We start from the raw sequence: 72089 nt of genomic DNA on the forward strand, positions 1-72089 counted from the left end.
TAATCTCTCTCCTACCTAACTAGGGATTCAACTTAGCCAGCCAGCTCATGCCCCAGCCACCATGACTTTCCCATCATGATGGACGTTATCGTCAAACTGTGGGAAAAGTAAACCCTTTCTTTCCTAAGTTGCTTTAAACATGCATTTTGTCAGAACAATGAGAAAAAATATAATAAAGTTTATTAAAGAAAGTGTTATTTTAAAGCTTTGTGAACAGATTATACTAAAAACTACTGAATTATAATTTTCAAAGGGGTTTATACATCATTAAAATCTATGTGTATTGATCATATCACAATTTTAAAAGCAGAATAACTTTTTCAATGTAAACATTTCTATTGTCTATTCTCTCATATGAAGCTTGAAAATTTAAATATTTCTGACTACATATTTTAGGAAATTGAGTTTTAAATTATTTTTATACATCAATTAATTTTCATCACCATTAGCAACACTTCCTTATAATTTATGTTTGTTCTTCAAAGGTCCACATACTTGAATCTTGACCCTCAGGATGTAGTGGTAAGGTAGTCAAATCTTTAGGGATGGAGTGAGTAAAAGACTGTTGTTAGATCATTAGGGGTGCTGCCTTCAGAAGGAACTGACCCAGTCCTCAGACAACCCCAGTTATTTTTCCTGAATTGAATTGCTACTTCATCAGCAAACCCAGCTCCTAAACGCCTCTTGCTTCTGACTCATGACCTGAACTTCCCTTCTGCCACTGTGCCATCAGAGAGGACAGAAGATGTTCATTCCATGTTCTTGAATTGCTAGAACACCAAGACAGAGAAGCCTATATTCTTTATGAATGACCTAACTCAGGGGTTTTATTGTAGAGGTAAAATAAAGTGTATCAGGACACCTCTACACTTAGGAGAGTAGAAATCTATTGTCCCATGTTAATAATTAATCCAACTGATTTGCCTAGACTTTGCGTGGAAGTAGAATCAATGCTGGATTCTACTCTGAGTTCTACCAAGTATGCTACAGTAAAATAGGATCATGTGAGCTGAACCTAATAATTTGTTATCACCTTCTGGTGTTTAGAGTCAGGCCACTAAATCAGTTCCATAGCTATTGGGATTAAGGTCTTGAGAAGATCATCATCTGTTTACCTACTTGGCTTAGCTGGCTGGTTTTGAAGTTTGAATTCTGCCTTGGAATGCTAATGGAACATGACATTACAGGAGGGAGCATGTTCACATGTAGAACCACACTAGTGCTCAAGAGGGACAATGTAACTGATTGCTCTAGGCTGAAGAGCTGAATCTCTTGTGTAACAGAATGTTACAAGTGGTTTTGTTTCCCCTGTGCCCTGATTTGATATAGTGTATTGGATTATCCAACCATCAATGGGATTTAATCAGTATGCAAATGGCCTTGTAACATCGGTATTGTGTATTTGAAACTGCCCAGTGAAAAAGTGTATTTATAAGTTTTTTTTTCATACAACTTATACTTTGTAGGGGAAATTTTTGAAGAAAAAGTGTAGTATTTGATAGGAAATGTGACCGGTAAAGGATAAAATCAAAGAAACAATCTCTTGTGAGCTGAGATTTGGTTACACATGTGAGAGTCCAGTTATTGTGAATTGTATCCATCTCCATTGCCTGTGAGACTCTCCCAGTGCTTTTACAAAGGATGTCAAACCTAAGACACTGGCTTCTTGGAGAGCTAGCAGCTGCTAGTGCTTCCTGGTCGCCCACAGTCTGCTTCTTACTTTAAAAGACCTGGGGACTAGAGAGGGCTCAGCCAGTAAAAGTGTGCACTTATCTTGCAGAAGACCAGAACTGCATTTCCGGAACACACATTGGGTGGCTCAAAACCTCCTGCAACTACAGCTCCACACACATTCATAATTGAAAATCTTGTTAAAAGAAAAGACTCTTTGATCAGTGTTATTTTCCTGTATTTCCATGTTTACTGAAACCAAGCAACTATTTGATTATCAAAATTAGAATATATAAAAGGAGTGGTTTCTTCCTCTTTTGAACACCTGACTTGACTGCCTACTACATTGCTTGAAGCCCTATATATATAATATATTAATACATTTTATATATATATAATATATAATGTATATTTTATTTATTTATATATATTTATGTAGTGGTATTATAATACCACTATAATAATCTGGGTAAGATCATGTAAAGTTAGTGACTGGAATTTGGGCCAGAATATTCTTTATATGAGGGAATATGTTTGACTTCAAATGGTGTGAATTGGGATTGGTTGAATTATTTATGGATGTATGGGTGTGTGTTAATTTCACTAATACCTGTCCACTATAAATAAGAGGCTCCACCACATTCAAATAACCAAGAAGGAATTAGCTATAGAGGTCTTATTACCAGGTTTTGCCACCACACGTCTGAACAAAACCAAATGATTATTTGATCTTTGATTGGATGTGACCCAAGAAATCACCTTGAAGACAAACAAGGCAAGGGAATACCTACATACACTGGTCAGTGGCCTATATTGCCTCCTCCAACACACACACACACACACACACACACACACACAGACAGAGAGAGAGAGAGAGAGAGACAGACAGACAGACAGACAGACAGACAAACACAGGCACACACACACAAAGACCGTTCTGCATTGGAAGAACAGCTTGCTTATTCTCCCCTACGTTAGAGGGGAGATAATTCTTTTCCTCCCAACTGAGCAAGAGGAAACAGAAGTTAAACTTGTTTTTATTTTGCTCCTTTCTAAAGGCTTATCTGGACAGAGAATAAGAATCTACTAAAGAGTAAACATTTAACAAGATAAACTGGCTTATTAAAGATTTTTTAAACTATAGTCCAAAAATAGAAATTAAATGGATAGTATAAGATAAGTAATAATTTATCTGAGTATTAAGGTTAGCTTTGTATTTTTCTGCAGACAACTACACACACACACACACACACACACACACACACACACACACACACACATATATATTCTTAGCAGTGATCAATATCCTGAAGAAACATTCTGGAATGGCTCCAACAATCCAAGATTTGTGTTGTCCTAGTCATGCAGCTGGGGTTTGTTTGTAGTTTGGATATAAAAACACTTCATCTTCTCGAACACGATAACCTCTGGGGGAAGAAAACCGGTGATGAGAACAGTCATCTGGTTGGCACAAGATGAAGACGACACTGGAACTGTGTACCACAAATAATCAAAACCCAGAGACCGATATTGGAGTTCAACCTGAAAACCAGAAAAGCAGAGCAGACAAGCTACTAGAGAAGTCTTACCTCTACCATGGCTGGGTGACCACGGACTAAGCAGAGTAAGCAGAATAAGCAGACGAAGTAGAATAAGCCTCTCTCATCCCATTTTATATCCCCTCTAGTGCTGGGATTAAAGGCATGTGACTGCCTGGTACTGGGATTAAGGGTGTAGGCTCCCACCACCTGGATTTGTTTCTGCATAGATCTTGTGTAGCCCAGGAAGATTTGAACTCACAGAAATCCATCTGCCTCTTACTTCCAAATCTTTGAATTAAAGATTCAAAGATTAAAGATTAAAGATGTGACACCACTGTCTGACCTCTAGTGGCTTAGCTTTGCCCTTGTTATATTCAGACAAACTTTATTTATTAAAGTATAAATCAAATATCACTATAGAACTGAGACCAAAGACCCATCTAAAAGTTGATGACACCTTGAGGCAAGGCCGGGTCACTCACCTCATTGTCTTTTGGCTGAAGCCAGGGGCCAGGAAGGTACAGTGTTCTCTGAGGCCCAATGTCCTGATATCTTCCAAGATTGCGTCCATTGATGAACACAAGCCCATAATGCCAGTTCTGAAAGGAATGGGGGTTTTGGACACAGGAACAGAAAGTGAAACCTAAGACAATGTGGAGAGCAAGATGGAGGATTTCAGGGTACTATGGAGTATGAAACAACTTAGAATGGGAAACATCTAGAGCTTCTTCCCACTGTCTGAGAAAAAGCAAGAAGACAGTGGAGCCAGCCTTCCCTGGAGATGCTGCTGTCTGCTGATGAACGATGTCTGCATTGCATTTTAAAAGCAGGGATTTTTACTTCCAAATTAAGAACAAGGTAAATGGACGAACAGTACTGCGGAGAGAGATGAAAGATGCATGTTTTTAAATTATATTTTTATGCTTTGTCATTTTATTTGTAAAGATATGAGTATTCTGACTCAATGTATGTATGTGTATTTGAATGCCTTGTTCTAGGTGAGGTCAGAAGAAGGCATCAGACCTTAGGTTTAAAAACCTTTGATTATCGTGTTTATCCCCATTTAAATAAACCAGTCTTTAGCTTTTTCAGCTCTATTATGGAGGTTTTTCAGTGAAGACAAAATTGGAATCATAGAGAATTTTGCTCCTAAGGCTGACTGTGTCACTCACCTGATGCCTTTTTAAGGCTCTGGTAAATGAACAATTTCTATTTCACTGTGGCCTAGAGTGTAGTCCCTTAGAGTCCCGACTCAGAGAGTGCATTCTTTCTTTGATGAGCTTCTTTGATAGCCCTGTTTAGGAGTTAGGCAGTTGTGAGCCACCATATGGGTGCTAAAAACCGAACCCAGAGCCTCTGAAAGAGCAGTCAGTGCTCTTAACTGCTAGCCGTCATTCCAAGCCGAATATAAGCTTTTCTAATCTACTGGCAATACATCACACAGTTTCAGGAAGAATATTTAGGACAAGAAAACAAAGAGACAAGGAGACCTCTTGATGACTTTTTTCCACTGGAGAAATCTTATTCAGGTAGAGCGGCTGAGATCCTAAATAAAGCCTCTCTTAGCTCACAAAGGTGGAAAAAAGACTTTCATAGTTACTTTCTTAGCTATGAAGAGACACTATGACCAAGGCACCTTATAGAAGAAAGCATTTAAGTGGGGGCTTGCATGCATTTTCAGGAGCTCGGTCCTCAAATAGCATGGCTGGGAGCAGACAGCAGGCAGCCATGGCGATGAAGGAGTAGTCCATAGAGAGGGAGCCTGGGCCTGCTGTTAGCTTGTGAAACATCAAAGCCCATCCTCAGTGACACATGGCACACCTCCCCAACAAGGCCACATCCACTCATCTCTCCTCACCACTTCAGCAAACTATGAGTCAAGAGGGGCAATCCTCATTCAAACCACCACACCCAGGTCTGTCTCCAGTTATATACAATCAGCCCACCTCCTCAACTAAGATGTATTGAACAAAGCAGATTTTCCAGGTTAGTGTTTTTGCCAGTGTCTCCATAAGAGCACATATCACCCACCTGATGCCAGCTTTTCTGTCCAAGTATTGTCTTTTCTACATTCCTTCATCACCACAGTCAGATTTCCAGAACAAAGCCACGCAGGTGCCAAAAGAAAAACATTCAGCTAAGAACTGTACTCTCACTTGGAAGAGCAGGAGAAGACACGGGCAGGCTGCCAGGAGAGAACTTCCAAGTGGACTGCAAAACCATAACAAATACCCCGGGAGGTTTTAAATATTTCATGGGTTCCTTGGCTTGGGAAGGGAAAGAGAAGCCTTCCCTGACAGGACAGAAAAAGCAGGGAAAGTTATTCAAGGTTCTTTAAAAGAAATTATATGCAGGTGTGTGTTGCACCAGTCTATCCACAGTAACGATGGGCCCACTTTTATTTCCAAGACAGTGGATGGGCTTTCCAAGATGCTGGGAACACGATGAACAATGCCGTATGGGCACTCTAGTCCTCTGGGAAACCTTAAGGGGCCAGTCTCACTTAAGGTCAGCCCAGACAGCTTCACCAGGAAGTTACTTTTACCCATCGTCCTGACTCACATCAGGGCTACTACGAAAGCAGCTCAAGTTCATCTCTGTGAAATGCTCTAGTACCACCATCCTGGGAAGTACTAGCCCCAACATACCCATGGATGTAGAAATGGAACTGCCAATAAATCACACAACCTATCTAGGGCAAGGAATGCCCACCCTTGTTAAGAATAAAGACTTAAATGTGTATTCTCATTCAAGGGTAAGATTTCACCCCATCAGCCAGAATAATAAAATTTCAAAACCTGGAAATCGGGATCCACTTAAGAGTAGTGTGGTGGGTGGAATAAGAATGGTCCACATAGGCTCATATATTTGAGTGCTTAGTCATCAAGGAGTGGCACTGTTTGAGAAGTATTGTGAGGTGTGGTTTTGCTGGGGGAATAGGCCAATGGGCATGGGTTTGGAGGTTTCAAAGACCCACACCAGACCCAGAGTCATTCCTCGTGATCTCTGTGGATCTAGAAGCAGAAATCTCAACTATTTCTCAAGCAACATGCTTTCCTGAGTGCTCCCAACTGTAATGACAATGAACTAAATCTCTGAAACAGTAAGCCAGCCCCAGTTAAATGCTTTCTATTATAAGAATTGCCACATAAAAAAAATGACAAAGGCTTGCCAGACACTTAGTCCAGTATCATCAAGGTAGGAAGCATGGTGGCAGGCACAGCAGTGCTTGCTGGAGAAGTAGCTGAGAGCTACATCCTGATCAATACAAGAGAGGTGCTGGTGAGAAAGGGAGAGAGAGACTGAACCCAGTATGGGCTTTTGAAACCTCGAAATTGCACCCTAGTGACATGCTTCCTCAAACAAGGCTACATTTCCTAAACCTTCCAAATCATGCTAATCCATTATTAAGCATTCAAATATATAAACGCATGGAGCCCCCTCTTATTCAAGCTTTCACAACCTTATTGAAAACTCATACAAGTATAGCCCCGTGTATTTATTATACCAAAGTAAAGAGAGCACAGAAACAATGTACTAGAGCCAAGATATTTCTTTGCTTGGTGGAGGATTGTTTATACCCATGGCAGTGGTAAACGTTGTTCCTGAGACATAATAAAGCCCTCTGAGTATTTGCCTTGGAACTAGAAAAGTGGATTCTGGCATGCATCTGACAAAACATTTTTGTCCTGGTGGGGGATCATGAACACTTGATTTGAAACTCTAAAGAAAGTACCTAACAATGTGGCCTGGAGGCATATCTGTTCAATAGAGAAGGATAAATTCCTTGTCAAACTAGTGTTCAACAGCCAAATCACTTTAGACCATATTCTGGCTCAGCCACAACAGATACATTCTATCACAACTGTCTCTTCTGTTCCCATTCCCAATTTTTCTAAAGTTATTTTTAAAGATAAGAAGACACACATCCTGGCTTTTAGAAATATCCCCCAAAGTAACACAATAAATAACATTGTCAGAGTTGTTCTGGCAATTTCAGTTAGGAAGCCTGTACATATTTATATAGTAAAGCATTTTGAAAGAAAGCAGCACATTCATGAGGAACCTCAGTTTAAGACGTATGTTAATGAGTGTGCTCAATTTAAAGTCATAACTCAATAAGGAAAGATGGTGGACACGTTCCTAGGCAAGACTTCAAGGTCATGGGAAACATGTTTAAAATTTAAGAACACTTCTGGGCATAATCAGCTTATGTCATTAAGATGGAAGACACACAAGGATGACTCCAGCTAAGATCCTAAGTAATAGTGAAGAGAGTGCCTGAACTGGCCTTCCCTGTAATCAGATTGATGACTACCTTAATTGTCATCACAGAATCTTCATCCAGCACCTGATGGCAGCAGATGCAGAGGTCCACAACCAAGCATGGGGTGAGCTCCCAAAGTACCGTCTAAGAGAGGGAGGAGCAATAATATGAGCAAATGGGTAAATACCAAGATGGGGATACCCACTGAAACAGCTTACCTGAACTAATGGGAGCTCAGTGACTCCAGTTTAAGAGCTGGGGAACCAGCATAGGATGAAAGTAGGCCCTGTGAATATGGGTGACAGATGCATGGATGGGGCAGACTGTGGGGCCACTGGCAGTGAGATCAGGATTCATCTCTACTGCTTGAACTGGCATTTTGAAACCCATTTCCTTTGGAGAGATACCTTACTCAGCCTAAATAAAGTGTGGAGGGACTTGGTCCTGCCTCAAAGTGATGTGCCGGACTTCATTGACTCCCCATGAGAAGTTTTACCCTCTCTGAGGAGTGAATGGGGAGTAGATGGGAGGTGGGGAGAGTAGGAGGACAGGAGGGTGTTACAACTGGGTTTAGTATGTAAAATAAAATTAATTAATAAAATTAATTAATTAATAAAATTAATTAATATAAAAAAGATGAAAAACAAAAGTACTTTAGGCACGTTGAGCTTTTTTTCCTCAAAAAGATTTATGCTCCTTAAGGACACTTGTTTCCATTAGTTACTACCAAATTTGCCACTCTTGACCACCATGCAAAGATGTGCTACTGTTCATTCTAGAAAAGAGCCATGACTGTGGTTAGGTGTGCTCTATAAAACTATATGGATTTGGTTTACTACTACTACTACTCGTATTATTATTATCATTATCATCATTCCAAAGTAAGTCTTAGGACCCCTGGGACCTCCTATAACACTATAATTTGCTTCTCTGTTTTGTTTTCTTACAACATTTAAAGCCATATCTACATATTACATAAGCCACAGAGATAGAGGTTATTTTTAAGAAGAGAAAAGCAGAAAAAAAATTTGTTGACACCAACAAAGTTAAAAATGTAAATAAGGAACACAGTTGAAAGCCTCAACAACAGATCAGATCAAACAGAAGGGCTTCTCAGATTCATCACTGTGTGAATGATGCCAGTAAGGAGAAAAAGGAAGGAGGAGGAAAAAGGGGGTGGGGAAGGAGGAAAAGGAAGGAGGAGGCAGCCTATAACAATTATGAAATGTCAGTAGGCAAACAAATGTTCGCATCATAAACATCACAGTAGGAATGAAGAGGAGAAGTGGCATAGAAACATACTTGGTAAAATAATAGTAAAATTTCCCCAAATATTGAAAAAGACCCAGACACTCAAGAAGTTCAAAGAACCTCAATTATATTCTACCAAAAAAGGTTTTCTCTGAAGCTAACAAAACTTCAAAGGGAATTCAGCATCAGTAAGAGAAAAGCATCAGCTGCACAGAAGGGAATCTTCGATAGAGTAGCTGTGCTTTTCTCAGAAGAAAACTTACAGGCAGCAGCGAATGAGCTGGCATGTCCGAAGTCCAGATAGAGAAAACACACCAACCTAGAAAACGACACCTAGAAAACGCGTCCCTTAGAAATGAAAGACAAGTAAATCCTCCCCAAGACAACAGGAAACTGGGGGATCCCAGCAGTCCCGAGAAAGGTAAGCAAAACCATGACAACTAAAACCAGAAAAGCAATTAAAATGCAGGAGTCCCAGACAGAGTAAATATATAGAAGGAAAAGATGAGAGACTCATCCAAGATTTAAAAAACTGGTCAGGTGTGACAGGTCATGTCTATATTCCCAGCAGCCAGAAGGAAAAGCCAGGCTCATTGCCACAAATTCAAGTCAGTGGGAAAGAAGAAACAAAAAGTAGACAAAAGATAAAATAGAGATTTTTTTAAAAACCATATAATAAAGAATCACTAAAACTATCATTTGCTTTTTTTGAAGAGACAAAATTCACAAACCTTTAGTAGACTAACAACGAAAAAATTTTATTGTTGAATATTGAAGCACACTTAAATATAAATATGTACTTTGGGCAAACACAGATAAGTGGAATATGATAAGTTTGAAGGAGAGTCTGCCATTTGTTCTGTAGACGTTCTTTATAATTGTTTGAATTTTATATTGTATTTTTATATACCTTATAAATAGCAATAAGTTAGGATAATTGAAGAAGATCATACAGTTTTATTGGAAGAACAGAATAAAAATTCTTCCAGGTATATCATGGCCTTGTTTGGTTTTATTTGCTTTACTTTTATACATATATATATATACATATATATACATATATATACATATATATACATATATTTCTCTGAGAATTTTATATATATTTTGACCATATTCAAACTTTCTCTCCCTACCATTCCCCCCCACTGCCTCTATTCCTACTTAACTTTGAGCTGTTTTGCCCCATCTCAAGGTCAGTTTGTGCTTCCCAAATCTTGTCTGTGTCCACCTACCACTGGATCATGGTAGGACCATGAACAACCCCCAGCTTCTAAGAACTGCCAATGGCTCCTGAGCTAGCGGTGGAACTTTATGCCCAGCTCTCCATTCTGGGATTTGCTCTTGCTTAGGTGTGCACAGGTCTTCCACATGCTGTCACAGCCCGGCAAGTTCATGTCTCTGCCCTGCTGCATCCAGAGACAGTACTTCCGTGAAGTCATTCATGCTCCTGCATTTGTTCTGCCACCCCTCCTGCAATGTCCTAGAGTCTTCAAGATGCTGTGTGTGGGACTCGAGAAATGGCCGAGTGGCTAAGAACACAGACTGCTCTTGCAGAAGACCTGAATTCAGTGACCAGCACCTATGTCAAGCAGCTCAAAACTGCTTGTATCTCCAACAGCAGGGGATCTGATGCCCTCTCCTGGCTTCCAAGAAAGACCACACACATTCATGTATATATACATACAAACACACATACAGACATTAAATTTTAAAATAAAATATATCTCAAAAGAAAAGACATATTTAGAACAACAAAAAAGAAGAGAATACTTTCTTACTGCAAGGTCCAAGAAGGTATCCTTGGGAGAAGAGCCAGCCTTCAAGGTGCCCCTATAGAAGGCAGGACCTAGATAATTTTCTGGAGCAAGCCTCCAGGTGGCAGAACAGAGCCTGGAGGAAGGATCAAAAGATTCAGCTAAGGAGAAGTCTTACCAGATCTTCTTCCAATACTGAACCAACGAAGACCAGGATTTCATCTACAAATTGAACTCAAAGTACTAGAGTAGCAATTGAAACACCTATTTGGTTCTAGTGCTGAAGTGGAATATCTGGGAACTGGAGTCTCCCACTCCGGGTGTCTGAATCTTGGGCTTTTCATCAGCAAAGGAAGAATTCATGATCTCTCAGATCCTCAGGATATATTGGGGGTAGGGAGCAACCTACCTCTTGAAGAAATTCATCTTCAAGTCCAGAGAATAGATGGTGAAATTTGTCAGCAAAGTGCCATTGATTTTAACATTCCCACCTATGCCTATGGACAGAAGCAGAGAAAAGACTAGCAGCAGTGCACACCAAGGTTTGGGACAGAGAAATAAGAATTATAGATGCTATCTGTCAAGAAATACAGCCAAGAGTATAAATATTGCACTGACCTATTGTCCCTTAAATTTTCTTGTTGTATGCTTCCATGCTACAAAAAGCATCTCCTACTTAGTATAGGAATTTTTCATAAAAGAACCCCAAGTCCTGATCTAATATGGGACAGCATCCAACATAATTGTTCTTCTTTCCTGCCATGAATAACAAGAGGGCAGAATAAAGGAGGGGGCACAAAGTAACGTTCTCAGGGAATCATTTCTGTCTTCCCAACCCCCAGGACAGACACAGCTGTGAGCTTCAGGTAAATGAAGAGAAGAAACACTTGTTTCTCAGCACGAAAGCCTACCTTTCCACTCATATTGAATATTCCATGAATAATGGACCCGGCCTTGTTTCTCAACCAGGATCCTCAGAAGCTGACATTCCTGCTTAGGCAAACAAGTTAGTGGAAACAAAATACCTGCCTAGAGCTCATATTCTAGAACACATTCCTGTTCTCAGTACATCTCTCTGTCTCTGCCCCCTCCCCCCCGCCCGCACACATGCACCCTACTGGATTCATCTTCTCTTTCTTTATTGCTGTTCCTGTTGGGACAGGCAGAAAGAATCTTTCATTTTGCTTTTGATAAGCGATCCAAACAGGAGCTAGGGGTTGAATGGGACCCAAGAAGAACTTCTACTCTTGCTACATAATTCATCTTATAGGTCCCTAGACTCCCAAAGCTTTGAAGATGCCTTAAGATTACAGCCCTTCACCTTCCTGCTACAGCCTTGGTGAGAAGCCCAGGGGGAAGAGGTGGCAGTCAAGCTCCAGAACCAGGCGGCCTTAAAGGGGCAGTCAAGGTATCCCCTGAACTGCAGGATTGCTGACCTGAATTTGAGGAATAGTCAGGTTGTAAGTATCCTCATCCAGATCTCCTACCCTTGTGTCATTCAAGAACATCTACGAAAGAAGAGCCGGCATCAGACTGGTTGATAGGCCTGCCTGCAGGACGGAGCTTTAGATAGAAGGTGGTCATGAGGAAGAGCAAGACGGGTACTGACTTTAGTGCTCAGGTGACTGGAAGCTGAACAGGACTCCCCAGCAGACTGTGAGTTAGAGCAAAACAAACTGTAAAAGTGTATTTGGTTTGTCTGTAAGTTTCCTATGCTTCCGTCATATTGGTGAAATAAATATTAGCATATAGTGAAGCAAATTTGTGACTAGACTCCTCAGAGGCAGAGAAAGGACACATGCCGCGAGAGATACCTGTTGCTGCCTACCTGTGCTGAATCGCGGACATGAGCATAGAGCTGGCCACCAGAGCAAATAAAGTATCATAGAGGACCAATCCAATGGGCTGACCACTGCTGTTATTTATTGGAAGATTCTCCATGGTAACTGGAGTGTATAACATGACAGGCTAGGATGAAAACAGGGCAGGAGCAGAAGACAAATGAGAAGAAGCTATAATTCTTCTCTTAACACTCTTGTCAGTATTTGTTGGACCACACCATGGTCCTTGAGGATTTTTTGAATAACAACAGTTGTGTAATCGATGCTATAACAATGCTTCTATGAACACATTTACTGCCCATGAAATTTGGAGTAACAGGGCATTGTATCGACTGCATAACCGCTCTAATCATATAAATTAATCAGTAAACAAATGTATTGCAAAATAACTGATGATGAGAAATAAATATTCAAGTCAATAAACATTGATTTACACAGAGCATTCAATGATCACTGCTCTTTTCTAAAATAGCAACAGTGAGGTGAACCCAATATAATTCAAGAGTTTGGTTTCTACAGATAAGACAGGTTTCTCATTTAGCAGGAGGGAAAACACATATAATGAAAGAAAATGCAGGCTAACTAATGAGTAATAAAGAAGACTGTTTTCATGGATTCATAGCTAAGAGATTTCCACCTGTGGATCCTATGATAACATTCACCAAGTGAGTCCTTTAAGTTGGGAGTAGGATCTCCCATGAGATCCATATCCTGCTATGCCTGTTTTCTCCTTAATTCTGCAAGTAAGTTCTTTACCATCTTCTCCACAGGAACCATTGGCTCCTGGCCAATAATTTCAGGTTCAGATACAATGCCATGGAGTAATTTTCAAACTCCACCTTAGAAAAGTTCCTTGATGGAATATCTCCTCTGAGACACACATCCTGCTCCCTTATTTCTCCATGGCCCCATCCTCCACCCCTGCCACTCCAGTGCCCAAGCAGTTCTCACCTTATTTAAGTATGATAGGATTTCAAACAATAACAAGTAGAATAAGAGATCCACATAAAAGTATACAGTCTTGGGAGTAATAAGAGGCCAGCGAGGCAGGGAACCTGCTGTAATGAGAATGGATCACGGGGCTAAATGACTAAAATGAACATGCCTTTCTTTAAAAAAAAATATCTATCTATTTATTTATTTATTTATTGTGTATACAATGTTCTGTCTGTGTGTATGCCTGCAGGCCAGAAGAGGGCACCAGACCTCATTACAGATGGTTGTGAGCCACCATGTGGTTGCTGAGAATTGAACTCAGGACCTTTGGAAGAGCACGCAATGCTCTTAACTGCTGAGCCATCTCTCCAGCCCTGATCATTTTTTTCTTTAAGTATTCCCATGACAAACTCTGTATCCAGAGATAAGGGGAAAAATGAACTTTATACTAGCACAGGCTTCTCCAAGGGAGATAACTGGTGTCATTTTGCATTTTGAGGTCTGGTAGGGACACATATGTAGGAAACATTACTTCCTGGTGGACACATCTACCTAGTAACATGTGTACCTGTTGTAACTAGAGACGTAGAGAAAGAGGACTAGTAGAAGGCTTTGTGTTACAGCTTTTACAATGCTGGTTTTTAGCTCTTTTCTAACTCTCACTGGACACCTAATTGGATGCATTTAATTAAAGTCAATATAATATGTTTTGTTTCTGCACATGCGGCAACTACATAACACATAATACTACAGCTTTGCGAATGGGAAATTCTTCAGCCTTCATCATTACATAGGAATCCAGTTTCGTTCATTATCTTCATAGTCAGGAAAGAAAATGAAAGGTTTAGAAGGCTCACCCAGTCCATATGGCTTTTCAGTGGGAAACCTGGTATGTGATGTAAGATTGCCCTGCCCCTCAAGAGCTCACAAGCTCTACCCCCTAAAAAAGACTCCTCCCTTTGCTCGCTCCTCCACAGCTATGGGCAGCCCATGAGAGTGCCATCCCCCACTAAGGTGCTAAGTACCTGAAGCAGAAGCAAACAGTTTCCGCATCTTTTTTTTTTTTTTTTTTTTTTTTTTTTTTTTTTTTTTTTTTTTTTTTTTTTTTTTTTTTTTTGGTTTTTCGAGACAGGGTTTCCCTGTAGTTTCTAGAGCCTGTCCTGGAACTAGCTCTTGTAGACCAGGCTGGCCTCGAACTCAGAGATCCGCCTGCCTCTGCCTCCCGAGTGCTGGGATTAAAGGCGTGCGCCACCACCGCCCGGCCAGTTTCCGCATCTTGAAATACTTTTCTGTGTAATCTCCAGCCTCGGTCAGCACGGCATCATAGTCTACAAGACAGAGGACACTGTTTGGGTCACACAGTCCTCCACAGCAGTCCCTGCTTCTGCATGGGGACATGTGACAGCACAGATCCATCCAAGTTAAGATAGATGGAACACGCCGGGCGGTGGTGGCGCATGCCTTTAATCCCAGCACTCGGGAGGCAGAGGCAGGCGGATCTCTGTGAGTTCGAGACCAGCCTGGTCTACAAGAGCTAGTTCCAGGAGAGGCTCCAAAGCCACAGAGAAACCCTGTCTCGAAAAACAAAAAAAAAAAAAAAAAAAAAAAAAAGATAGATGGAACACACAGCCTCTGTCTCGATCACATTCTATAACAGGCTGAGATGTAGGTGTGAACTGTCAACCTGGAAACATTCCCCGTATCCTATCTGCAAACATGGAGCTCACCCTGCTCTTTGACTTTCTCACAGATGCTCTTGTCTCTTCTACCTGGTATCCTTTCCCTACTTAGCTAGTTCTGATAACAATGGGGTCAGTGCACAAAAATGAAGCAGAACATTGAGTGCCAGGATTCCTAGCTGCTAGAATGGCAGCTCTCTGGCAGCATAAATGTCAAAGAATAAAGGGGCCCAGACAAAAGCCTCATTGCTCACTGCCTGCTGAAATCTCATGACAGAAGAACCTGACTGTGGAGTCTCCTCCCTAAGATTCTAGGACCAGCCATCCCAGAGAAGAGACCGCCACGATCATCACTTGCCATAGCTAGTCACAACACCTCGGTGCTGGTGGAAATTCTGGGCTCCATTTATAAAACCAAAGTTGGTTCCACCATGGAACATATACATGTTGAAGGAGATTCCAGATCTGAGAAATCTAGACACAGTAAGTTGGATTTCTGTTGGGGGTGAAAACAGAGGGGAGACAGAGACTTTAGGTGAAAAATATCATCTCCAGCTCCACTCACCATAAACAGTCCTTTCATCTTTCTTACCAACAAGTGGGTGGAACCATCCAGAACCACTCTTGAAGAACAAGTCCTGGTGCTTGCAGTACTTTTTTCTTAATTTTTTTCTCTCTGCACCATAATTTTGGTACAAATTGAATCCAAACTCTATGTATTAAGTGTTAAAACTCTTGTCTTATAAATATCTAAATTTTAAAATTAGTTGCACATAACTATTATGCTGTAATTCCTTCTTTCCCAGACTGTCTCTAGAGACATTGAGTGGAAAGCATCATATCACTGTACTATGCCTATGACTATTTTTGCTGCAACAATTCCATTTTGCACGCATGTTTAACAGTGGGTTTCTGTTTAATCTGGTTGCCGGAACAAATGGGAAGATGGCAGTTTAGCATGGGCCTTGACTCTGGCTGTGCTCCTCCCTGTGTGTTTACAAGACCACACATCATGGCATCATGGGTCTCTCTCTCTCTCTCTGTCTCTCTCTCTCTGTCTCTCTCTCTCTCTCTGTCTGTCTGTCTCTCTCTCCTTTCTTTCTCTTTCTCTCTCAATCTCTCTCTCAATCTCTCTCTCTCTCTCTCTCTCTCTCTCTCTCTCTCTCTCTCTCTCTCTCTCTCTCTCTCTCTCTCTCTCTCTCTCTCTCTCTCTCCTTCTCCTGGATTCTTCTTTTCTACCAATCAAAAGAAGGTTTTAATTTCCACACCATTACAGGACGATCATGACACCATGCCCTAGATACAAATGATTACATGTCTGTTTCTTGGTGGCATTATGGCTAGAGATGGGGGCCCCATTTTGGGCAATTTTTCTGTTATTCTTAAACAATCTTTAATGTCACCAAAATGGTGTGGAATTCCCTTCTGTATGATGTGACTATGTTCTGTTACCATTGGTTAATAAAGAAGCTTCTTTGGCCTATGGCAGGGCAGAATAGAGCTAGGTGGGAAAACTAAACTGAATGTAGAGAAAAAGATGGCAGAGACTGGGAGACACCATATAGCTGCCAAAGGAGAAAGATGCCGAAACCTTACTGTTAGGCCACAGACTCATGGTGATAAATAGAATAATAGAAATGGTTTAATTATAGAAGGGAAGAAGAAAGCTTAGTCTGCAGTCCTGACCCAGCCACAGAAGAAGCAACATGTTACTGCCTTGCCGAATAAGGTACCAAGCCATGTGGCTAGCATAGACAAGAATAATGGGCTAATATAAGTTATAAGAGTTAATAAGAAGTCTGAGCTATTAGGCCAATCAGCTTATAACTAAAAAAAGAAAAGAAAAGAAAGGGTTTAAGACTGAAAAGCTAGCTGAAATATGCCTGAGCCATCGACCTAATATTATAGTAATTAATGTAATTTGTGCTATTATGCAGGTCTGGGTGGCTGGGATATGAACGTGCAGTCTTTAATTACACCAATACTTAGGTAATTGTCCCTCTTCAGTACAAGTGAGGTTTTCGTATACCAATAATAAAATAGCTTCGTGGTAACCCACTTTTGCTAAGTAAATGGGAATTGCCAGACATTACTCTAAATGGCAGCATTAAATCTTTCCAAAAAATCCTACATTCTCTTCCTCCCATTCTCTGCTTTTTTTTTTTTTTTTTGGTTTTGGTTTTTCGAGACAGGGTTTCTCTGCAGCTTTAGAGCCTGTCCTGGAACTAGCTCTTGTAGACCAGGCTGGCCTCGAACTCACAGAGATCCGCCTGCCTCTGCCTCCCGAGTGCTGGGATTAAAGGCATGCGCCACCACCACCCGGCCCATTCTCTGCTTTTGACAAAAGGACTTTTACATCTATTTTTATTGAGATGTAGTCTTTGTATGCCTTTATGGGTGACTTGATACATGTCTACAAAGCACATTCATTAAACCACGAGAAGAAATGTGCCTGTATCATTTCTCACTGATGGTTTTATGCCATGTCTTTTATAGTCAACTTCTTTGGTCATTGTAAATTCCTCACAGACTGTTTTAACAAATAGTTGCCTCACTAAGCCAGACCTATTGTCTCCTTTCTGGCTGCATTCTGGAGTCCCAAACTCAGCTTGCTCCTTTCTTCTCTCCACACCATTTCAGTCTCTAGTAACTACTATTCCACTCCAGTCTTCTGTGAGATCAACATTTCTTTTAATGCCCATGATTTACCTGGGCAACCTCACTTAATACAGAGAAAACCAGTTCCATCCCTGCTGCTGCAGAAGGCAGGATTCCCTTCTTTATGACTGAATGATGCTCCATTGTGCGCATCTACCAAATTCTTTTAATCCATTCATTCACTGATGGACACCTAGGTTAAATAATCCCACAGTGGGGGCGGCACACATTTCGACCTAGAAGTGAAAGAACTCAGCCTCGGGTCGCAAAGCTACTGCTGAAGCGCTGGGGTTACAGTCCCCCTCATTGGCTGCAGGATCCCTGGTCCCATCTCCCATTGCTTGGGGGCCCCTAGTAATCACTACCACCTCCTTGACGATGCTGCAGAGATCTGTCCTAGAGATGAGTAAGACATCATGCAAATGGCCCAGAACCTTGTATGGAATGCGGGACTCTTAGAGACGCATTCAGGTCCTCCTTCCCTGACTGAAGAGAGGATTTCTCCCCCTCTGTGCTCTCACTGCACCTGTCTCGCTGCAGTGAACAGCCTGAAATACGGGCTGTGCAGTAGTGTCTTCATTTCTACCAATCTGCTGGTTTCACTCAACTGTACGATTCCCGTAGGGTAAGTATCATACAGTTTGTACTCGCAAGGTCTTCTTCAGAACATGGATGGTGCTTGCATTTAGCAAAGATTAGATGGATATTTGTGCCTGTGCAGGCATGTCCATAAACCGAGAGCTGTGAATGACCCATGGCACAGGACCTTCCTGATCAGAGCCAAAAATGACGATTCACTTACCAGTTGCACTTTTAACTTTGTGTCTGTCCCCACCATGTGTCATACCAGCCAGTCATATATTCCATAACCATAATGGGTTTATCATTCTGGAAAGAAAGCAAATCAAATGCTAAGTGTAACATGGGAAAATAAAGCAGAACAGAGGTACCATGAGAAAGCAGTTGCAACGTTTCCCACCTTTCCCCCAATGCAGATGTCTTCCTATTTTGATTCAAATTCTCTCATACTTATATAATTTTTATTTTTTAAAGACTTATTTATTTTATGCAACTGTGCCCTATATGCATATACAACTGCATGCTATAGGAGGGCATCAGATCCTATTATAGATGAATGGAGTCCACCATATGGTGCTGGGAATTGAACTTAAGACCTCTGGAAGAGCAGCCAGTGCTCTTAACCTCAGAGCAATCTCTCCAGCCCCTTATTTTTATTTCTGACAGTACTTATTTGTATATTTTTTGCCAATAAGCCATTATGTAAATGTTTTAAATTCTGCTTTCTTTATGAATTATACCTTTTATGACTATAAAATAATTACTAGCACATCAAAGTGACTAGGAATTATTGAGCTTTTACTCTTACGAGGCATTGAGTAAAGCATCTTATTTAAGTAGTTCTGTGTAAGTACCCCACAGTGATAAACCACCGCCCCACCGGACAGGTGATAAAACAAGGTTGGAGTACTGTACAACTTTGCTCGGCCTGGAACTGCCAGAGCTGGGATGAGAACTAGTGAGTGTCATTCCTAAAGCTAAAATCCTGACCATTGTTCTGGGCAATGGGTGTGATCACAGAAGCCTTATTAGCACAAACTATATGGGAATATATCAAAGTCTTCTATTTCCCAACTATCCAGAACTCATTTTACCTAAAATGTGGGCATTTCTTTTAAGTTTATTCTTATGGATGCTTAAACTTTTGATCAAACGCATTTTCAAGTTAAGACCTATATTCATTCCACTTCCACCAGCATTCTCAAGTCAGCTGAACAGTGAAGGCTCTTGATATAAAAGTATATCTTACTAGCAAACCAAGCTCATGGGTCAAATGTATTAAAATTTTTTTCTGCACACCAATTCTCTCTCTCTCTCTCTCTCTCTCTCTCTCTCTCTCTCTCTCTCTCTCTCTCTCTCACACACACACAAGCACTAACTAAAAGAAAACTAAAGTAGCTACATTTACACTAGACATATGACAATTCAGAAAAATAAAAATTCTAAAGGGATAAATTTCTCAAAAAAATACAGCTTACAAAATGCAAGTTCCCAATATAATATGATATGTGGATGCACCTAAAAGGACCCTCGAAAGACTTAAGATGACCATTAAGAGAACAATGGGATGAGCAAACTTATTATAATCATAACTTGAAAACAAAAGCAAAGTACATATTGTTCTAAAATGTACCTGGACTATTCCCAAGACTGACAGTAATTCTGTACATAGAATGAATCTCAGTAACTGAACAAGAACAGAAATAATACAAATTCTTTTCTTTGCCATCAGCAGTATTAACACAGAAATCAAAAAAAAAAAATGCTGCAGTACCGAGATGGCCCAGCAGGCAGGGCTCTTGCACTCGAGTCTGAGAAACTGAGGTCTATCCTCAGAATCCCACATGGTGGGAAGAGAGAAAAAACACCTCAGATTATCTTCTGACCTACACCTCTGCAGTATGGCATGAACACACACACACAGACAGACAGACACACATACACACACAAAGAAATATTAAGAATGACTGGGAAATTCCTAAAGATTCAAAACTTTAACAGCATATTTTAAACAAAGAATAAAGAAAAGCTTCAAATGAAATTTTTAAATGCTTTGAATTGAGTGAAAATACAAAATACCAAAATTAGTGTGGTACAAATATAGGAAAATTGATATTAATAAGGATTTGTATGATGAGAAAATTATCAACCCAATAATATAACTTTTAACCAGGAAAAAGAATATATGTAGGTAAATAAAAGGAAATGCAGTCCAGAGACTCAGAGAACAAAATCTGTTCTTCAGAATAGCTCAGGGCAGATATTAATCTAATTTTTAAAAAAATAGAGAAAAATATGTCAACAAGGTCATTGACGGGGGAATGAGCCATATGTTTCCCTCCATAGAAACTAAATTAAAATAAATATAAAAGACCATAATGGTATTTACTGGAATCTTTTAGAGAAGGTGCAGGTGGCATCTTACAGAAACAGAGTGGAGTGTCACTGAGCACAGCAGTCTCGCTTCCACACACCCCCAACCCCGGGCCAGCTTCACCTGACTTGAGCAACAACTGTGCATTGCAGGAGGTTTCAGAGGCTGTGATAAATGACTGAGTGGAATCCAGTTGAATCTAGTTGAATCAGATGGGAACTTCTTTGTGGCTATCAGATCCCAGGTCTGTGCATGAATTTCTGCATCCCTCTGGGTTCTGATTTCCTCATAAAGTGGGGGACAACAACAGTACCTACTACATTGCCCTGGGAGAGTTGGGAGGTGTTAAATACCTAGTGCCGGCACAAGAGAGGTGAGCAGAAAACTAAGGTTCACAAGAAGCATAGCAAACCACCAAGAAAACCCTGTAGAGACACTTGATGCTTGAGGCTACACATCAGAAGATTCTAATTATAATCCAACATCAGGATAATGCCTAACTTCGATCAAAAAGTGCATTCTGGAAGAACTAAGCTAATGACTAGCTGATATAACTTTAAATAAAATGCAAAAAGTGCAATAAAAAGCATATAAGAACCCTTCAGAATTAAAATAAAATTGCTATCAAGTGTATTGAGAGCACACTGGTGCTGATGCAGGGACTATAACAATGGCTGGCATCACCTTTATAGGACAAAATGCCCCTGGGAGTCACAGAAGACACAAAGAGTTGGACTTGACTAGAGAACTGAATTTACCTCAAGTTCTGTGTGTTGCTTCCAAAGAATATAATGCAAGAGAATAAAAAAATATGAGGAAAGGAAAGAAATGAAGGAGACAAATGTGGAAAAGGGAAAGTCTGGGTCAATGTGCATATTCCAAGGAAGAAGGTCCATGGAAGCATGAAGACTGAAAATTAAGTAAAGTGAAGGAAGAGAAAAAAGTTCACAACCAGATGAAAAGGCAAAAGTATAAATTAGAAGACGATTCACAGAAGGGTCTATGTGTTCCCCTAATATTTCAGAGCCAATTCAAAATTCCCACAGGAGCCCTCAGAACAGCTAACAGTAAGAAGTCAAATTATGGTGGTACTCTTGAACACGGGTTCTACTTATACTGTTCTCATTACACAGCAGTTCAAAACAACAGAAAATCAGAACTAACTTTACTTCTCATCTGACATAAGACCCACATGCTTCCCAAAGTAATCTCATTGACTTGACCCATGAATGGAGGCTGTGGGAGAAAGTTCCCCCTCTCCATTTCTCATCACGGGGCTTTGAACTCCACTAAGGCTCAGGGCCAGCTAGTCATAGCCCTGTCACAACTCCTGTGTTCTCTAACATCATTTGCATAGGTAGCAAAATCTTGAGGGAAGACAGATAGAACTCAGCGTTGCTTGAAAATCTCACCTGCATTTGATGAAGCTTAAGAAAAGAATCCTTCACAAAGGATGGCATGTTGACAGTAGTCAATACTGTAGAGAGAGAGGGAGAGGTGCCTCTTAAACATGTGACAGGGATGAGTAGACAGGGTGACAAGACAGTGTTTGTAACCTACTTTGCAAAGCACAAAGAACTGTCCTAGCTATTGCTACACCACACACGGAGGAACACTGTCTTTGTTGATGAAGACAGTTAAATTTAACCACACTTTGAACATACAGGTGGACGAAGGCAAGGCCAGCGAACACAGCAACACCTAGGAGCTGAATGAAGGCTTTGTATCCCAGACTCAGCACTCTCCAGGGTAGAGTATTAAGAACAAATCTATCAAAAGGAAGAAGGAAGCAGTCCACAACAGCTGGCACTCTGCACTAGTGATCACCTCATTATTGTCCCTGGACCCATTCACATGTTCTTGTCATTTTCCCATAATAGTATCACTTCATGATTCTAATAAATTCTTTAATATCTGCTGAGTATATATGCTGAGTCTAAGACTGATATCAGGACTGGAACGTGGGCTTACGTGAGCTTGTTTACACTATGTGACTCTCCACGCTAGCTAGGGAGACTCCTACCTTTGTAATTACTTTAAAAATAGGGGATCTGGGAGGACATTGGACTTAACATAGTGAAGGGAACCCTGATGGCTCTTTGGCTTGGAGAGGGGCGGAGTGGGGGTATGGGTGGAAGGGAGGGGAGGGAAAGGGGAGGAGGAGGGGAGGAGATGGAAATTTTTTAATAAAAAAATGAGAAGAAAAAAAAGATTTCCATTGACTTTGAAAAAAAGATTAAATGATAGATGCAGGATGAAGAGTTCCATCAATGCTCCTCTGCTCAAAAAGGAAAATAAATAAATAAAAAAATGATACAGGTAATATTTGAATTCTGAGCTTTGATGTTGAACCTTGTTTTGTATCATATCAAATATCTGGGATCCATCACAATAGACATGGGAAACAGAATCAGTTCTCTTTGATACTTGTTGTCTATGATTTCTATTGGCTGGCTAAGAGCCTAGCTTTTCCCGTAAAGCTACTGTAAGCCAGTACCTCCTTTGACAGAGCCAGTCTCAATCCCACTGTCATTATCTGAGGTCAAGAGGAACTCTACAATCCCTCTCTTCAGCAGAGCCTGTTGGGAAAATGAAGATTATTAATCCACGTTTCTTGCTCCATGGCAAAGAGCAGAGATTGGGAAATTAGATAATAAAGACAGGTTGACTCAGATGGAAAGTGTGTGATCTACAAAACAGATATAAGGAATGTCTCCAAATGTCCATATGGTAAGGGATTGGTGGTCAGCATGATGTTTGTGGGAGACGGCAGACAATTTAGAAAGTGAGCCCAAGGGGAGATCTTTAGGTCATTGGAGAAACATTCTGAATGGAGACAGTGGTAATTCTGTTTGTTTCTCTTTTCTTGCCTTACCAGGTCAGGAAGTAAGTGGCTTGGCTCTGCCTGGTACTTCTGTGGTGATATGCACTGTTTTTCAATACAAGTGCCATTAGCGCTAAACAATCATGAACTGAATGACAACTCTATGCTTGAATGTAAGTCTATTGTGCCTGTAGGTTGATTATTTCAGGTATATTTTTACTTTTAATTGGCATATATTAATTATACAAAATAATAGGTTTCATCATGATTTTTATACATGCATATGACATGTATGAAATTTTTTGTACCTAAGCTATCTTTGATTGTACATAAGCTATCTGCTGCAGCAGAGGGAAATACTTGAAGGTGCAGTGACCATTTACAACTTAGGCAATGGGGAAATTGTTGCTTTAAGCTCAGTTTGGTGTGGTTCGAGATACTTCACTTGCTTGGGTCATCTCACAGTAATAGAATGACCACATACTCCAGGTCCAGGATCTCAGAGAAGTCAAATTTCCCCCTCTCTTGCTCATGGAGGTTCCAAGGGATGTAGCTAGAAGAGGGTACAAAGTCGTATAATAAGCATATTTCCTCCGTTCATACAGCTTAAGAAGCCCTCATGTGTCTCTATTTTTTGACTTGAAGTTTCCAATGAATATTAACTTCTGCTACACAGACATAACCGTCTTTCCCCTATTATTCATCTGTGTTTCAAGATAACCAATTATTCTAGGTTTCATAGGTTTATATATGTACTCCAAGAGCCCCAATCTTTTCTTTCTTTCTCGCCTTCTTTCTTCCTTCCTTTATTTATTTATTTATTTTGTTTTTTATTTTGTTTTTTTAATTATTATGTGGCAAGAGAACATTTTTTTCAGTCCAGTTTATTTAGTGTTCTGTAAGCTTCTTGTACCTTCATAGGTACATCCTTCTTTAGGTTGAGAAAATTTTCTCTTTAATTTTGTTGAATATATTTTCTGTGCTTTTGAGTTGGACTTCTCATTCTATCCCTGTTATTCTTTGGTTTTGTCATCTCATGCTGTCTTATATCTCCTGGATATTTTATGTCAAGCTTTTCTTAGTTTTAACATTTCCTTTGACTGATGAATCTGTTTCCTCTATTGTATCTTCAATGCCTGAGATTCTGTCTTTCATTTCTTGTTATTTTTTATTTAAAAGTTTTTTCTTTTCATTTTGCATATCAACCACAGTTCCCCCTCCCTCCCCTCCTCCCATACCCTTTCCACCTTCTACACACACACACACACACACACACACACACACACACACATCCACTCCTCACAAAAGGTAAGTCCCCCCATGGAGAGTCAACAAAGTCTAGCATATCAAGTTGATGCAGGACCAAGCCTCTCCCCCCTCTATCAAGGCTGAGCAAGGTATCCCTCTATAGGAAATGGGCTCTAACAATCCAGTTATGCATTGAAAATAAATCCTGGTCCGGCTTCCAGTGGCCCCAGAGCCTTTGTCCACAATTCAAAGTGGTATCAAGGTCAACCTAAATGTCTTGAGAGTGAAAAGTTCTAGATTATTGTTTCCCTTTGCTGTGGAGACAAAGGAGAAAACACTAGCAGTGTTCAGCTAGTTCTCAAAAGGACACAAAGAGCTGCCCACGGGTGATGTTTCTGAAGGTATTATTGGACAATCCCCGTGTCTTGCCATCAAATGATGTTTTTGAAGTATTTGCTGAGGAAGGCGAGAAGCTCTCCTCTTCAAGACTGCATCAGTTTTAAGGAATGATGATTTTTTTTTTGCTCTCCAAAGTAGACTTTTTCCTCGACTCTTTATTTCTGAAGGGGTTGTTAGAGTTGAGCATGGAACCGTGGGCATGCTCGACAAACGAGAACCAAGTTACTTCCATTCCTGGAAGACAGTCTTGAGATTCCTGAAGCTGAGGTGTAGCTTTATGTGGTTGCTGTGGGCAAGTGTGTTCTCTTCACTGCCTTTGTCTCCAAGGAGTGCACTGAATGTGTTTACTGCAAGGAACTGAAATGTCCCTTCAGCTGTGTCCTACGCCATGGCCTCACTAACCATAGTCTGTGCTGCTGTCATTCTTTAAATGACGGTGACCTTGCCAGTCCTAAGACAATAGATTCTTTGGTTTTGACTTTATGAAATGCCCATGACCTTATTAAAATAAAACATTGTGATGTCTAAGAAAGGAATTTGTATCCCTTTGCACTATTGAACTTAGAGTCTCATATATGTTATCATATATGCTACATTGAGTGAAAGCCTGAGTTCAGCAAATACTTTTGTTTTTTTTTTTTTGTTTTTTTTGTTTTTTTTTTTTGAGACAGTGTTTCTTGATAGCTTTGGTGCCTGTCCTGGAACTAGTTCTTGTAGACCAGGCTGTCCCTACCTCTGCCTCCAGAATGCTGGGATTAAAGACATGCTCTAATATCAGCTGGCTTAGCAAATTCTTTTTTTTTTTAATGCAAAGAGAACATGTCTATCTAAAGGTTATGGTGGGAGAGAACAACACAAACAAGCAAAACCCCCAAGAACTGAGTGGACAAGTAGACAATGTAACGTCAGATAGGTGCTGGCAAAGAAATACCCAAGGCACTGGCTATGCAAGAACACAATCGCTGCTGTTTAGAGTATCATGGCCTTTGGAGAACGTCTCTGTGAGGATGAAGACAGTGAGCTATTAAAAGAGTTCTGCCAGTGTGAGCATGCACAAGGCTTTGAGAGAGCTATTGGGAACTAGGTAGAGAAGAGAAGCCAGAGTTCTTGACTTACTTGTGTCTCAAGCCCTACGCATGTTCTCCCAGCTGTATGCTGTGGTCTTTGGGTTTCTTGCTTTGCAGGTTATGTGTTTTTCCATCCAGAATCTGGCATTACAGCCACAAACAGGTATTAAAGGTGTGTTCCAAAAGGCCAGTATTTTTTTCTCATTCGTCTGGTAGTTTTTTTTTGGGGGGGTGCTGGACTTTTTATACAAATTATAATTATTTTGTGATATTTTTCTGTACTAACAACATGTGGCCTGGAGTGGACGGAAGAAAGAATACGTGTGCAGAAAGAGAAGAATTCACAAAACCTGAAAACATGAGCCAATAAACAGAAAATTCCAGCAACAGAAACACAGACACCCATGGGAAATGACAGAGGTCCTAATGCTCATATCACTAAGTGATAGGAGGAGACGGGGAAAGAGTAGGCTGAAGAGGTATTTGATAAAATAATACATCAAACGTCCCTTTGGTTAGATTTGCTCTGGGAGATTTTTTTTTTTAAAGGCTATTGGGCATGAACTTGCTTTCCTGATTTCTTTCTCAGTCTTTCTTGGTAGATAGGAGGGCTGTTGATTCTGGTATATTAATTTTGTAACCTGTGACTTCCCTCAAAGGGCTTATCAACTTTGAATACCCTGAAGTAATCTTCTCCTGTTCTCCCTACCCTCTCTGACCTTGCTCTTGTGAGACAGCTGCCAGTCCACAGAGTGTGAGAAGGCCAAGGCCGAGATAACCCCGAGGATCCTCCCCTTTCATTGCCAGCACTGAAAGGCATTTGTGTGCTAAGGGAGTCTGGGACACCCTGCAGTCTCTGATGCACAGTGTCCAGAGCCAATAGCTGCCAGTGCACACTGTCCAGGAAGACCCTGACCCAGTCATTGGCTGTAGCAGTTGCTGGCGTGGGGTGGCACTGTGGTGTCAAGGTTCTGGGACCAGCGCCCAGCTCTTGGGGCATTTCATCCAGTCAGCAGCACTGAATTGAGCCTGGATCAGGCCTGGCAACACATAATTCCTGACTGACGGTCATTTTTCTGAGGCACCTAAGAGAGCAGGAGCTGCACGGTCCTCTTCTCCCTGACTTCCCGCGATGGCATACCTCAGGTGATCCTTTCTGCTTGCCCCGGGGTTGCCAGAGTCTAAGACTCAAGTTCTGCCAGCTCTTCGAGGCACATGTCCTTCCTGAACTCCTCCAACCCCATTATCCTGAGTGTGCTTATGGGGCGGCCTCTAGACTTCTCTTAAGGTATTCTGTAGATCTGCCAGTCAGTCACGTGCAAGGATTTGTGGTGCTAGCACCCAGATTCTCATTTCAAGTCTCTCTACCCCAGCTCTTTCCTCTGCAGTTTCTTCTCTACCTTGCCCTGCTCACGGGTCTTCACGATGACTCTGAACTTGACAGTGTAGTTGTGGTTGGTGAGAAGGTGCTTTGGTGGTGTCCTCCCTGGACCCTGTGCATGGAGTGCCCCACCTTTCCTGAATACCTTACCCCAATTTCCCAGCCTTGTCCTGTTGTGGTATATCCTGTTTCAGGTCCTATGGGGAAGGATTTGTCGGAGCCCTGGAATTGGGGGACTTGGGTGGAGCCACAGCCTCCCTTACACTAGCTCTTGGGAGAGCACCTGCCTGGTGTCCTTTGCCATGGGCCTCTAGAAGGTTCTGGAGCATCCTCCCAGCCCCTGTGGCTCAAGGAGCCACTGTGTTCCCCTTGTCAATGTCTCTTTTCCTTACAGAAAGTGTCCTTCCCAGAGGAGAATTCTGGCCATCTTCTTCTTGCCACTTGTCTTCTCAGGTCTTGGTCCTCACGTCAGAGATGACGTGTTTCAAATGTATCCTGCCAGGTTGGTATGAGCAGGGAGCGGGGAGATTTGTTTCTTTTCCTGAGGAGACTAAGGAACACAAGCAGTCTAGTGTGCCCTGCTAACAGGAGCCTCATTGGTCCAGAGGCCCACAGTGTCCTCGACACACCCTCCTCTCTTTTCCCTCCACCCTAGGTTTAGCTGGTCTCGTGTGACCCCTTCCAAGCTGAAGGTCAGATCTGTAGGACTTAGCACTGCAAAGAATGCTCAGGGCCAAGTGTACTTCACCCTGGAAGGTCACAAGTTCATGATCATTGGAGGCTCCATCCACTATTTCCGAGTGCCCAGGGAGTATTGGAAGGACCGCTTGCTGAAGCTTCAGGCCTGTGGTTTCAATACTGTCACCACGTGAGTACCTCTCTTCAGCCTTCATGTCCACTGTAGCCTACAGGGCTCCTGGCAGGGTTGCAGACTGGCAAAGTCGGGGTTCTGTGTTTGAGAGCACACCATGAAGTCTCAGCTGTGGACCAGCCATTTCCAGCCGGTCCAGTTGTTTACATTGTGTCCAGTTGTCCCTTAAACAGCATCCTTAGTTTGCATTGTGATCAAAGACTTGGATAAAGTTGATAAAGTATAGATGCTTTTTCAGCAAGTGTCATTAGTTTACTTGGTGGAGATGTAAACAAAAAGAGCTTAATTTGAAACTTCTATAATAGCTACTCGTTCGTTATATTTTTTATTCTCTGACAATCTCTACATGTATATAGTGAATTTTGGTCATTTTCACCTTCCTTTACATCCCAGCTTCCCATTGAAACCCTGCTTTCCTACAAATACCTTTTCTATTTTCGTGTCTATTTTCACAGACTCGGTTTAGTTAAGGTTTCTTGCATGAGCATGAATGGGAGGGTATTTCCTGGGGCATGGACATATCATCAGTTGGCCACACCACTAAAGGAAGTGATGTCCCTTCCTTCCCTAGCCGATCAGTTGTCCCTGGGGTGTTCATAAACCTTTCTTTCTTCCATGACAAAATGTTGTCAGGTCCAGTCTTGTGAAGATCCTTACAGGTAACAACAGCCCTCCTCAGGTCATGAATGCAATGACCGTGTCATGTCCAGAAAAATTCTTCCAAAGCATACCTTGCCATCCTTTGGTTCTTCTATTTTTTCCGTCTTCTCTTTGGTGACATTTCCTAAGCCCTGGAGTGCTGACACAGCAGACAATTTAGAGTGAGCATTCCTTCTTCACAGCACTTTGATCAGCTCCTATTACTTGAAATTAATTGGATGATGGCCAAGAGCAGCACTAATCTATGGATATAAAACGAGTATTTAGAAATCAACTTTATTATATTCATATTGTGTTGCGGCATGATTAATGAAAACCCAGAGACAGATATTCGGGGTCAGCCTGAAAGTCAGAGAAGCAAAACAGTCAGTCACGGGCTCTTACTTCTACCTCAGTCCAAAATGGCGATTTTGCCTCCAGGAATCTCAGTATAAGACTGTGTCTGAGAGCTGTCTCAACCCGTCTTATATTCTCTCTAGTTCTGGGATTAAAGGCATACACTACTACCACCTGGTGTTTATGGCAAACAAGTGTGGCTACTGGGATTAGAGGTGTGTGTTACCACTGCCTGGTCTGGAGGCTGTCCAGTGGGGTCGTTTTGTTTGCCTGATCTTCAGGCAAGCTCTGCTTATTCAAGTACAAGTGAAGTATCACTACATCAAGTCTTCCAGTTTAGTACTTTTATGGGATTCGTCCAAATGAGTGGGTTTCTGACTCTTGTGCTCTTTCCCTTCTGTTTGTCTGTCTTACCAGCTCTGAGAAGATAGCTTTTGTTTTATATTATATTTTTCTTTTGTTACATTCTATTATCTCTTAAAAGCTTGTTCTTTTCTAATGAGACATGGAAAGGGATTGGGTGCTGATGGCAGTTGGGGAGGAACTGGGAGGAGTTGGGGGAAGGGACACTGGAATCAGGATATATTATGTGAGAAGAATCAATTCTCAATTAAAGGAAACCAAACAAACAAAAAATCTCAAACTAAACAAAACAGACCATATTTCTGCTTAGTAAACTGAGAGGAGTAGTTCCTTCCCTGTAGCCTATGATCTTTCTAGCCAGCTGCCCAGTTTGAGTAGCAGGAATGAGTTACCTCCCGTGGAATGAACCTCAAATCATGTGAAAAAAAATAGTTGGTTACCCCATTAATATTCATGCTTTTATTGGATCACATCTTTCCAGGAACCTACAGGTTTCATAGGTAAGACAGTTAATGAGTATCCTCCCTCCCTCTTTTCCTCCCTCTCTCCTTTCCTTTCCTTTTCTTCCTTCCTTCCTTCCTTCCTTCTTTCCTTCTTCCAACTTCTTTTCCTTCCCTTTCTTCCTCTTCCTCCTCTTTTTTATTCTTCTGTGTTTTCTACTTCTTGATTATATTTTTGAGTAGTTAGAGAAGTATTTTTTTTTATGGTCAACTCATGAAGTTTTATTAAGAAACATCAACAAAAAAATAAGTGCTGTCCTGTAAACTTAAGCACCCAATGTGTGGAGAGAGAAAGAGTGCAAAGAGCATGAGCAAAACGCAGTGTACCACATGATGTTTTATATCTGTAATAAATATTAATTATATAAATGTGAGGATATTTCATTTGACATTGCCCTCTTAATTCTTCATGGTTGTCATGGGTTATACTATATCTAGCAGTTTTTTAAAAAAGAAGCCCCCCTCAGTTGCCATCCATCCTGCAGGACCCTATGCATACAAGACTGGTTGAGGATCAGAGAGAATATTTCTTTGTGTGTCTTCCACCAGACTTCGGTGGCAGAGCTTAACACCAGTGACCAAAACCAACTAAAGAAACCGTGAAGCTGAAAGGCAGTCAACTTAAGAGTGGCTTGCTTTCATGTGCCAATACTTTAGTTAGAAATAATTGAGTTTTTCCATGTTTAGAAGTACAGTTGATAAAACCCTCACCTACACGAGGCAAGTAATATACTATTGAATGGCATTCCCAGTCTGTAATTATCAGATTTGATTTAGGGATATTAGTGGCATCGTGTAGTTTTTCCCACTCTTCTTTTAAAGTGGAGATTTGCATTGACAGTTTGGCCATTACCCAGTCACTTTACAGTCCTGTAATGAACTCTAGTGGCAACGCACACCCAGGTGTCCATGCATGCATCAACGAGTAGACATGGTTTGGTAGTGATTTATTATAAGTCTGTTTATCTATGGTTATAAGTGAAATTGATTTAAATTTTATGTGTGCCTTTGTCCAGTTTCATCTCAGTCTTATATGTAAGGTCACAGAGTGAATCTTTTCCTACTCACTGAAAATGATTTACACAGGCTTACCCTTACTCATAAATGCTCATAAGGATTTACCTGTAAGAGCATGTGATGTAATCTACAGCTATGAGGTGATGATTTAGGGCCCTTTGGTGGTAGTGACATCATGTCTTCTCTTTCCCCTGAATGGATTTGTCTATGTCTTTTCCTTACCTTTCTATTTTTGAATTTACTCAGACTAAAATTTTTCCATTTTCCTGTCCTGTGCTTGCCAGAAATTATACACTGTGTTGTGCAGTTGGGCTACTTTTCCTTTATTAATCTCATCTTTTGCTTTTTTGTCTTTCCAAACAAGGAGTTTGTAACTTTCTTTGTGACTTTTTACAAAGATTAACTAAGGCTATACTATTTGCTTTTCTATTTCAATTCATTTAATATCTCCTTCTCTTAGACCTTTTTTCTTCTGAGTTGAACTCTACTTTAAAATATTTCATCAATTTTGTTGTATTTTTCTTCTTGACCTATTAGCTATTTGGAGCTATGCTTCCTTTTATTTATTTATCTTCATGTTTATCATTTTTAGCTGTCATTTTATAATTTTGTTGCGATATGGACCTATTAATGACATTTACTGTGATAGGCCCTGCTAATATTATTTAGTTGCCTTTTCAAAACAGGATGCAGCCAGGTGTGGTGTGGTCGTGTGTCTATAGTGTCAGCACACTGAGGGGCTGAGGCAGGAGGACTGTGAATTAGAAGCCACCTTGAGCTACATAGGGTTTTGAAAACACGTCTCAACAACACCTCATGTAAATTTGTTGGTTATTGAATTCCTTATGCATCATTTAGTAGACATGCTGTGTGCAAGTCTGTATATATTATGTACGTGTGTGTGTGTGTGTGTGTGTGTGTGTGTGTGTGTGCGTGCATGTGAACACATGCCATAGTGCATGCACGGATGTTAGAGACAAGCGTAGGTGTCAGTCCTCATCTTCTACCTTGTTTGACATGTACATTCTGCTGTGTGTGCCAGGATAACTGACCAGTCAGTTTCTCAGAATTTTCCTGTCATCTCTCCCACCCCACGTAGGACCATTGTGGTTAATAATGCTTGGTTTTTATACTCATGGGTTCTAGAGATTTTCATTCAGGCCCTCACACTGTGGGACAAGCCCTTGTCCCTGGTCCACCTCCTCGGCCCAGATCCTGAACTTTGATTGTCCACTGAAATCTGTATCCGTATCATTCCTTTGCGGCTTTGATCTTTGTTTCTTACGCACTTCACCCGTCTAACTCTGGCTGTGGAGCTGCTTCCTCTATCTCCTCTCAGCCAGTTTCTTCTTTACTCAGTGCAGCATTATTAAGTGGATAGAAGGTTGCGAGAGTGTATTTGCTGGATGGATCCTCTTTTTCCATTTTTATTTCAGGCCACGTTTACTATCTGTTCACAATTTAGAATTGATTTTCCTGCTAATAGAGGAGCAATTTTACCTTATCTCTATACTTTTTATTTTTATTTTTCATACTTTTTCCTTAATGTCACTCGCTAGTAGCATTCAAAATTTTCATTCTGTTCTCACAAGTTATAACCATAAATGTTGTTATAAATATTCTTTTCAGCAGACCAAATTTTTCACTCCTTCACCTAAATGCAGTCAGTTCCATTGTCATACACCACATGTATCACCCCAAATCACGCACTGCACAAAAACTGCCGGTTTAAAAAAATCAGTTAGCAGGAAACAGGATGTTAGGAGTCCTAATTCCAAACTGTGTCATTGACACACACTAAGTCACATAGTATGAACAAAACACATGTCCTTTGACACGGGGTACCCTTAGCCTTGTGGGTGTTAGCCTGGCTGCCTCTCTCCTTCCTGAGCATGAGAAGGTGAGACTATCCCTTATCATTCTTTCTTGTAGAAACTATTGATTTTTCTTGTTTTAGTTAATTTTACTAATAATTGTTGAAAATTGTATATATTTTTATTGTGTTTTCCCATTTTTAAATATCATTTTAAAAAGTTGGCCAGGGTGGAGCTGCAGGCCGGTAGGATTTACTGAAGGAGGCAGAGGCAGAAGGATCTGGAGTTCAAGGCCAACATGGACTATACACTTTTATCTGGGCTATGGTGGCTCATGATTTTTATCCCAGGACTCAGGAGGGAGAAGGAAGTGAATGTCTAATTCGAGGCCAGCTTGAACTATAGCAGTGAATTCCAGGATAGGCTACAAAGACACAGAGAAATCCTGTCTAAAAACAAAACAAACAAATAAAATAGTAGGGTTGTGGGAGAACATATATAAGCCAATGAAAACCTAGGATTATTGGTTATCTTGAAACACGGTTGAATAATAATGGAGAGATGGTTATACTTGTGTAGCAGAGGTTAATTTTCATTGAAAACCTCAACTTGAGGCAACATAGAGACACACTAGGGCTTGGTATGTTGTATGAATTGAAGGAAATATGATGCGTATTGTACTTCTTTGTACCCTCTTCTAGCTACATCCCTTGGAACCTCCATGAGCAAGAGAAGGGGAAATTTGACTTCTCTGAGATCCTGGACCTGGAGTATGTGGTCATTCTGTTACTGTGAGATGACCCACGCAAGTTTGATGCTGGGGAAGAGTATGCTTGACTTTTAAGAGGAGCCCTCATTGTGTCTCAACTCAGAAGACTTGTTCTTAGGAGAAAGGATCTGCACACAGAGTCTGGACACCCCTAGCCATGACCTACCATCCTACAGCTTCTGACCTACCTTTTCACAGAAGCTAGGAGCCTAAGACACTAGAAATTGCCAAATTATAGAGGAGCCAATCCCTGAGTTGGGATGGGGACTTCCTCAGGTTAGCAAGCATGATGCTGGGAACTGAGCCCCTGTACTTAGTGCGACCCCTCCAGTAGAGCTCTGGGAATGGTTGTGATACTGAGAGTTTGTACAGGCCCAGTTCACAGGGTAGGGCCTCTGTTCTCCTACATAGAGCAGGGGTTCCCTGATGTCTTGAGTTAAAAAGAAGTCAATCTCCACTCATGATTGGGAGAGGAAGGAAAGGAAATAGAGGACATCCCTACATCCTGTTGTGTCTGTGGGCTCTTTCTATGCCCAGCCTCCCCTTTGGGCCACCCAGAAAGGGGCTGACTTTGTTTCCCTTCCTAGGGCCTATGTTTCATTGGCTGCATCTATAGGGCTGTGGGTGATTCTTCGACCAGGGCCGTACATCTGTGCTGAGGTTGACCTAGGTGGGTTACCCAGGTGAGCTACCCCAGAATCCAGAGCTGTGACTTAGGCGGGTGCTTTGCTTTACACAAAATAACTTCTCAAGCCGGCGAGCATGATTGTTCCTGGCACTGGTTGTGCCCTGAATTGAACTCTGCACTTCCTGCCCCGGCAGAAATGCCTGGCTTGTGGTGGGGAGGCTCTGTTCTGCTGTCACCCTGGGTTGGGGAATCAGAGTTGAGATGTGGGTCCTGATGCACTGAGCGTGTGCCCATGAACACCAGTGTGAGGGCAGCTGTGGCGATACTGGGGTCACCATCCTGCTCATCCACAGAAAAGGGGTAGTGGGCACCTGTGTTCTTTTCATGAGCCGGAAGAAGGGGACTGAAAGCTCTAGGGGAACATGATGACAACATCTGGGATTGTTCCAGAGAACTCAGCTGTGTCTCTGGTAAAGGCAGGTCTCTTTCCACCTGCTGAGACTTCAGCTCTTCCTCTGCCTTCTTGCTTTTCTGGCATGTTCTCTCATCATAACACCTGTTCTTCCCTTAGCCAGGTTGATAGAGGCTCAGATGAGAACACAAGGTCCTTTCCCGGCATCCTTCTGTGTGACAGGACACTAGGACTTCCAGGTTCTGCCATTAGGTTAACCCTGTGGCTCCTCAGGTCAGAAATCAAAACAGAGCTTTTCTTCAAGCTAAGGATGTGCTACACCAGGTGATGCGTAGCAAAAGCCTGAGCTTAAGCTGTGGGACCATTGGGGAAGCCAACTGCTCCATGAATGTCCTGGGAGCCTGGCCCTTACCCTCCCCAGTGACACATGTAGGACGTTTAGTGGCCCGTGAGCTATAGTTTTGCTTGGAGTCTTAGAACTTAGCGAAATAGTGGCCATTTGTGTGAGGAGCAGAGGCCATGATAAGGGCTAAAGGTCGTGTTCTCTTCTACAGAGCTAAGGAGAATGGAGGCCTGGGTAGTGTGGAAAAAAGCTAAGACTTGGGAGCTTTTCCTGATTAGTCAGTACCTCAGCTTGATTCTTCAGAGCTGGGGAGGCCTCTTTCCTGCTTTGACTCACACATCCTGGAGTCCTTCAGGATATTGTGAAAAGCTCATATGATACAGATCCCTTGAGCCCATTGAATATTCCGATGCTATGGTTATTGGGTAGACAGAAAGATTTCTAGAGATAGGTGGCATTGAGCAGAGACCTTTGCTGTGCTCAGCTGTCCAGACCCATCTTCTTTCCTGCTTCCTGTTTCACATACTAATGTTTTGCCTCTTGTCCCCAGCTGGCTTCTGCGCTACCCCAAGCCACAACTGAGAACAACCGACCAGGACTTTGTTGAGGCTGTTGATAAGTACTTTGATCATCTGATTCCCAGGATACTTCCTCTGCAGGTAATCACTGTCCCTGCTCACGTTCATCAGAAAGAGCAGGCGGCTGTGGAGACAGCAGTCGGGATGAGTGGTTCTTCAGATGCACTTTAGTAGCAGCTTAGAGAATCAGGGACTGCAGTGAGAAGAGCAATGGCTTCATACCACAGGCAGCATGGTGGCATCTCGGGAGCTCCTCCAGTTCCAGAGCACAGGGGGAGTTTATAATTCTGAAGGCTTCATGGTGTCTGGGAGAGGTCAGGGTGAGCTCCATACTAAGTGACCTAGCTTGACCTAGCCTGTATGTCAGGAGTCACAGGCAGGGAAAGACCAGATAGAAGTAAGATGGTAGCTCAGACGTTCACAACACAGTTTATGAGTGCTCAGTCTCAGAGAGCTGCAAGCTTGGCCTGATTTCTGAGGGTGAGTTCTGCTAGAAGATCTGTGACTAACAGCATTCACTTCAGAGAACCACTGTGGCTCACCGTCCAGTAGGCCATTCTCAGTGCCTCTGGGATATTACACTGACTTTCTTACAAGTTAGGTCTAGACCCTCAAGTTAAGCATAGAACCCTTGATTGATCCTTGTGCCTTAGCCTCAGAGCTTCTAAAAGGGTGTCAGGTGAGACAGAGATCCCATAAAGGTAGCTCTAGTTCTCTCTATGTACCTGATATCTGCTAAGCTCACCGATCAGCTAGCTCATTGAAAATGGATATTCTAAATTATCCTGTTGTTTTACATGGTTAATGTTGGGGGAAATTAAAAAATATGTAAAAATTATGAAAAATTAAATTATTCCAATGCTGCCCCATAGTAACTTAGTTGTCTTTTTAGGGGACAACCATTTTTAACCATATTTTTATATAACCGACCCTCCCCAGGTTTCAGCATGCAAAAGTGTGTGCGTATACATGTTCTTTCTAATACAAGTAAAGAACTCCTTGTGGTTGAGGACAAGAAACTGATGAGTAATGAAGCCAGCTGTGTTCTTCCTGGATATTGGTAGCATCCAGTTAGTTCTTACTGAGCACAGGCTCTGTGCAGCTTCCCTGGTGACGTGTTATGTGTTGACAGCAACGGAAATCAGTCAGTTTAGAAGGAAAAGAGGATGGTACATAAAAGAGAGGGGGCTATGTTGAGTACCTGCTCATGGGGGTGGGGTGGGGAAGAGAATGGGGGGTTCATTCTAAGGCAGGAAGAGAGCAGAGGAAGCCGACATGATGGATTAGGTGGAAAGGTACATAGGGTAGATGTGGATGGAGTTCCTAGGTTTGAGAGCTCATAGCTAATGAATATGAGAAACAGAAAGGAAATCGCTGGTCCTGTATCCACAAAGCCCTGTGGAAGGTCGAACACCTTCAGGAGCTTACATGCCTGGAGATGAATGAAGGTGCCTGACTCCAGCAGACTTGAGAGACAGCACCTATCCCTTCTGGTATCTTTATTAGCCATCCTGGACTCTAGACTTCTGCTCCAATAGCAAGCTTGTTCTTCAACCATCATCTGTTTGCTTCTCAGTACCACCATGGTGGCCCTGTTATTGCTGTCCAAGTAGAAAATGAATATGGGTCGTTTAGTAAAGATGGGAGCTACATGGAATACATTAAGGAGGTAAGAATAGTTTTTTGCACCTGTATTTTTATCTCTTCTTCCTAATTTTGTGCCTTTCTACAATGTATACCTGATTTTCAGTGGCATGGGTATTATGTGACTTTTCTTGGGGAGATGTGATCAACCCACTAGGAAGCTGGTGATAGAATGAAGTATTGATTTCAGTCTAAGCTCCAGGATCCAAGCAGAGTTTTCAGAATCTAGCACCTCTTTCCCACACAGTAGAATTTCTTGTTTCTGCTGATAGAATCCACATAGAACTCAAGTTATTTATTGGTACTCTTAGGACCCAACCAGGTCAGCTTCTCCTGTAGAGTGTTGGGAAATTTGAGATCACTGAGAAAGTCCACCAAACAAAACTTGAATTTAAAAGGTAAAACCGCAAGTTTATTTAGAGCAACATCACAGCAATAGCCATTTTTGCTAACCTGGGACCTGCTGCAAAAGGGGAAGACAGACAGGGGCTGGAGATTTTAAAGGCACAAACCACAATACTCTCAACCCCAGGGATTTTCTGCTATGTGAGACACTGGCCTTTTTCCCCTTCTAAGCAAGTAGCAGTTAAGCAGGATTATAGAAGCAGACTGAAAATCTGGTTGATATTGTTGAATAGCAATTATAAAGTAAAGGGAGAGGGAAACAATTTGGGGGAATAAGTCAAGTGGCTCTGGGATCAGTGTCCTCTTTAGATTGCTTAAGGTCAACTTCTGACAAGGCTGACCTTATATAGATTCATGGTCTAGGCATACTGTAGTCACCAAGCCTTGGACTAAGAATAAGGTCCTCGTGACTCCTAGGTTTATTCTTTTTCACACGGCAACTTAGCTTGAAATGAAAATAGTTTTTAAGTATTACAATAGCACCAAATGTCTTCCATTTCTTTCTTTGTTGTATTTACATACTTCCGTAGTGTGGTCATTGAGAAACTCAACTTTCATTTTCCAAGCCTGTCAAGGGCCTTAGCCCTCTACTGTTTCAGTGGAGTATCTGGAACCACGCCAAACTGAGCCTAAAGCAACAATTTTAATGGCCTAAGTTGTAGATGGTCACACTGACTTTATATCTTCCCCACCACTGCAGCAGATCCCTTATATACAATCAAAGCAGTCATATGCATGTATGAAAACTCATGATAAAAAACTATTATTCTATATAATTACTATACACCAATTACAAAGTAAAAGATACCTGAAATAATCAACCTACAGGCACAATAGACTTACATTCAAGCATAGAGTTGTCATTCCAGTTCATGACTGTTTAGTGCTAAGGCACTTGTATTGAAAAACAGTGCATATCACCACAGAAGTACCAGGCAGAGCCAAGCCACTTACTTCCTGGCCTGGTAAGGCAAGGAAAGAGAAACGAACAGAATTGCCACTGTCTCCATTCAGAATGTTTCTCCAATGACCTAAAGATCTCCCCTTGGGCTCACTTTCTAAATTGTCTGCCATCTTCCACGAACATCATGCTGACCACCACATGGACATTTGGAGACATTCCTTATATCTGTTTTGTAGGTCACACACTTTCCATCTGAGTCAACCTGTCTTTATTATCTAATTTCCCAGTCTCTGCTCTTTGCCATGGAGCAAGAAACATGGATTAATAATCTTCATTTTCCCAACAGGCTCTGCTGAAGAGAGGGATTGTAGAGTTCCTCTTGACCTCAGATAATGACAGTGGGATTGAGACTGGCTCTGTCGAAGGAGGTACTGGCTTACAGTAGCTTTAGAGGCAAACCAAGGCTCTCAGGCAGCCAATAGAAATTGAAGACAACAAGTATCAAAGAGAACTGATCCTGTTTCCCATGTCTATTGTGATGGATCCCAGAAATTTGATATGATACAAAATGGGGTTTAATATCAAAGCTCAGAATTCAAATACCACGTGTGTCATTTTTTATTTTTCCCAATTGAGCAGAGCATTGATGGAACTCTTGATTTTGAATATATCTTTTATTTTTTAAAATAATTGCACAGGTAAGATCTAGGCTGGTGCAGGACATGGTCCAGGGCCCTGCTCAGCCCCACTAGCATGGAGAGTCACATAGGGAACTATGGGAAGGATGTAAACAAACACACCTCAGCCAAAGATCCAGTCCTGATATCACAGTCTTAGACTCAGCATAAATACTGAGCAGATCTTAAGGAATTTATTAGAATCATGAAGTGATACTATTATGGAAAAATGCCAAGAGCATGTGAATGGGTCCAGGGACAATGAGGTGATCTCTAATGCTGAGTGCCAGCTGTTGTGGACTGCTTCCTTCTTTCTCTTGGTAGATCTGCTCTTATTACCATACCCTGGAAAGTGCTGAGTCTGGGATCCAAAGCCTTCATATTCAGCTCCTTGGTGTTGCTATGCTAGCTGGTCTTGCCTTGGTCCACCTGTATGTTCAAAGTGTGGTTAAATTTAACTGTCTTCATCAACAAAGACAGTGTTCCTCCATGTGTGGTGTGGCAATAGCTAGGACAGTTCTTTGTGCTTTTCAAAGTAGGTTACAAACAATGACTTGTCACTTGTCTACTCACCCCTTGTCACAATGTTTAAGAGGCACCTCTCTCTCTCTCTCTCTCTCTCTCTCTCTCTCTCTCTCTCTCTCTCTCTCTCTCTCTCTCTCTCTCTCTCCAGCATTGACTACTCTCAACATGCCATCCTTTGCGAAGGATTCTTTTCTTAAGCTTCAACAAATGCAGGTGAGATTTTCAAGCAACGCTGAGATCTATCTGTCTTCCCTCAAGATTTTGCTATCTATGCAAATGATGTTAGAGAACACTGTAGTTGTGACAGGGCTATGACTAGCTGGCCCTGAGCCTTAGTGGAGTTCAAAGCCCCGTGATGAGAAATGGAGAGAGGGAACTTTCTCCCACAGCCTCCATTCTAGGGTCATGTCAGTGAGATTACTTTGGGAAGCATGTGGGTCTTATGTCAGATGAGATACAAATATGGTTAGAGGGATCAAATGGTGACCTTTCTCCCAGAGGATAAAGTCAGGAAATGGGCCATCGCTGGTGCTTATGGGAAGCTCGTTCTCATCTGCTGGTGCTTTTAGTAGAAAGGTAGGATTCTGGGTTGGTTGCTGTAGTGAAAACACAGAAGAAATATTGGTGGCAGGAAATGGGTATATTCAATACCAGCCCTACTGAGTGTAAAGTTTTCTGTCTCAAACCTTCATGTTAAAGGAGCAAGGTTTCTTAGGGATTCTGTTGCTGCCAGGAAACACTATGACCCAGAAATTTTGGAAGGAAAGGGTTTATTTCACCTTATATTTCCAGCTGACAGTTCATCACTGTAGGAGGTCAAGGCAGGAACTCAAAGCAGGGACCAGGAGGCAGGTGCTGATGCAGAGGCCATGGACAAGCACTATGTTTTGGCTTTTTCTCTATGGCTTGCTTTTCCTGTTTTTTTCTTTTTTTTTACTTTTATTTTTTTGTGACTTTCACATCATATATCTAGATTTCATACAATTCTGTCTCTTCATATCCACCCTCTGCCTTTGCAATTTTTCCCAATAAAATAAAATTGGAAGGAAAAGAAGAAAGGAAAAATATTATCATCGAAGCAGTGGTGTGACACAGTGAGTCACACAGTAGAGCCTTTAGCCCATATTTTTTTTTTTTTTTTTACTTTCAAGTGTTCATTGCAATGAATTGGTCTAGTTGAAGGCCTCTGGCTTCTGTTACACTATCAATACTGGGCCCACACTGGTACACCTCTTGGGTAGTGTGTTTGGATAAGCCCCTTCACATGCTCCAGCAGATCATAGATGAGGAGGGTGTTTGGTTCGGCAAACCCGTAACCCTGCTTCTGGGCCTGGGTGGTTACAGGTTGGCTAGTCTGCCAGCTCCCTCTTGTCCTTACCACCAGGCTAGCTCTCCAGCACTGCCCTGGCTAGTTCAACCTATGCAGCAATGAGCAAGGGGCAGGACCAGTTCTCAGGCTTTCATCCCTCAGGGCTGGATCACCCACACTCCTGCTATCAGGGTCAGCTCTACTATGTTGCCTAGGTGAGGGACAGGGGCCACTCTCCCCTGTGCTGCAGTTGGTGTGGGGGCAGGGACAGCTCCCCTGCTCTCCTGCCCTAGGAACCAGTTCTCCCACCTGCCACGGGAGGCAGTGAGGAGCATGGAGGGGCATCTTTTCCTCACACACACCACTGTTCGTCTCAGGAGGAGTGGGGCCGGATCTCCCATGCTAACGTTCTCCAGCCAGCTCCCCTGTCCCCTGTTGACAGGTCAGCTCCACTGTGCCGCCTGAGTCAGGTTCAGGGCCCACTCTTCTGGGTGCTGCAGCTGGTGAGGGGCTATGTCATCTTTCGTCTTGCCACAGGTAGTGAGAGGTAAGGGGGGAAGGCATCTTTCCCTCACCCATGCCTCCACATGGCAGACAAGGGCGGTGGGATCAGTACTCCCTCCCAATCTATATCTTCAGGCCCAGGTCGTTAAAAGCCCCTCCAAAGAAGGATAGTAGGATCTGTTCTCCAGAGTGCTGGAGCTGGTGAGGGTCAGGGCCAGATCTCCCTAGTTTTACAGCCAAAAAGAGGTAGGCCAACTTCGTGTAGCCCTATCTTCTAGGCCTTCAGCGGTAACCGGAGCCACAGACATCAAAACAGACCACAACTGTAGCAGAGTTTTCTAGAGTGTTAAAGGGCAATTCGCATGGCAGATTAGTTCACACTGAAGGAAGTTTGCAGTACTGTCTGAATTCTTTCCAAAGCCTCTTATTTGGAGAAAGTCTTCTTCTTCTAAGATCCCTTAACTATCATTTTAAATTCAGACTTTACTAGTTGTGTATTTGACACCTAACTAGGGGCCCCCATCTTTCCACATGGTCTTACTTTCTCATAGGTCTCAAGAACATAAGTTCCCTGACTGGCTTCTTGGAGAGGGCAAGCAACATTTTAAGCACATGAAATTTACTAATTGAGATCTATAAGTAAATTTTTTCGTATTTTTTTCTTAGAGAGAATGTCTTTGGAGAATTTAAGTTGCATAATAAATTGTGTCCAGTAATAGAGATGGACATTCTAGCATATAGAGAAGATATTTTTAGTGTGGTTTGGTTGACAATCTAATCTCTAATCTCCTATTTGACAGCCCCAGGTTGGAGGAAAAGTCTGTTGCATTTCCCGTGTTACTTCTGATTTTCTGATGTTTTGAATTACTGTGTATTGAAAAGAGTATAATTAGAACCCGCGTCCAAGTGAACCACCGTAATTTGGTGTCCCACTGTTAGCTGTACTGGGGGCTCCAGTGGGAATTTTTCAGAGCACAAAAAAGAAAACATTACTGACTGACAGATAGAGTTAGCAAGAGGCATAGCAACCTACCAAGAAAATTCTTTTTTCTAAATTTTTTTTTCACATGAGCAGTCCTTCAGTTTAATGCTTTTTTTGATTTTTTTTCTTTTCTTTTTTTTCTCATTTTTTTATTAAAGATTTCCATCTCCTCCCCTCCTCCTTCCCCTTCCCTCCCCTCCCTTCCATCCATACCCCGACTCCCTCCCTCTCCAGGTCAAAGAGCCTTCAGGGTTCCCTTCACTATGTTAAGTCCAAGGTCCTCCCAACTCCCCCTAAGTCCAGGAAGGTAAGCAACCAAGCTGACAAGGCTCACAGTGAGCCCGTCCATGCTGAAGAATCCAAGCCCATCGCCGTTGTCCTTGGTTTCTCAGTCCTCCTCCACCGTTTAGAGACTCTTGATGCTTGAGGCTACACAGAAGATTCTAATCATAATACAAACATCAAGATAGTGCCTGACTTTGATTAATCAATGCATTCTGGAAGGGCTAAGTCAAAGTCTAGTTTATATAACTTTAAATAAAATACAAGATTGGCTCTGAAATATTAGAAAGCTCATAGGCTCTTCTGTGAATCATCTTCTAATCCACAGCTTTGTCTCTTTACCTGGCTGTGAACTTTTCCTTCTCTTGCTTCTTTGACTTTATTTAATTTTTGATCTTAATGCTTTCAATACTCTTCTATCATGGAATATACACATTGGCTCTGATATTCTTTCTCCACATTTGCCTCGTCCATTTCTCTTCTTTCCTCATATTTTTTTAATTATTTGATTCTCTTGTATTATATTCTTTGAAAGCAATGCCTACAACTTGAGGTTAATTCACTCCTTTAGTCATGTCTAACTCTTTGTGTCTTCTGTGACTATCAGGGGCACTTTATCCGACAAAGATAATGCCAGACATTGTTATGTTCCCTAGATCAGCATCAAAGTGCTCTAAATACACTTGGTAACATTTTTATGCACATAGAGCACAACATAAGGGTTATTATATGCATTTTCTTGCATTTCTTGTATTTCATTTAAAGTTATATAAACTAATTACTGACTTAGCCCTTCCAGAATGCATTGATTAATCAAAAGTCAGGCACTATCTTGATGTTTGTATTATGATTAGAATCTTCTGATGTGTAGCCTCAAGCATCAAGAGTCTATACAGGATTTTCTTGGTGGGTTGCTATGCCTCTAGCTAACCGTAGCTGTCTGTTAGTAATGTTTTCTTTTTGTGCTGTATGAAATATTTAAAAGCTCTTGAATGTATACCCAGATAGAATAGTAAATAATAAAAATAGACACACTGGTCATCAATTTTTTTCTGTGAATTATTTGTATGATTAGTGTTTTCTGTCTTAGCATGACTAGAGATGAGAATTGACTGTAAGTTCATAAACGTCTTGCTGCTTTGTTCTTCTCTTTCAATCCTCTGACCTGGTACTATGTTAAAGGAGAGTGTCTTTCCTCAAAATAGGCTGCTTCCTATCTGGACTGAGTACTTGGTTAATTTTCCAAGGGGAAAATATGTCTTCCTATATTTCAAATGGTAGGAGTGATTCCTTTTATGAGAACTGTGCTGTGGCTTCAACATTGAATGGAGATGGATTTTGAGTTAAAACACATAACGACAAAACCAAACCAAATTAAACACACACACAAAACCAATTCATTATTTCCTGCTTTCCGCCAAGAAGCAGAATAAGATCTTTCACTACTGTCAGAAGCCTCAGTTTGGCTTCTTAGAATCCTTATTAAGCAGGAACATGAAAGACTATACATGAGGAGCTTTATCCCATTTACCTAACTTTTGACAAAATGATTCCAAGTAAGAAATGATACGACAATTTAAGGATCCTTTAGGTAGCCATCAATCACAAGAATATAGCACATAAATTGGCTGACTCTATAATTTGATAGTACGCCACTCTTTCTCAGTCAGAGACCCAGAACAGTCATTTGCCCACTTAGTGAATATGTACCTCCTGGTACTAAAACTGCAACATACATTCTAGGAAACAAGTTATAGGAAGAAGAAAAAATAAAAAACTCAACCAACACATGAAAATTCTTCCTAGAAATACATTTTCCTGAACTTGCTGCCCCCTGGCTTTCATCTTACATTAACATTGCATATCCAGAACACCTGGAACCTCTGTCCAAACCTCATGCAGAGGAAATGCCAGCTCAGGACAGCTAGGGTTAGCTTGTGTCAGCTCATATGGCAGAGTGACCTGAGCAAGGTCAGATGGTGGTTTAAGCCTCAAACCTGGAAATACAGAGCCCCAGTGTGGTTGTACCTAGGCTGCAACTTACCAACGGGTAAGGAAAGATACAGCCAAGTGGATGAAGTTCTCTAAAAATATCAAATGAGTATTTTCAAGCAATATGGAACTGGGAGGTAGGTCCAATTCCCAGCACCATGAGGTCACTCCCACCCATCTATGATACAGTCTGATACCCTCTTCTCACACGCTGGTGCTTATGCATATAGAGCACAACATGCAGAAAGAAAGTCAATCTTGAAAACTAAAAATTGTATGAGTGTGAGAGAATTTGTATCAAAATAGGAAGACGTCTGCATTGGGGAAAAGGTGGGGAAACTTTGCAACTTCTCTCTCTCTCTCTCTCTCTCTCTCTCTCTCTCTCTTTCTCTCGGTACCTCTGGTCTACTTTATTTTCCCATGTTACACTTAGCATTTGATTTGCTTTTGTTCTAGAATGATAAACCCATTATGGTTATGGAATACTGGACTGGCTGGTATGACACATGGGGGCAAAGACACAATGTTAAAAGTGCAACTGGTAAGTGAATCGTCATTTTTGGCTCTGATCAGGAAGGTCCTGTGCCATGGGTAATTCACAGCTCTCGGTTTATGGACATGCCTGCACAGGCACAAATATCCATCTAATCTTTGCTAAATGCAAGCACCATCCATGTTCTGAAGAAGACCTTGCGAGTACAAACTGTATGATACTTACCCTACGGGAATCGTACAGTTGAGTGAAACCAGCAGATTGGTAGAAATGAAGACACTACTGCACAGCCCGTATTTCAGGCTGTTCACTGCAGCGAGACAGGTGCAGTGAGAGCACAGAGGCAGGAAATCCTCTCTTCAGTCAGGGAAGGAGGACCTGAATGCGTCTCTAAGAGTCCCGCATTCCATACAAGGTTCTGGGCCATTTGCATGATGTCTTACTCATCTCTAGGAAAGATGGCTCTGCAGCATCGTCAAGGAGGTGGTAGTGATTACTAAGGGCCCCCAAGCAGTGGGAGATGGGACTGGGGATCCTGCAGCCAATGAGGGGGACTGTAACCCCAGCGCTTCAGCAGTAGCTTTGTGACCCGAGGCTGAGTTCTTTCACTTCTAGGTCAAAATGTGTGCCGCCCCCACTGTGGGATTATTTAACCTAGGTGTCCATCAGTGAATGAATGGATTAAAAGAATTTGGTAGATGCGCACAATGGAGCATCATTCAGTCATAAAGAAGGGAATCCTGCCTTCTGCAGCAGCAGGGATGGAACTGGTTTTCTCTGTATTAAGTGAGGTTGCCCAGGTAAATCATGGGCATTAAAAGAAATGTTGATCTCACAGAAGACTGGAGTGGAATAGTAGTTACTAGAGACTGAAATGGTGTGGAGAGAAGAAAGGAGCAAGCTGAGTTTGGGACTCCAGAATGCAGCCAGAAAGGAGACAATAGGTCTGGCTTAGTGAGGCAACTATTTGTTAAAACAGTCTGTGAGGAATTTACAATGACCAAAGAAGTTGACTATAAAACACATGGCATAAAACCATCAGTGAGAAATGATACAGGCACATTTCTTCTCGTGGTTTAATGAATGTGCTTTGTAGACATGTATCAAGTCACCCATAAAGGCATACAAAGACTACATCTCAATAAAAATAGATGTAAAAGTCCTTTTGTCAAAAGCAGAGAATGGGCCGGGTGGTGGTGGCGCATGCCTTTAATCCCAGCACTCGGGAGGCAGAGGCAGGCGGATCTCTGTGAGTTCGAGGCCAGCCTGGTCTACAAGAGCTAGTTCCAGGACAGGCTCTAAAGCTGCAGAGAAACCCTGTCTCGAAAAACCAAAACCAAAAAAAAAAAAAAAAAAGCAGAGAATGGGAGGAAGAGAATCTAGGATTTTGGTGAAGATTTAATGCTGCCATTCAGAGTAATGTCTGGCAATTCCCATTTACTTAGCAAAAGTGGGTTACCACGAAGCTATTTTATTATTGGTATACGAAAACCTCACTTGTACTGAAGAGGGACAATTACCTAAGTATTGGTGTAATTAAAGACTGCACGTTCATATCCCAGCCACCCAGACCTGCATAATAGCACAAATTACATTAATTACTATAATATTAGGTCGATGGCTCAGGCATATTTCAGCTAGCTTTTCAGTCTTAAATTAAACCCTTTCTTTTCTTTTCTTTTTTTAGTTATAAGCTGATTGGCCTAATAGCTCAGACTTCTTATTAACTCTTATAACTTATATTAGCCCATTATTCTTGTCTATGCTAGCCACATGGCTTGGTACCTTATTCGGCAAGGCAGTAACATGTTGCTTCTTCTGTGGCTGGGTCAGGACTGCAGACTAAGCTTTCTTCTTCCCTTCTATAATTAAACCATTTCTATTATTCTATTTATCACCATGAGTCTGTGGCCTAACAGTAAGGTTTCGGCATCTTTCTCCTTTGGCAGCTATATGGTGTCTCCCAGTCTCTGCCATCTTTTTCTCTACATTCAGTTTAGTTTTCCCACCTAGCTCTATTCTGCCCTGCCATAGGCCAAAGAAGCTTCTTTATTAACCAATGGTAACAGAACATAGTCACATCATACAGAAGGGAATTCCACACCATTTTGGTGACATTAAAGATTGTTTAAGAATAACAGAAAAATTGCCCAAAATGGGGCCCCCATCTCTAGCCATAATGCCACCAAGAAACAGACATGTAATCATTTGTATCTAGGGCATGGTGTCATGATCGTCCTGTAATGGTGTGGAAATTAAAACCTTCTTTTGATTGGTAGAAAAGAAGAATCCAGGAGAAGGAGAGAGAGAGAGAGAGAGAGAGAGAGAGAGAGAGAGAGAGAGAGAGAGACAGAGACAGAGAGAGAGAGAGAGAGAGAGAGAGAGAGAGATTGAGAGAGAAAGAGAAAGAAAGGAGAGAGAGACAGACAGAGAGAGAGAGAGAGAGAGAGAGAGAGAGAGACAGAGAGAGAGAGAGAGACCCATGATGCCATGATGTGTGGTCTTGTAAACACACAGGGAGGAGCACAGCCAGAGTCAAGGCCCATGCTAAACTGCCATCTTCCCATTTATTCCGGCAACCAGATTAAACAGAAACCCACTGTTAAACATGAGTGCAAAATGGAATTGTTGCAGCAAAAATAGTCATAGGCATAGTACAGTGATATGATGCTTTCCACTCAATGTCTCTAGAGACAGTCTGGGAAAGAAGGAATTACAGCATAATAGTTATGTGCAACTAATTTTAAAATTTAGATATTTATAAGACAAGAGTTTTAACACTTAATACATAGAGTTTGGATTCAATTTGTACCAAAATTATGGTGCAGAGAGAAAAAAATTAAGAAAAAAGTACTGCAAGCACCAGGACTTGTTCTTCAAGAGTGGTTCTGGATGGTTCCACCCACTTGTTGGTAAGAAAGATGAAAGGACTGTTTATGGTGAGTGGAGCTGGAGATGATATTTTTCACCTAAAGTCTCTGTCTCCCCTCTGTTTTCACCCCCAACAGAAATCCAACTTACTGTGTCTAGATTTCTCAGATCTGGAATCTCCTTCAACATGTATATGTTCCATGGTGGAACCAACTTTGGTTTTATAAATGGAGCCCAGAATTTCCACCAGCACCGAGGTGTTGTGACTAGCTATGGCAAGTGATGATCGTGGCGGTCTCTTCTCTGGGATGGCTGGTCCTAGAATCTTAGGGAGGAGACTCCACAGTCAGGTTCTTCTGTCATGAGATTTCAGCAGGCAGTTTGTGCTGAGCAATGAGGCTTTTGTCTGGGCCCCTTTATTCTTTGACATTTATGCTGCCAGAGAGCTGCCATTCTAGCAGCTAGGAATCCTGGCACTCAATGCTCTGCTTCATTTTTGTGCACTGACCCCATTGTTATCAGAACTAGCTAGGTAGGGAAAGGATACCAGGTAGAAGAGACAAGAGCATCTGTGAGAAAGTCAAAGAGCAGGGTGAGCTCCATGTTTGCAGATAGGATACGGGGAATGTTTCCAGGTTGACAGTTCACACCTACATCTCAGCCTGTTATAGAATGTGATCGAGACAGAGGCTGTGTGTTCCATCTATTTTTTTTTTTTTTTTTTTTTTTTTTTTGGTTTTTCGAGACAGGGTTTCTCTGTGGCTTTGGAGCCTCTCCTGGAACTAGCTCTTGTAGACCAGGCTGGTCTCGAACTCACAGAGATCCGCCTGCCTCTGCCTCCCGAGTGCTGGGATTAAAGGCGTGCGCCACCACTGCCCGGCGTGTTCCATCTATCTTAACTTGGATGGATCTGTGCTGTCACATGTCCCCATGCAGAAGCAGGGACTGCTGTGGAGGACTGTGTGACCCAAACAGTGTCCTCTGTCTTGTAGACTATGATGCCGTGCTGACCGAGGCTGGAGATTACACAGAAAAGTATTTCAAGATGCGGAAACTGTTTGCTTCTGCTTCAGGTACTTAGCACCTTAGTGGGGGATGGCACTCTCATGGGCTGCCCATAGCTGTGGATGAGCGAGCAAAGGGAGGAGTCTTTTTTAGGGGGTAGAGCTTGTGAGCTCTTGAGGGGGAGGGCAATCTTACATCACATACCAGGTTTCCCACTGAAAAGCCATATGGACTGGGTGAGCCTTCTAAACCTTTCATTTTCTTTCCTGACTATGAAGATAATGAACGAAACTGGATTCCTATGTAATGATGAAGGCTGAAGAATTTCCCATTCGCAAAGCTGTAGTATTATGTGTTATGTAGTATCCGCATGTGCAGAAACAAAACATATTATATTGACTTTAATTAAATGCATCCAATTAGGTGTCCAGTGAGAGTTAGAAAAGAGCTAAAAACCAGCATTGCAAAAGTGGTAACACAAAGCCTTCTACTAGTCCTCTTTCTCTACGTCTCTAGTTACAACAGGTACACGTGTTACTAGGTACATGTGTCCACCAGAAAGTAATTTTTCCTACATATGTGTCCCTACCAGACCTCAAAATACAAAATGGCACCAATTGTCTCCCTTAAAGAAACCTGTTTTAGCATAAATCTCATTTTCTCCCTAACTCTCTCTGGATATAGAGGACACAGGTAGTCATGGGAATATTTAGAGAAAGTAACGTTGGTTTTAGTCATTTAGTCCCGCAATCCATTCTCATTACAGCAGGTTCCCTGCCTCGGTTGCCTCCTCGTACTCCTAAGACTGTATACCCAACTGTGGGTCTACCATTCTACTTGCCATTGTTTGAAATCCTACCGTACTTAAATAAGGTGAGAACTGCTTGGGCACTGGAGTGGCAGGGGTGGAGGGTGGTGCAATGGAGGAATAAGGGAGCAGGATGTGTGTCTCAGAGGAGATATTCCATCAAGGAACTTTCCTAAGGTGGAGTTTGAAAATTACTCCATGGCATTGTATCTGAACCTGGAATTATTGGCCAGGAGCCAATGGTTCCTGTGGAGAAGATGGTAAAGAACTTACTTGCAGAATTAAGGAGAAAACAGGCATAGCAGGATATGGATCTCATGGAAGATCCTACTCCCAGCTAAAAGGACTCACTTGGTGAATGTTATCATAGGATACACAGATGGAAATCTCTTAGCTATGAATCCATGAAAACAATCTTCTTTATTGTTATAGTTAGCCTGTATTTTCTATAATTATATGTGTTTTCTCTCCTGCTAAATGAGAAACCTGTCTTATCAGTAGAAACCAAACTCTTGAATTATATTGGGTTCACCTCACTGTTGCTATTTTAAGCATTAGCAGTGATCAGTAAATGCTCTGTGTAAATCAATGTTTATTGAGTTAAAAATTTATCTCTCATCTTCAGTTATTTTGCAATACATTTATTTATTCTGCTGATTAATTTTTATGATTAGAGCGGTTATGCAGTCGATACAATGCCCTGTTACTCCAAATTTCTTGGGCAGTAAATGTGTTATCATAGAAGCATTGTTATAGCATCGATTACACAACTGTTGTTATTCAAAAAATCCTTGAAGACCATGGTGTGGTCCAACAAATACTGACAAGAGTGTTAAGAGAAGAATTATAGCTTCTTCTCATTTGTCTTCTGCTCCTGCCCTGTTTTCATCCTAGCCTGTCATGTTATACACTCCGGTTACCATGGAGAACCTTCCAATAAATAACGGCAGTGGTCAGCCCTTTGGATTGGTCCTCTATGAGACTTCCATCTGCTCTGGTGGCCAGCTCTATGCTCATGTCCGCGATTCAGCACAGGTAGGCAGCAACAGGTATCTCTGGTGGCATGTGCCACCTCTGCCTCTGAGGAGTCTAGTCACAAATTTGCTTCACTATATGCTAATATTTATTTCACCAATATGATAGAAGCATAGGAAACTTACAGACAAACCAAATACACTTTTACAGTTTGTTTTGCTCTAACTCACAGTCTGCTGGGGAGTCCTGTTCAGCTTCCAGTCACCTGAGCACTAAAGTCAATACCCGTCTTGCTCTTCCTCATGACCACCTTCTATCTAAAGCTCCGTCCTGCAGGCAGGCCTATCAACCAGTCTGATGCCGGCTCTTCTTTCGTAGGTGTTCTTGAATGACACAAGGATAGGAGATCTGGATGAGGATACTTACGACCTGACTATTCCTCAGATTCAGGTCAGCAATCCCGCAGTCTAGGGGATACCTTGACTGCCCCTTTAAGGCCGCCTGGTTCTGGAGCTTGACTGCCACCTCTTCCCCCTGGGCTTCTCACCAAGGCTGTAGCAGGAAGGTGAAGGGCTGTAATCTTAAGGCATCTTCAAAGCTTTGGGAGTCTAGGGGCCTATAGGATAAAATATCTAGCAAGAGTAGAAGTTCTTCATGGGCCCAATTCAACCCCCCAGCTCCTGTTTGGATCGCTTATCAAAGCAGAATGAAAGATTCTTTCTGCCTGTCCCAACAGGAACAGCAATAAAGAAAGAGTAGATGAGCCCAGTAGGGTGCATGTGTGTAGGCAGGAGGGAAGGGGGCAGAGACAGAGAGATGTACTGAGAACAGGAATGTGTTCTAGAATATGAGCTCTAGGCAGGTATTTTGTTTCCACTAACTTGTTTGCCTAAGCAGGATTGTCAGCTTCTGAGGATCCTGGTTGAAAACCAAGGCCGGGTCCATTTTTCATGGAATATTCAATATGAATGGAAAGGTAGGCTTTCGTGCTGAAATATACGTGTATCTTCTCTTCATTTACCTGAAGCTTATAGCTGTGGCTGTTCTGGGGAATGGAAAGATAGAAAAGATTCCCTCCTCAGCCCTAAGAGCTACAATGTTACATCGTGCCCCCTCCTTTGTTCTGCCCTTTCTTGCTACCCATGGGGGCGGGGGGTAACAGCAATTATTTTGGATTCTGGCCCATTTTAGATCAGGACTCAGTCTTCTGAGAAAAATCCCTATGCTAAGTAGGAGATGCTTTTAGTAGTGTGGAAGCATACAACAAGAAAATTTACGGGACAATAGGTCAGCGCAGTATTTATTCTCTTGGCTGTATTTCTTGAGAGATAGCATCTCTACTCTTTATTTCTTTGTCTGAAACATCGATGAATATCCAGCCCCTGGCGTTAGTCTCTTTTCTGCCTTCTGTCCACAGGATTAGATACCGATATCAGTATCAATGACACTTTGCTGACGAATTTCACCATTTATTCTCTGGACTTGAAGATGAGTTTCTTCAAGAGGTAGGTTGCTCCCTACCCCCAATGCATCCTGGGGATCTGAGAGGTCATGAATTCTTCCTGTGCTGACAAAAAGCTCAAGATTCAGACCTGTGGAGTGGGAGACTCTACACTTCAGCACTAGAACCAAAAAGGCATTCTGATAGCTACTTCAATACTTTCAGTTAAACACGGAGACGAAATCCTGACCTCTGTGGGAGAAGGCTGGATCAGTATTGTGAGGAGAGCTGGGAAGAGTTCTCCTTAGCTGCCTCTTTCCATCCCTCCTGCAGGCTCCTCTCTGCCACCTGGAGGCTTGCTCCAGAAAATTATCTAGGTCCTGCCTTCTATAGGGGAACCTTGAAGGCTGGTTCTTCTCCCAAGGATACCTTCTTGGACCTTGCAGTAAGTAAGCCTCCTCTTCTTCTCTGAAGTTCCAAATATGTCTTTTCTTTTGAGATATATTTTATTTTAAAAATTAATGTCTGTATGTGTGTTTGTATGTATATATACATGAATGTGTGTGGTCTTTCTTGGATGCCGGGAGAGGGCATCAGATTCCCCTGCTGTTGGAGATACAAGCAGTTTTGAGCTGCTTGACATAGGTGCTGGTCACTGAATTCAGGTCTTCTGCAAGAGCAGTCTGTGTTCTTAGCCACTCGGCCATTTCTCGAGTCCCACACACAGCATCTTGAAGACTCTAGGACATTGCAGGAGAGGTGGCAGAACAAATGCAGGAGCATGAATGACTCCACAGAAGCACTGTCTCTGGATGCAGCAGAGCAGAGACATGAACTTGCCGGGCTGTGACAGCATGTGGAAGACCTGTGCACACCTAAGCAAGAGCAAATCCCAGAATGGAGAGCTGGGCATAGAGTTCCACCGCTAGCTCAGGAGCTATTGGCAGTTCTTAGAAGCTGGGGGTTGTTCATGGTCCTACCATGATCCAGTGGTAGGTGGACACAGCCAAGATTTGGGAAGCACAAACTGACCTTGAGATGGGGCAAAACAGCTCAAAGTTAAGTAGGAATAGAGGCAGTGGTGGGGATGTTGGGAGAGAAAGTTTGAATATGGTATATATATATATATATATATATATATATATATATATATACACACTTCTCAGAGAACTAATATATATATATATAATATACATATATTGAAAATAGAAAATATGTACAAAAGTAAAGCAAATAAAACCCAAGCAAGGCCATGATACACCCAGAAGAATATTTATTCCTTACTTCCAATAAAACTGTATGATCTTCTTCAATTATCCTAACTTATTTCTATTTGTAAGGTATATGAAAATACAATTGAAAATTCAAGCAATTATAAATAACGTCTACAGAACAAATGGCAGACTCTCCTTCAAACTTAATATATTCCACTCATCTGAGTTTGCCCAAAGTACATATTTATATTTAAATGTGCTTCAAGATTCTTGGTTAATCTACTAAAGGTTTGTAAATTTTATCTTTTCAAAAAAGCAAATGATAGTTTTATTGATACTATATATATATTTGGTTTTTTTGAGATAGGGTTTCTCTGTGGCTTTGGAGCCTGTCCTGGCACTACCTCTTGTAGACCAGGCTGGCCTCGAACTCACAGAGATCCACCTGCCTCTGCCTCCCCAAGTGCTAGGACTAAAGGCGTGCGCCACCACCACCCGGCATATTGGTTTTTTTTATGTCTCCATTTCATCTTTTGTCTACTTTTTGTTTCTTCTTTCCCACTGACTTGAATTTGTGGCAGGAGTCTGGCTTTTCCTTCTGGGTGCTGGGAATATAGACATGACCTGTCACACCTGACCAGTTTTTTAAATCTTGGATGAGTTTCTCATCTTTTCCTTCTATATATTTACTCTGTCTGGGACTCCTGCATTTTAATTGCTTTTCTGGTTTTAGTTGTCATGGTTTTGCTTACCTTTCTCGGGACTGCTGGGATCCCCCAGTTTCCTGTTGTCTTGGGGAGGATTTACTTCTCTTCTCTTTCATTTCTAAGGGACGCGTTTTCTAGGTGTCGTATTCTTGGTTGGTGTGTTTTCTCTATCTGGACTTTGGACATGCCAGCTCATTCGCTGCTGCCTGTAAGTTTTCTTCTGAGAAAAGCACAGCTACTCTATCGAAGATTCCCTTCTGTGCAGCTGATGCTTTTCTCTAACTGATGCTGAATTCCCTTTGAAGTTTTGTTAGCTTCAGAGAAAACCTTTTTTGGTAGAATGTAATTGAGGTTCTTTGAACTTCTTGAGTGTTTGGGTCTTTTCTAATATTTGGGGAAATTTTACTATTATTTTACCAAGTATGTTTCTATGCCACTTCTCCTCTTCATTCCTACTGTGATGTTTATGGTGCGAACATTTGTTTGCCTACTGACATTTCATAATTGTTATAGGCTGCCTCCTCCTTCCTTTTCCTCCTTCCCCACCCCCTTTTTTCCTCCTCCTTTTTTTTCTCCTTACTGGCATAATTCACACAGTGATGAATCTGAGAAGCCCTTCTGTTTGATCTGATCTATTGTTGAGGCTTTCAACTGTGTTTCTTATTTACACTTTTAACTTTGTTGTTACTAACAACGTTTTTCTGATTGTCTCTTCTTAAAAATAACATCTATCTTTGCAACTTGTGTCATAAGTAGATAGGTCTTTAAATGTTGTAATAAAACAAAACAAAGAAGAAATTATTATGTGATTTCCTAGGGGTCCTGAGGCTTACTTCATAACAACAACAACAACAATAATAATAATATTAATAGTAAACCAATCCCAGATCCTTTTATTCAGTACACCTAAGTGGTCATGGCTCCCTTTTAGCATATCTTTGTACGATGGGCAAGAGTGGCAAATTTGTTAGTAGCTAAATGAAACAAGTGTCCATAAGGGGCATAAATCTTTTTGAGAAAAGAAGTTCAGCGTGCCTATAGGACTTTTTCCATCCTTTTTAAAATTTATTTATTTACATTTTAACAAACAATCTTTTCTCATTTTTACATACCAATCCCAGTTTCCACTCCTTCTCCTCCTCCTTCCTCTCTATCCACCTTCCCCCCAACCCAATCCTCATCCATTCTTCAGAGAGAGTAAGGCTTCCCATGGGGAGGCAACAAAATCTAATACATCACTTTGAGGAAGGACCAAGGTCCTTCCAACTATGTCCAGGCTGAGCAAGGTATCCCTATAAATCCAGGGCCTATGCTTATGTGAATATTCAGTAAGGTTGTGATAGTTTGAATAAAAATGGGTCCCCATGGGCTCATATATTTGAATGCTTCATAATAATGGAGTAACACTATTTGGAAAGGTTTAGGAAGTGTAGTCTTGTTAGAGGAGCATGTCACTAGGGGTCAGCTTTGAGCTTTCAATACCCATACTAGGTTCAGCTCTCTCTCTCTTTCTCAACACCCCCCCCCCCAGTATTAAGCAGGATGTAGCTCTCAGCTACTTCTCCAGCACTGCCATCCATGCCTGTCACCAATCTCCCCACATTGATGATGCTGGACTAAGCCTCTGATAAGTCTTAGTCGTTTTTCTCTTGCTGTGAAAAGACACCATGACCACGGCAAGTCTTATAACAGAAAGCATTTAATTGGGGCTGGCTTACAGTTTCAGAAAAATAGTTCATTATCATTACATTACAGGAGAGCATGGCTACACACTCAGGCAGGCAAACATGTTGCTTGAGAAGTAGTTGGGACCTCTACTTCTAGACCCACAGACATCAGGGAGAAAGATTCTGGGTTTGGTGAGGGTCTTTGAAACCTCAAAACCCATCCCCAGTGATCCACTTCCTTCAACAAGGCCACACTTCCTAACCTATCTCAAACAGTGCCACACCCTAATGACTAAGCACTCAAATATATGAGCCTATGTGGTCCATTCTTACTCCACTCACCACACTACTCTTAAGTGGATCCCGATTTCCAGGTTTTGAAATGCTTATTCTTCTGATTAATAGGGGTAAAATCTTATCCCTGAATGAAAATATACATTTAAGCCTGTATACTTAACAAGGGTGGGCATTCCTTGCCCTAGATAGGTTGTATGATTTATTGGCAGTTCCATTTCTACATCCATGGGTATGTTGGGGCTAGTACTTCCCAGGATGGTGGTACTAGAGCATTTCACAGAAGTGAACTTGAGCTGCTTTCGTAGTAGCCCTGATGTGAGTCAGGACGATGGGTAAAAGTAACTTCCTGGTGAAGCTGTCTGGGCTGACCTTAAGTGAGACTGGCCCCTTAAGGTTTCCCAGAGGACTAGAGTGCCCATACGGCATTGTTCATCGTGTTCCCAGCATTTTGGAAAGCCCATTGGAAGTCCTCTCCTGGCACCATACCTCTGGCTTGTCCTGCTCTTCCCAGTGGGAGTACAGTTCTTAGTTGACTGTTATTCATTTGGTACCTGCATGGCTTTGTTCTTGAAACCTAACTAACATGATAAACGAATGTAGAAAGGACAGATACATGGACAGAAAAACTGGCATCAGGCAGGCCATGTGTGCTCTGATGGAGACACATGGGCCAAATCATCAACTTGGAAAATCTGCTTTATTCTATACATCTGAGTTGAGAAGGTGGTCTTATTGTATACAGCTGGAAACAGACCTGGGTGTGGTGGTTTGAATGAGGATTGCCCCTCTTGACTCATAGTTAGTGGAAGTGTTGAGGAGAGATGAGTGGATGTGGCCTTGTTGGGGAGGTGTGCCATGTGTCACTGAGGATGGGCTTTGATGTTTCACAAGCTAACAGCAGGCCCAGGCTCCCTCTCTATGGACTACTGCTTCAGCGCCATGGCTGCCTGCTGTCTGCTCCCAGCCGTGTTATTTGAGGACTAAGCTCTTGAAACTGTATGCAATCTTGAAACTTTATGCAAGCTCCCACTTGAATGCTTTTTCTGTGGTGCACGCCATTAATCCCAGCACTCAGGAGGCAGAGATAGGTGGATCTCTGTGAGTTCAAGGCCAGCCTGATCTACAGAGCAAGTTCCAGGACAGCTAGAATAGTTACACAGAGGAAAAACTTGTCTCGAGAAATGAACAAACAAATCAACATGGTGTGTTCATAGCAATAGAACAGTAACTGGGAACATGATTGTGTGGTACAGGGCTGCCCAATGAAACAGGCTTAGCTAATCTAGGTAGGGGTTCTGTATGAGAGAAGGATTTCAGGCAGCAGTAATCTGGAAGATGTGGTTGATAGTTTCTGCACAATTTAATCAATCACTCAGAAACACTAATCCTTGGACCAGACGAAGGCTTTGCCACTTTCCTGAGCCTAACTTGAGGAAGGCTCTGTCTACACAGATGGGAAATTCTGAAAGTCCACTGTTTTGTTTTGAAATGTATTCCTCAGAGTAGGAAGGAATGGTTTAGATCCAGGAAGGAGGAGATAAAAGACAGGCAGAGAATCTGGACAAGACCACACACTTCGCTCTAGTGCCAGCTGGAGTTTTCTTTTTCTGTTTCTAAGTCTTCCCTTCTGTGTTCTCTGCAGTATGTGACTGCCATCTCTTCAGAGTCCTTTATTGCCTGAAGCAACCTGAGGATCCTCCTTCTATGTTTCTTTTCCATCTGTGTTTAGAAGACTTCTCTCTTTCTAGATTGTACCATGAGCATGAAAACCAAGAAGGCATATCTGGAATCTACAAAATAAAGCTAATGATCTTCTCTGTTTTCTACTTCTGAGTCAGGATTAATTTCTCAGACTTTTGCATCACAGACTTTTTGTCTTATGTCAAAGGCTTTTTGGCCTCAGTAGCCCCGTGGGATAAGCCCCGTGTTGTGTACCCAGCTTGCTATCATAGATTTGCTCCATCTACATATTATATTTTTGTCCTCACTTCAGTAGAGCTCAGTTTGGACTTTTATTTTTCTTTCTGCTTGATCTAACTGGTTATTAGCTCTGAGCAATTGTATAGTAGAGGCTCTTGTGAGAGAGATAACAGAATAACTGGGATAGGTTTTGACAAGATTTTAAAGTAAAATAGGGGGCTGGTGGTGACTCTGTTGACCAAGGGTGGTATTGTAATCTTTATACACTTTATAAGAGACCTAGTGTGGGGCTCAGACTGCCATGGCTGCCTTGTAATCAGTCTTTTCTTGTCTTTTATTAAACAGTAAAGGTTTGGCAGCTGCCCTTAGATTGATTACCAACCCCAAGGAGGTGTCTAATTGTTGGATGGCCACCACCTTTCATGAGGGGACCACGACCTGTATAAACACCAGCAGCAAGCCTTAGGCTTTTTTAAATAACATTTTTAAATTATTATATAGTTGCATAATTTCCCCCTTCTCTTTCCTTCTTCCAGTTCCTCTCATATACTCGCCTTATTTTGTCTCAAGTTCATGGCCTCTCTTTCTTTAATTATTGAATATATATACATATATATATTCATAAATATATACATTAAAAGTTCAGTACATATAAGGTTAACTGTATGTATATGATCTCAGGGATGGCCACTTAGTATTTTTATGTGCATTTAAATTAAATACCTGTATATGTCCGGTATATTCAATACTGTAACATTCATTATTGACCTCGGGTTTTAAAAACTTTGATTATCTTGTTTATCACCATTTAAATAAACCAGTCTTTAGTTTGTTCAGCTGTTTTATGGAGGTTTCTCAGTGAAGACAAAATTGGAATCATAGAGAATTTTGCTCCTAAGGCTGACTGTGTCACTCAGCTGATAGCTTATTGAGGCTCTGGTGAATGAACAATTTCTATTTCACTGTGGCCTAGAGTGTAGTCCCTTAGAGTCCCGACTCGGAGAGTGCATTCTTTCTTTGATGAGCTTCTTTGATAGCCATGGTTTTCGTTTGCTGTTTGTTTGTTTGTTTTACCATTTGTAAGCTAAGAAAGGCTCTATTTAGGTTCTCAGCAGCTCTCCCTGAGTAAGATTTCTCTAGTGGAAAAAAATCATCAAGAGGTCTCCTTGCCTCTTTGTTTTCTTGTCCTTATAGTCTTCCTGTAATTATGTGATGTATTAATTATAAAAGATGATATTCGGCCTGGAGAGATGGATTAGCAGTTAAGAGCACTGGCTGTTCTTTCAGAGGCTCTGGGTTCAATTCTTAGCACCCAGTTCTTAGCTCACAACTGTCTAACTCCAGTACCCAGAGGTTTGATGCCTTCTTCTGACCTCACCTAGAACAAGGCATTCAAATACACATATGTAGATTGAGGCAGAATACTCATATCTTTACAAATAAAATGAAGAAACATACAAATATAATTAAAAATATGTAGCTTTCCTCACTCTCCGCAGTACTACATCCATTTACCTTGTTCTTAATTTGGAAGTAAAAATCCCTGCTTTTAAAATGCAGTGCAGACATCGTTCATCAGCAGACAGCAGCATCTCCAGGGAAGGCTGGCTCCACTGTCCTCTTGCTTTTTCTCAGACAGTGGGAAGAAGCTCTAGATGTTTCCCATTCTAAGTTGTTTCATACTCCATAGTACCCTGAAATCCTCCATCTTGCTCTCCACACTGTCTTAGGTTTCACTTTCTGTTCCTGTGTCCAAAACCCCCATTCCTTTCAGAACTGGCATTATGGGTTCGTGTTCATCAATGGACGCAATCTTGGAAGATATCAGGACATTGGGCCTCAGAGAACACTGTACCTTCCTGGCCCCTGGCTTCAGCCGAAAGACAATGAGGTGAGTGACCCAGCCTTGCCCCAAGGTGTCATCGACTTTTAGATGGGCCTTTGGTCTCAGTTCCAGCGTCGTCTTCATCTTGTGCAGACCAGGCCTGACTGTTCTCACCACCAGCTTTCTTCCCTCCCAGATCATCATGTTCGAGATGATAAAGAGGGGTTTCTATGTCCGAACTACAAACAAACCCCAGCTACAAGGCTAGGACAACACAAGTCTTGGATTGTTGGAGCCATCCCAGAATGTTTCTCCAGGATTTTGATCACTGCTAAGAATATCAAACATCGAGTTGCCTGCAGAAAAATATAACACTAACCTTAATACCCAGAGACATTATTACTTATCTTACACTATCCATTTACTTCCTGTTTTTAGGCTATAGTCTTGAAAATCTTTAATAAACGAATTTATCTAGCAAAATGCTTACTCCTTAATAAGTTATTTTTCTCTGTCCAGATATGCCTGATATGCCTGGAGGAAGGAACAAAATAAAAACAAGTGTAACTTCTGCTTCCTCGTGCTCAGTTGGGAGGAAAAGAATTATCTCTAACTTAGGGAAGAAGAAGCAAGCTGGCCTTCCACTGGAGAATGGTCTTTGTGTGTGTGTGTGTGTGTGTGTGTGTGTGTGTGTGTGTGTGTGTTGGAGGAGGCAATATAGGCCACTGATAAATGTATGTAGGTATTTCCCTGTCTTGTTTCTTCAAGGTGATCTCTTGGGCCACATCCAATCAAAGATCAAATAGCCATTTGGTTTTGTTCAGACATGTGTGGTGGCAAAACCTGGCACTGAGACCACTAAAGTTTATTACTTCGTGGTTATTTAGATATAGTGGAGGCTCTTACTGGCAATGGACAAGTATTAGTGAGATTAGCATACATCCATTAACAATCCAAACAATCCCAATTCACACCATTTGAAGTCAAACATATTCCCTCATATAAAGAATATTCTGACCCAAATTCCAATCACTAACTTTACATGATCTTACCTTGATTATTATAGCGATATTATATATAATATGTAATAATATATTATTATATATAGGGCTTCAAGCAATGTAGTAGGTAGTCAAGTCAGGTGTTCAAAAGAGGAAGAAACCACTCCCTTTATATATTCTAATTTTGATAATCAAATATTTGCTTGGTTTCAGTAAACATGGAAATACAGGAAAATGACACTGATCAAAGAATCTTTTCTTTTCACAAGATTTTCAATTATGAATGTGTGTGGAGCTGTAGTTCCAGGAGGTTTTGAGCCACCCAATGTGTGTTCCGGAAATGCAGTTCTGGTCTTCTGCAAGATAAGTGCACACTTTTACGGGCTGAGCCCTCTCTAGTCCCCAGGTGTAGAATGGAGCGGCGGGGCTGCGTCCCGCCACCCGGCCGCTGGCTAGCTTTACACCCGAAATAATTACACGGAAACTGTATTCTTTTAAACACTGCCTGGCCCATTATCTGTAGCCTCTTATTGGTTAATTCTCACATCTTCCTTTAACCCATATTTAGTAATCCGTGTAGCACCACGAGGTGTAGCTTACCAGGAGAGATCTTAACCTGCGTCCATCTCAGAGAGGAGAATCATGGTGACTGCATATGGCGACTGCCTGAAGCGTCTCCCCACTCCTGCTACCCAGCATTCTGTTCAGTCTACTCCGCCTACCTAATTTTCCATTCTCTTAAAGGGCCAAGGCAGTTTTCTTTATTAATTAACCAATGAAAGTAACATAGACAGATAACTCTCCTCCATCATTTCCCCTTTTTCTGTTTAAACAAAAAAGAAAGGCTTCAACTTTAACATAGCAAAATTACATATAACAAAACAGTTATCAAGCAAGAATTACAGTTACAATATTTAAACCTATTTTATCTTTTATCATAACTAAAGAAAACTATAACTATTGAACCATTCTTCAACTCCATCAAAGACTCCAGAAGGATATAATATTACCTAAGTAAACAAGTCATATGCAACTTTCAAACTCTAGAAATGACAGAGACAATTTGCTGCCTGGACAGTCACCCAAAGTTCCTCTGTACCGTTGGGGCATCCATCTTCAGCCTACAGGCCCATAAGTATCCAGCAGACATTTCCATGAAGCAGGAAATTCCAAAGACAGTTCAGTCACTTTCTGCTGTGTCCTGCAGAACGTCTCGCAGACTCTTTAATGAATCAGGAACCCCAAAAGACCATCTCACCTTTAGGCAAGTTCAGCAGTCCTCTTTCTGTGGGTTCCTTGTGTCCAGTTTATGCAACAGTCCAGGCAAGAGCAGTTTCTTGCCCAAATGGCTATTAAACTCCATAAGTAGCCTCTTCGATGCCCATCTTCCTCTCGAAGTAGATTGGTGCTGCCAGGAGCAGACGTGTCTCATTGTCATGAAAAACCCTAAGTTATTGAAACATTAAATGTCATATTCTGCAGTCTTTGAAAGATATGAAGAATGTCTATCTAACTGAAATATATCTCTACATATCTAGAAAATCTAACTAACATGACTACAAGCTTGACTATTATTGATGATTATCCATTAACAACCTATATTTCCTAATTATACATTACATTCTTAAATGAACTACACAATCACAATAGCTTAATCAAGATCAGAAAGACATACATATAACAAAATTGACCTTAAAATCCATACCAATGCAAATTATTCATCTCTATATCATATCCCCCTTTAAATGTAAAAGAACATTTATAAACAATATTTGGGAAAATGGGCGCAGTTTTTTCTCTCCAAACTGCTTCCTGCTGAATGGGGGCGTTGTTATTTAGGTCTTTCATGGTATAACCTGTCTGCCAGGTTCATCTCAGCCGGCAGTTGAGCGAAGTAATTTTTTGAGGGTGTTCACAGCAACCTTTCAGGAGGGCGTGGTCTATCATACCATATTGGAATAGAAGCAATCCACAGAGCCTCATCCTCTGTGAAAACAAAAGAAGAAACTCTTTTCCAAAGCATCATGTTCTTAGATCCAAATCCTGAAGTCATACCGTTAAGATGTCCATTCTGGTCTAGCCTGGCAGCCAATATAATGAAATGTCTCTCTGTATTTAGCTCCTTTACAGTCAAAAATTTCAAAGAAAACACAATAAAATACATAATCCAGACTCTCTGTGAATTTTCCATTTTTACGTGGCTTATTTTTACTCTATCACTTTACTTCTTTTAATCTATAACTATCTGTACTCTGTCTCTTTAAAGACTTTACCCTTCTCTCAAGCCTACATACATTCATCCAACATTGTGACCCATATGGGGGTCTTCTATGTCTGAATCTGTCCTATTGTGAATCTGTAATTTTTTTACTATCCAGGAGCACTTTTGTTTTGTGCTTTTAAATGGCTAAGCACTTAAGAATCTAAGCTGTGACATTCCTGGGTAAAAACAGGTACTGCGGGCTTGCCACGCCCAGTCCAACATGGCTGAGCGGCTTGTGACTCTGAATTGGTTGCAGCTCTGAGCTGCAGAGCTGCGGGCTGCTCTGGATGTTGGCTCCACCTCTCTCCAATTTTAAAATGGAGGATGTACCATTTTCTACTAGCTCTGGGGCCTCCAGGTGGGAGCCACACTCAGCACTTTAATTCTGAGACTGAGTGTGCGGCACAGAAACTCTTTTCATCCAAGTTACAGCCAAATCTGATGCGCAGAGCACCGCGCAGCCTGGAAACATCGGCAGAAATCCGCCATGCTCTCCCGCTCGCCTAAGCCTGATTCTGCCATCTGCCCAGGTGCAGGCGGGGAGCAGTGAGCCATTGGCATGGTCTCAGAGCACTTTCTTTCCGATCCCAAGCAGGCACACAAACATCCAGTCCATAAAAGCCACTGAAATGCTTTAAAGCCAGAGTTTGCACTGGCGGCACAGCACCAGGAAGCCAGAGTCTTGGGTTTGACATCCTTTGTAAAAGCACTGGGAGAGTCTCACAGGCAATGGAGATGGACACAATTCACAATAACTGGACTCTCACATGTGTAACCAAATCTCAGCTCGCAAGAGATGTTTCTTTGATTTTATCCTTTACCGGTCACATTTTCCTATCAAATACTACACTTTTTCTTCAAAAATTTCCCCTTTGAAGTATAAGCTGTATGAAAAAAAACTTATAAATACACTTTTTCACTGGGCAGTTTCAAATACACAATACCGATGTTACAAGGCCATTTGCATACTGATAAAATCCCATGGAAGTTTGAATAATCTGATCACTATATCAAATCAGGGCACAGGGGAAACAAAACCACTTCATTCTGTTACACAAGAGATTCAGCTCTTCAGCCTAGAGCAATCAGTCACATTGTCCCTCTTCAGCACTAGTGTGGTTCTACATGTGAACATGCTCCCTCCTGTAATGTCATGTTCCATTAACATTCCAAGTCAGAATTCAAACTTCAAAACCAGAATTCAAACTTCAAAATCAACCAGCTAAGCCAAATAGGTAAACAGATGTCGATCTTCTCAAGACCTCAATCCCCAATAGCTATGAAACTGATTTAGTGGCCTGACTCTAAATACCTGAAGGTGATAACAAATTATTAGGCTCAGCTCACATGTAGTATACTTAGTAGTATACTTAGTAGAACTCAGAGTAGAATCCAGCATTGATTCTACTTCTATGCAAAATCTGGGCAAATCAGCTGGATTAATTATTAACATGGGACCATAGATTCTACTCTACTAAGTGTAGAGGTGTCCTGATAGACTTTCTTTTACCTCTACAATAAAACCCCCAAGTTAGGTCCTCCAGAAAGCATATAGGCTTCTCTGCTTCAGTGTTCTAGAAATTCAAAGCCCAGAATGAACCTCTTCTATCCTGTGATGGGACAATGGGAGTCATGAAGGCAAGAAAGTTTGGGTCATGAGTCAGAGGCGTGAGGCATTCAGGAGCTGGGTTTGCTGTTGAAGTAGCAACTCTCTTCAAGAAAAATAACTGGGGTTGTCTGTGGACTGGGTCAGTCCCTTCTGAAGGCAGCACCCCTAATGATCTAACTAAGTTCTTTTACCCACCCCATCCCTTAAAGCTTCTGCTGCCTTACCACTATGCCCCGAGGATCAAGAATCTAGAACATGAACCTCTGAGAGACAAACTTAAACTGTAGGGAAGTGTTGAAAAGGTGAAGGAAATTTAACTGATGAGGGAAAAATAATTTTAAACTCAATTTCTTAAAATATTTAGTCAGAAATCTGTATTTCCTGTTCCATGAAGAAATAGACAATAGAAATGTTTCATATTGAGAAAAACTTGTACTACTTTTAAAATTGAGATATGATCAATTACACATGTGTTTATGAAGTATAAACCCTTTTAAAAATTACAACTCAGTAGTTTTTAGTATAATCTGTTGACTGAAGTTTTCTGTCCCGCCCGGTCCTGCAGCCATTAAGTCCCAAAGAATCACACAGAGGTCTACATTAGTTATAAACGGATTGGCCCATTAGCTCAGGCTTCTCATTTACTAATTCTTATAATTTACATTAGCCGATAATTCTTGTCTGTGTTAGCCACGTGGCTTGGTACCTTTTTGGGTGAGGCAGTCACATCTTCCTCTGAGGCTGGGTAATGATTGCAAATTAAAATTTCCCTCTTCCCAGAATTCTCATTGCCCTGTCTCTACTTCCTGCCTGGTCATCCCGCCTATACTTCTTACCTGGCTACTGGCCAATCAGCATTTATTTAAAATATAAATGACAGGGTACAGACCATTGTCCCACAGAAATGATGTGTTCACAAAGCTTTAAAAAATAACACCACTTTGTCAATATTTTTCTCATTGCTATGACAAAATGCACTTAAAGTTTAAAGCCACTTAAGAAAGAAAGGGTTTATTTTGCCCCACGGTTGGAAGATAACATCCATCATGATGGGAAAGTCAAAGTGGCCGGCGCATGAGCTGGCTGGCTAAGTTGAATCCCTAGTTGGAAAAGAAAGAGATTAAAAACTGGTTCTCAGTTTGCTGTCTTCTTTTTATCCCTAGGACTGCAGCCCATGGGATAGTGTCACCCACAGTCAGGGTGTATTCCCACAGCAGTTACCCTAATCTAGATATTTCCTTATAGATACACTCGTGGGTTTGTCTCCTAGGTGATTCTAGATTCTGTTAACAATAATCATAAACTATTGTATAAAACTTTCTTTCTTTGTGTGTCTTTAGATGAGAAGACAATTTTCAGTAATTATTTGTGGGTCTGGATCAAACTCAGGTCAGCAGCTGTATCATTTTTCTTTTGCTGTGATAAAAATGCCAGGGCTTAAAGCAACTTAGAGGAGAAGAGAATTTGTTTTAGCTCATGGCTCCAGAGGGGATCCAGTCCATCATGGCAGGGAAGGCAGAGAGCAGGCAGGCATGACGGAAGGTGCAAGAGGCTTGCAGGAAGGTGAAGGAGGTTGCATGTGTTTTCCCTTTATCTAAGCCCTACCTCCAGATCTTTGCTCAATTAACATTATCCAGGGAGCCTTTCTTCTCTGCAGCCCCTTAGAGGCCACACCTAACCCTCTGCCCCTTACCTACTTTTACTTTGTTTTGGTGTTTAGTACCTTTGAACATATTCTACAGTGTATTGTTTTACTATGTTGATTTTTTTGTCAATTTTTTTCCCAGCCAGAATAATGAGTTTTAAAGGGAAGGAATGGTTGCCTGTTGTGTCCTCTGATGTACCCAAAGGGCCTGAAAGAATCTGAAACAGTACTCAGCATTTAACAAGTGTTACTAAACATTTGCTGTTTATTTTTATTTAAATAATATAATTGCATTATTTCCCACTTCTTTTTCCTCACTCCAAACCATCCCATGGACCTCTCCTTGTTCCCTTTCAAATTCAGGGTCTCCTTTTTTATTGTCGTTACACACTTACACGTACACAGAATACATACACACACAAAATACATGAATACAGCCTGTTCAGTCTGCATAAGGAACAATTTATAAAACATATATTTGTATGAATGCATTTTCAGGCCCTACTGTTTTGTATTAGATAACCAATTTGTGTTCTCTTCCCTGGAGAATATTATTTCTCACACTCTCAGCATTCCTTAGTTGCCTGTAGTTCTTTGTGTGGGTTGAGGCCTCATTAGTCCTCCCCAGCCCTGGTTGGCCTATATTTAAGTGAATATAATGGTATTGTACTAGATCATGGTCACCAATTCTTCCAAAGGCTAATCTTGGGGGATGATGGTTTTGGAATACGAAGGCCACAGACATGGTTGTGAGCATTCCTTGGGTGTACACCAGCTCCTCCCAGTGTTGTGACAACATCATTGGAATCTGGGGGCTTGTCTGACTCTCTGCTTAGTTCTTTTTTTTCCAGGACTAAAAGTTTCATTTTAGGATTTCCTATTTCCTTTTTGTCTGTGACTGAACTGGTCCTAACTTATTTCCAGAAAATCCCCCATAATCTTAATTTCTTCTCTTATGAGCCCTGACACTTGTTACCATATCTGGACATGGTTCCTACGAGCAAAGTATTATCTGGGCCAACCTCTAATGTTTTGCTCATGTACTGTCGGGAAGGAGGCTTTTTTCTAGCATAGCTAAACACTTGGAAGGAGGCTTTTATCTAGCATAGCTAAACACTTGGTAAAGTAACGAACCCTGGAGCGGGGAGGCAAAAGCTACCTTGTTACCTTTGTTCTTGGAACTGGGATTTCTCTTTGTACTTACCGCCTTCACCTGTTAGTGCAAACCCAAACTGTAGCTGTAGAGATGCTCTACAAACCCACTCTGAAAACCTGTGTTATGCTGAGGCACAAATGCCACCAAATATCTGATAATGTGCTTGGGACACTTCTGTGTCAGAGGAGCTATATTCAGTCTGTCCTACAATGTAAATAATTTTTTTTATTTTTATCAATTTTTATTTTCTTTACTGCATTATGCATTTCTCTCTGCTGTAGAGATGGCTCAGCTGTTTACAGCAGAGGACCTGGACTGCATTTCTCTCTGCTGGAGAGATGGCTCAGCTGTTTACAGCAGAGGACCTGGATTCGTTTCCTAGTGTCCTCACTGGTGTCTCACAACAGCCTGGAATTCCTGCTCAAGGTGGGAGGCTGGGTTCTAGCGCCATTTCTGGCCTCCACGCGGCACCTGCACTCACAGCTGAGCCATCTCCCCAAGGCCTTGTCAGAGAAAACTGAGATCATCTGGGGGTGATACAGTTATCAAACTTAGGGTTCATAGCCTGTGGCCCAAACCATGTTTGGCTGCCCCTTCTCAGTAAGCCAATTAAGAATGAAACTAACAGAGAAGTGGGACAGCTTATGATATATCTAATAAACAGTGCTATGCAAATGAAAAAACACAGTTGCCATTTAAAGGATATTATGATGGGTTGAAGAGATGACTCAGTGGTTAGAAGCACTTGTTGCTCTTGACGGGGGCTTGGATTCAATACCTAGTATGTTCACAATGATCTCTAACTCCAGTTCCAGGGAGTCCAAAGCCCTCTTGTGACCTCCCTGGGTACAAAGGACACCAGCTATGCATGTAGTATATGTACATACATGCAGGCAAAAAACACATACACATAAAAATAAATCTAATAGGATACAAATAAAAGGATATTTGGGATTCAGGGGTTCACACCAAGAATGTCAGCACCTGGGAGGCTGAGGCAGGAGGATTAGTAGTTACCTGTCAGCCTATAAGAAAGATCTTGTTTCAACAACAACAAAATAGGTAAAAGAATGAAAATCAAGTGTTGGGTATGGACTCATGGGAGCATGGGCAGTTGTCTGTAATAATAATGCTCTTGTTATTAGGAGTTCTATGCTTCGTGGCTCCTCCTAGACTATGCAGAGCATGAAACAATGCTGCGCAGGCTGCTGTTTGAACACTGTGAGGAACAGTTTAAATAAAAGTGTGGGCTTGTCAGGCGTCAAATCCAGAGAAGATCGTTGAGACTTCTGGTACTTGCAGCTTTTGAAGCCATTTGTAGAGAGGAGTTCACTCAAGTGCCATTTTCAGTGCAACGTCTCTGTTTGTGTGGAAGCTTTCCCGCAGAGGAAGACGCATTGTAAGAGAGTAGCTGAAGGTTGTTTCAAATGTGTGTCTCTGGAGAATCCCCAGAGCTGGAGACACCAAAGCTCATGTTGTCACTGCAAAGACCCATGGCCTGAGAGACAGGAATTGAATCAATAAGTTGTACTGGCTGAAAAGACTGTGGATGAACACCCTAAAATCTGCCTTCCATCCCATCTCCTGCCAGAATTCTGATCACCCAGGGAGAGGAGCTTTAGTCAGGAAAGGCAATCAGTTTCTAGAGCTCAGCCTTGCCCCTCCTGTCAGGGGGTCAGCAGTGCCTTTGACACTCGGATTGTCTGTTTCATTTCCATCCTTTGCACTATTCCCTCCTTCTGCTGATGACTGGACTCAGACACTTCTAGAAACACCAAGACAGTCAGTTTCTGCCAGTCTCCCATTTGTATTCCTCCAGGGTGTTTAGTCAGGAAAAGCAGGGAAGGCCAACTCAGCACAACCAAATATTAATATTGCGTGTGCAGATTCCTTTTTACAAAACGGGATAGAGATGTGGCCTTCTAGAATACAGAATATGAGCACACTCCTGTCTCTCCTTTTGGTCCCTTGTCAGTACCGGTTTTTCTGGACAAACTGAAATATGTTGAATACGCTCTTATGAATACAATAGCATTGAACAAATCTAGCTGCATTGATTAGATTGCCTTGTTGATAGCATTATGGATTGATGGCATGCCTATCCACTTCCACTGGGACACTAGAATACCTCTGCGGCTTAAAAACCGAACTGTATACATTCTCCATTTCTATAAACTCTGATATTTCCAACATACCTGTCAAAGCACATTTTCCTTCCTTGCTTTCTTTTCCTTCCTTTTTTCCCCACATTCTCCTCTTACTCCTCCTCTTCTTCCTTCTCCTCCTTCAAACAGGAGCCTGCTATGTAAATCAGGCTGGCATTGAACTTGCAATGATTTTTCTGCCTCTGCCTCTTAACTTGGGTTAACAAGCTGTGCCACCATGCATGGCTTGGCTTCAAAGTGTGCTTTCATCAGGTAAAAATTTTTCATGAACCAAGAACTGAGTGCAAGAAAAGCCTTTGTCATATAAAAGCCAAGAAATTGTGCATTCTAGAAATGATGTCTGAGGATGACTTTGAACCTTGAGGAATGGTCATAGCAAGTTGTATTCACACCCACACTACAGAGAAAAAAGCTTGGAGACTGGAAACCCTGAGTTCACTTCTCACAACTCAGACAGGCTCCTCCAGACTCTGGGGCTTTATGCCCATTGGAAACCCAAAGGTAACACTGACCCACAATTTCTTCCTAGAAGCAGCCAAATCCTAGACATGGACGACCTTCCTGAGTGCGAGTCAAGATTTCTCTGTTATCCTGGATCTGACCTCCCCGTGTTCTCCATCTTTATATACACCACCTTTGCGTGGCAGAATGATGCTGTAATTAAATTTACAGCAGTAGCCTCTTCAGCTAACCTTGTTACAGGAGCCCTGGGCTACAGAGGACTAACTTAGGGGAGTCTCAAAATCAGGTCCAGTCATTTACCCCAGAAGTCAAATTAAACAGTTAATTGACTAAGTTCCCTTTCTGAGAGGCAGAAAGGGGATTTATTTGATGTAGCTAATTATATTGAAACAATAAGGAGATCAAGGGGTTATCCCTGTACTGGGGGTTAGAGATGCCAGCACAGAGACCACATAGTGAAGGGGGCAAACCTTGTACAGTCCGCAGGGTTGGCAAAACTGGGCTTGGTGATTAGTCCTAAATAAGTAAGACTCAGGGAAAGCATCCCTTGGGGGTAATTTGGTTCCTAGGAGATGATCCCTTCCTTCTGCTTGTGGGTGGGGCCTTCTCCTTAAGGGCTACTGTTCCTGCCAGGCTTAGGGCAGTGCCTGGAACTGGACAATCTGAAGATTATAACATCTCGTGTCTTCAGTCTTGAGAGAAGAGGGCAAGCAGCTTTAGAGACAGATTTGTTAAAAGACTACCATGCCCATGTGCAGAGATGTGCAGGAATCTGACCCCAGGGTTTTTTTTTAAATCATAAAATTGTTTAAATGCACTCTTTGAGAATTTTGTGTGATGTGTCTTGATTATATCTACCTATTCCCCCAGATACCCTCTTTTTCTTTTACCCAAAAAGTCTACTTGGTTCTGGCCATATAGTCTGAGATGTGTGGCCTTCTGCCAGAGCATGGTCTGCTTCCCAGGTCAGAACTTCTGACTCATCCTCTCCCGGAAGCTACCAATTGCCTATCATGATGACTAATTTTCTCATCAACTTGACACAAGCTAGGTTATCTAGGAAGAGACAACCTCAGCCTATAAGCAAGTCCCTGGGACACCTGGTGAATTACTGGTGTGGCGGGGCCCAGCTCACTAGAGCTCACTAGAGCTGAGCTCATGTGTGGTTCTCAATTCCAGCCTGTTAATCAATGGGTCTTGTTTTATGCCAGCATCATTGTGTTTTTATTCCTATAGTTCTGCAGAGTAACCTGAAATCTGGAATAGTGATACCTCTAACAACGTTTTTATCATTCAAGGCATTTTTAGCTATCTTGGGTCTTTTGTGCTTTCTTGAGAAATTTAAGATTGTATTTTCAAATTCTGTGTAGAGTTGTGCTGACATTTTGGTAGTGGTTGCCTTGGATCTGCAGATATTTTGACCATTGTCACAATATTTAACCTACTAACCCATTGGCAGGGGAGGTCTTTCCATCCTCTGGTATCTTGCTCAATTTCTTTTTCAGAGTCTTAAAATTTTTGTTGTATAAATCTTTCGCTTCCTTGACTGGATTTGTTCAAGACTTTTTTTGAGCCTA

At 41.7% G+C, this 72089-nt stretch overlaps 2 protein-coding genes across 2 annotated transcripts; one reads left to right on the plus strand and one right to left on the minus strand.

Moving 5' to 3' along the window:
- Positions 1-3027: 3027 nt before the first annotated feature.
- LOC119809644 (beta-galactosidase-1-like protein 3) lies at positions 3028-27092 on the minus strand. The gene is given in 18 exon segments (XM_038322609.2): positions 3028-3096; positions 3695-3811; positions 10512-10623; positions 10897-10984; positions 11399-11477; positions 11924-11995; positions 12316-12365; positions 12368-12455; positions 13280-13386; positions 14290-14317; positions 14528-14592; positions 15302-15439; positions 18404-18434; positions 18436-18489; positions 21967-22031; positions 23052-23143; positions 23863-23931; positions 26812-27092. Coding segments are annotated over 18 exon segments (1605 nt in total).
- Positions 27093-27224: 132 nt separating this feature from the next.
- LOC119809297 (beta-galactosidase-1-like protein 3) lies at positions 27225-60479 on the plus strand. Its single transcript, XM_038322149.2, has 20 exons — positions 27225-27238; positions 27868-27975; positions 28129-28341; positions 33736-33804; positions 34391-34486; positions 35737-35845; positions 37341-37433; positions 39064-39145; positions 40068-40132; positions 45445-45529; positions 48490-48627; positions 49345-49425; positions 50124-50230; positions 51060-51200; positions 51519-51590; positions 52038-52116; positions 52558-52645; positions 52915-53026; positions 60161-60277; positions 60408-60479. The coding sequence occupies exons 1-20, from the start codon at positions 27225-27227 to the stop codon at positions 60477-60479; spliced, it is 1941 nt and encodes a 646-aa protein (XP_038178077.2).
- Positions 60480-72089: the final 11610 nt, after the last annotated feature.

Source organism: Arvicola amphibius, chromosome 3, assembly GCF_903992535.2.
Source record: "Arvicola amphibius chromosome 3, mArvAmp1.2, whole genome shotgun sequence".
Taxonomy (NCBI): Eukaryota; Metazoa; Chordata; class Mammalia; order Rodentia; family Cricetidae; genus Arvicola; species Arvicola amphibius.

Bases quoted from the DNA above. Each gene is read 5' to 3' on its own strand.
- LOC119809297 (XM_038322149.2), top strand. The intron at 51,201-51,518 runs GTAGGCAGCAAC...CTTCTTTCGTAG, and splicing joins ATGTCCGCGATTCAGCACAG to GTGTTCTTGAATGACACAAG. The intron at 60,278-60,407 runs GTGAGTGACCCA...CTTCCCTCCCAG, and splicing joins TTCAGCCGAAAGACAATGAG to ATCATCATGTTCGAGATGAT.